Source organism: Eschrichtius robustus, chromosome 4 (genome assembly GCF_028021215.1).
Source record: "Eschrichtius robustus isolate mEscRob2 chromosome 4, mEscRob2.pri, whole genome shotgun sequence".
Taxonomy (NCBI): domain Eukaryota; kingdom Metazoa; phylum Chordata; class Mammalia; order Artiodactyla; family Eschrichtiidae; genus Eschrichtius; species Eschrichtius robustus.
This window is the reverse complement of record NC_090827.1, coordinates 124,390,081-124,456,570: the sequence shown is the minus strand read 5'-3', so window position 1 is coordinate 124,456,570 and position 66,490 is coordinate 124,390,081. Positions and strand designations below refer to the sequence as shown.

Here is a 66,490-nt window from a genome sequence, read left to right as displayed (position 1 = left end):
GTCAAACCCAAAGGCTCTCTTGGGTATGAGCTAATTTCTTTGTATCAGAACATTTAGATTCCTATTCTTTCCCCTTCCCCTGGAAATTTATTAAACATTAATCAAATGCTCACATGGAAAGTTACAGGTCAATGATTTTTCAAAGAAGAGTGAATTAATGTGAATTTCATATTGCTGTTATAAAATAATATATAAAGAGGATGAAAAGAAATCATCAGAAACTCATGTTGTCTGATAACACAAATTACATTTACAGTAAAGGGGATAATACACAGTTACTGACATGACTAAGGGTTTAGGTGGAATTCATTAAATTACTTTTTTAAAAATAAACTTTTAATTCTAGAATAGTTTTAGATTTGTGGAAAAGTTGCAAAGATTGTACATAGGGTTCCTATCTATCCAAGCATCCAGTTTCTCCTATTAACATCTTACATTTACATTTATACTTATAGTATTGTACATTTGTCACAACTGATGAACCAATATTGATACATTATTATTAACTGAAGTCCATATATTATTCAGAATTCCTTAGTTTTACCTAATGTCCTTTTTCTGTTCCAGAATCCTTTCCAGGATACCACATTACATTCAACAGTCATGTCTCCTTAGCCTCCACTTGTCTGGAACAGTTACTCAGAATTTCCTTGTTCTTGATGACCTTGACAGTTTTGAAGAGTACCAGTCAGATATTTTGTAGAATGATACTCAATCAGGATTTGTCAGATATTTTGTAGAATGATACTCAATCAGGATTTGTCAGATGTTTTTCCCCATGGTTAGCATGGAGATACGGTTTCTTGAGAGGAAGATCACAGATGTAAAATAACATTCTTATCATATCCCATCAAGGGTACATGCTGTTAACATGACTTACCACTGATGATACTGAGCTTGATAACATGGCTGAGGTAGTCAGGCTTTTCGACTATAAAGTTACTTCCCCATCTCCCTTTCATACAGTAATCTTTGGAAAGTAAAAGCCCATACTTAAGGGGTGAGGAGTTATGTTCCACCTTCTTGAGGGGGCAGTATCTATATTAATTATTCTGAATTCTTCTGTACAGGAGATTTGTCTATTCTCCCACATTAATTTATTTATATCAGGATGAACTCATGGGTATTTATATTATACTTTGTGTTACAATACAATACTACTTCCTATATTTTCTTGCTCAAATTGTTCCAGCTTTGGTCATTGGGAACTTTTTCAATTGGCTCTTATACCCCTTCTGTGTGTGTGTGTGTGTGTGTGTGTGTGTGTGTTTGAGAGAGAGAGAGACAGAGACAGAAAGAGACAGAGAGAAACATAGAGAGAGACACACACACAGAGACAGAGACAGAGAGATAGACAGACAGACAGAGAAAGAGAGAGACTGACTGATTTTAGCCCTTACTTTCTGGCACTGTAAGATATCCCAGGCTCATCTTGTATATTCCCTGCCCAGTCTAGAATCGGCTATTTCTCCAGGAAGCCTGGGTTCCTTTTATTAGAGAATGGTATTAGAAACAAAGGTCTGGGTGCTGGTGTACTGATTACCACTGTGGTGTTTTTACTTCTAGGTGCTCTCAGTTTGGAAATATACGAATGTATGCTGCAGGGGAGCAAAGACTTTCCCTCTGTCCTCCTGGATTGGATAGCTGTGTCTTTGAAATAAACTGACAACAGGCAGATTAATAGGAGATAAGGTATACAAATTCATTAAATTTTAATATTTCATGCATGGGAGCATCACAGGGGAAAAAAAATGAATTAACCCTCACCCTGCCAATCGGTGATATTTGAGAACTTATATACCATCTTAATAGGGGAAGGGGATTGGGGATGTAGGCAGTTTAGGAACTGATTTTTAGGAAAGTTGAATGGGCTCTTAGAAGAATGGGAGATGGGAGGTATGATGGTTTGTGACAAAGTGTGTCTGGCTGTGGTGTCCACTAGTCTCCTCTCCTGTGATAGGTGTCAGCGTTCCCTGGTTGATGAAACTCATGTCAAGGGGATTTATGACTGAGTTCCTTTTAGAGCATCTGTCTTTAGTCAGATAAGGGGAGTTCAGAGAAAGCCTCCTCTGCATTTGCTGCTTTTCAAGTGCTTTCGGCTCAAAATAATCAATGTACCAAGGTGGTATATTTTGGGGTGGCATGTCCTGAACTCTTTCAATACTAAGCCACTGCATATACTCATATCTATACTTATTTCTGTCTTTATTTATCTGTATCTATATTAGGCTAAACATGAGTTCATACTGATGTTCCTTGTTCCGTAAAGAAAAAAGTTGGCAACAGATGGTGTCTTGCAGCAAGTTTCCTTTCAGTCTTGCTATGATTATATGTGCCAAATCTATGAAAAAAAATTATTGTCCATTCTCTAGGCCTCCTCTGAAGATTAGATTGTATTGAAAAACATGGTTCTATTAGGCACAAAGCCCTGCATAGAACTGGAAGCTCGGTCAACATTAGAGGAAATAGAAGAGTCGGGCAGGTGGAGCAACAACCTTGCTCTTTGACTAGATGGTGATGAAGAGATGAAGTACGTAGTTTAGAAATACTTTGAGGATTCACTAGGATCATTTTTTCCTGATGGGACCACTTCCGCTAGGCATTGATGGAGAGAAGTGACTCACCTAGTAAAGAGGTAGTTTTCACAGCAGTTTGTCTTACTTGCTTTGGCAGAGATGAAGCAGCAGCACCTAGCACTAGTAAATGATATCAGTAAAGCACCTGCAATTTAAAACAGGCATGGAAGTTCAGGCCTTTTTGTGTCTAAACCTTTCTGCATTACAAAAATAATGTCTTCTTTGTTAGCCTAGGTCTTTTGCAAGTCAGGCTGGTGGAAAAAAGCCTGTGTCATCGACTTGAGTGTCAGTGATATGGCAGGGGAAGGAAAAGCACAGTATCTTTCCATTACAGAGGAAGGAGATTGTGATGATTAGGTAGCTAGGCATGGAGCTCTCAAGAAATGTTTCTTACAAGTTGAAAAAGGAAGAAATGCCTGAGGAGAGCTCTATTTTGCCAACATTAGCTCTATCTGAGCATCTTATAAAAATATCTGAAAGCATAAACTGACAGTTAAGGAAAGTGTGGGAGAACCAGTTTTGAAATGCCCTAGGAGATGGCACTAAAGATATGCCATAGTTTATTATAAAACATTCATATCCATAAACATCTGATTTGAGGAACTTTCACTTTTCAGGTAGGGAGAATACTTAAAAGAAAAGGAAGTATGAAAGAGAAACCCAGGGTGGAACAATGTAATTGAAGATTTACTACAATAGAAATTAAGATCCTAATATGCTTTTAGCATGTTTTTACAGACTAAAAAGATAAGGCTTCATGAACAAATTAATAAAACTCTTTTAAACACTATATATTAATAATCTTTACTGGCTTATACTACCTACCTGTGTACAGAATGTATCCATGTATGTACTGGATTTTTTATGTGAGAGTACTAGTGTTCAATTATATATATCTTGGTGATAACATTTCTAGTGCACATTGAAAACGTAATATAACATATAAACCAACAGATTAGTCTGAAATTTCACTTTGGAATCAAAGCAAGATACCGTTTGCGATTCTATAAACATAACATAGTACTCTTGGCCTATGCAATGGAGTAAAACTTAGAAAAGTATTTTCAGAATTGATTTCATTTTGTAAACTGTGCAAATCCACAGCAGAATTGTGTATGCATTGGTGAGTGTGATTCTGCACCTAAGTTTACTAAAGCAAAGGAGCAATAGAAAGTGCATGGTATTGTTGTAAGCAGGTGGTTAGAGAAAACAACATCTCGTTAAGGAAGGTGTGGTTGCACAGAGCATATTTCATTTCTATTCAAGTCTTTAGGCTCTTGAGTCCTTATTTCTTTTTTTTGATTCCTTATTTTTATGACCATTTTGATTCATGAAGCACTAATAGTTGAAATTAATAAGACATATCACAGATTTCAATCATGAAGAATTGTGAACCATAGCATTGTGATAGAATTCCCTTGTATTTATCTATCTTTTGGCAACAATAAAATACTCATCTTCTATGGCTCTGAATGTATCCATGGATAACGAAGAATGTCCTCTCCTATGTGTGAAGCTGGCTATGTGTAAGGCACTACGATAAGATACGCGATAAATTTATTCAGCCTTACATAAAATTACCCCATTTTACAGGTGAGAATCTTGGAGTTTAAGGAGATGTGGGTATGACTTATACAAATTATGCAGTTAGTAAATGCAGAACCAAGTCTTAAATTCATGTCTAACATAAAGAGATCTCTTTATCTGAAAGTCTGTATGTTTTTCTAAAATTTTTCTATAACCAAAGGGGGAAATCATGCCTAAACAATGCTATAGTTTTAGTATGTAACTGGCTTGGGGCCACTGTCTTGCTTGATCTTGCTCACTCCTAAAATTCCAGGGATAAAAATAGTAAGTAAAATTACTCTTAGGGGCCCCCAAAATATTCTGGGCCAAGACTGGAGAAAGTTCAAGTGCCTACTGAATTACCAAATTCAGCTGCTGAGACTTTCGTGCTAAAAATAAATAGAAAAGCCATGATTAGGGCCAAATCTCCAAGTCATAAATCAGTTGCAGTAGTGTGTTGGGGGCAAGGGGAATATGGTTTCTTTACAAGTGAGTTCTGCTCTGCCATTGAAAATTTTATTTTAAACATGTTCCAAAAGTTTGAGGATTAAAACTGCTTTGGAACTTGGGAAAGGGGCCAGAAAGCACAAAACACTTACCTACGTCTAGGCTTGAACCTATCCAGCTCCCAAGACACGCCCTGATGGTTTGTCCTGATGTCTTGTAGGCACTATCTGAGGGACTCATTAGCATAAATTTTGGCGTAAGCAGTTTACATATACAAAATTTCATAGATTTCCTACTCCTGATTTTAAGTAATGGGCCTTTCTGTCAATCATTTGCTCACCTGTTTGTAATAACTTCAAGCCTTTTTCGAACTCTGGGCATAGTGTTTAGTCAACTAAAACTTTATCATAATTGGAGACCTGAATCTCATAATAGAAGCAGGCAACACAACAGAATAAAGGCGGTACCCATTTTTAAATTTTTTAACCTATCTTGACCAATGAGTTTATTACTTAAATTAGTCATCTTCATACTGTACTCTGAAGAGTGAGGTTTTTGGAAGCGACTCAGGGATCATGGAAGACGAGGTGAGAAAAGAATAGAGTCTACGTGGATGCTGTGTTGTGCTGCTCAGATCCTTCCTTCAGAACCAAAGGTTCTCTGATGGCTGCTGGAATGCTGCTAGATGACAACCCCCAGCTGTCAGTCCTCTCTGGTGGTTACCTTTGGCTGAAGAGGGCTCCCTTGTCCCAACTATAGGTCAATCCCTAAGGGCCATCCCTGTTTGGGAGCACCCGGTAGAGTCACTGAGGCCTTGCTGTGACTGTATTGAACTGCCCAATCCTGCTTCTTTTACTTCCTTCACAGGTGTTGATCCCAGAGCACTCCCTAATAAATTTCCCGCATGCTAACGTCTTCTGGGCGTCTGCCTCCCAGGGAACTGGGACCTACAGCAAAATCAATTAAAGCAGCTCTGCTTTTATCATTTATATATATTGGATATTTATGTAAGATTTCACTTAAAGCAAAACCAACTAAAACCTTTGAAGGCCACTGATCCAACAATTAAACAATGTTTCACCTTATATGAAAAATCATCATTATGGTTTTGTGCAAGATTAATTTCTGTAGATTAATCTTTCCAAACCAACATCTAAGGAGTGTGTTTTCCTTTTGTAATTTTTTCTTCTTAATCTTTATTTGTATGTTACATTTACACATATACTCTTGTGCCTTTTAAAAAGCTGAAAATACATTAAATAATAGACATGAATATTTTTTATATTACATATGTAAAACCAGGAAAATATATAACAAGCTCTCATGACAGACCAGAGAAGGGCATTAAGTAGATGGCACATATTCTCAAATATTGAGCTTTTACATATCCCACTCCCCTAGCCCCACAAAAATAATTCTTAAGATTTTGTCTTAAAGCAACTATGGTGTAAATAAGTATTTTCATTCTTCCCTTTAAAAGAAATCTCTCATTAAAAAATATACCATCAGCTAGCCTCTTGTAATACAGGGGTAAACCCATAACAAAAAAGGTCCATGGTCTTGTGGTAAAAGTCACTATATTCTATGGTGCTTTGGAAAACTAGCAAAGAAATTTCCAACTGATTAACTTGATGAAAGGTTAAATGATAAAACTTTAGCTGCTGATGTGTATAAAATAGATGACTAATAAGAACCTGCTATATAAAAAAATATATAAAATTCAAAAAAAAAAAAAAGAAAGTCCAAGATGGTACCTGTTAAAACTATGCTATGGTCCCACCTTTGAACTCGGCTCCCCTCCTCAAAAAAAAAACCCAAAAAACTTTAGCTGCTGAAAAGATAACAATTCAAATTTAATAAGCATATGAATGACCAAGTTCTGAATCTTAGCAGGCTCCTGCTAAGCTCATTCAATAATTCTAATTTACACAGTAGTCAACAGAAAGAAGAAATACAATTTGGTTGTTATTGATCTAGATTTTCCCACTACTCTATTGCCTGGGAAGCCATACATACATCAGGCCTTGGCTTTCTGCTCCAGCAATATGGATGAGGAAAATAAACAAGATGTTTTCACTCTCAGGTGACAATTTCCAAACTTGATGTGGCAGCAATTAACTGACAAGTAGAACACAATATAAGGAGTCAGAAGGGAGACTCAGAATGCAGGGTTGTGAAAGAGTATTATTTATTAGAAAGAATAACAAAGTATTTATTCTGGAGCCCAAAATACCAAGCTTACATACTTGAGGATTCCTGCTCACAATTCTGAGATTTTTAGAAAATTAAAGTTTAGTAAATAAAGGTCTATTGAAAAATACTGGAAAAATATGAAATTCAGGTAACATGAGTGACCCTATGCATTTTGGAGAAACAGTGATTCCACCAAGCACAGCACTGAAAATACATTTTCTCCTAAAAAAGGCAAGCATATAGTAGCAATACTGTATATGTATGCAAATAACAGCAATATTCTTCCATCAAAAGTGAATAAACTTTATAAATGATAACATATACATCAATCACTCTATGCACAATAAGTACATTTTTGGAGTCAAAAAACTCTAAAGTATAACCAACTCTAGATCTTCTGTTAATGCACTCTGGGGAGAGCATGAATAAATGCAGCTGATTTATTCATTTGACAAAGATTTTGAGCACATACTGTATGCCAGGCACTGTTAGGCAGTGCAGTCATGAACACGAGAGACATGTTTTCTGCGGTGTGAGGCCTATTGTTTAATGGAAGAAGCTGACCATAAGCTTTTACAATATATCAATAGCATGATAAATGCTGATAGGGGAAATACAGGGTTCTCTGAAAGCACGTGAAGTACCAAAACTGGATCTAAAAGAGTCAGAGAAGTTTTCCCCGGGGACGTGATGTCTAAATTGAGGCGTTACAGTTGTGGATATGTTGGTCAGTTTGGTAGGGAGGAGTTAAAGAAAGAAGGTTAAGTATGCACAGAGTCATGGAAGGCAGAAACACATCACTCAACTGAAAACAAAATCAGTATAGTGAATCTTGGAAAGAAAAAGTGGAAGTATAGAGAGGTGAGGTATGTAAGAACCAGTTCATGAAGGACCTTGTAAAACATATTAAGGAGTAAGGATTTTATCATAATGGTAACAGGAAGCCATTGAAGAGATTTAGGCCAAGGAGATTAGAGTCACATTTTAGAAAGATTATTCTGATTATAAAGTGGAAAAACGAAGGCAGGAGACCAATGAGGATTCTGAGATAGCAATCTATGGATGGTGGTATGGACTAAGTGATACTGGGAATGGAGAGAAGTGGAAAGATTAAAGATATTTTTAGGAAGTAAAAGAGCAGGGCTTGGTGACTGGTTACAATGTGGGCAGTGTAGGAGGGGATTTTGTCATTTGCTGAGACTGGAAACATAGGAAGAAGAAAAAGTTTGGGAGAAGGATGCTGAGTTCCTTTTTGGACATATTAAATTTGGGGTACTAAGGGATAAGCCAGTACAAATGTTGGGCAAGCAACTGAATGTATGAATCTTATATTCTGTATGGAACTCTCTGAACTGGAGATGTAGACAGGAGAGCTGTTAGTATGAAATGGTAACTGAAACCATGGGAGTGGTGATATTACCCAGGGCAAGATGTAGAGTGATGAAAGAACAGTCAAAACACCAAAAATTAAGGGTTGGGCAGAGAAATAGGACTTACAAAATACACTAAGTCCAGCAATAATCCTGAAGCCATAATTTGTACATTAGTTTATATTCTCCTTGGTCAAGTCCAGTACTAGAAGTCCTAATAGGTATGAAAGTCTTATTTGATTTTTTTCTCTTCTTTGACCTTGTAAAGCCATTAATTTGCAATGAAAACATTTAAAATAAAGTGAAATCAATAAACTTTTATAAAATAACTCAAAATAATCACAAACCAAACAAACAGTCCTTTATTGCTCAGTACCTAGCTTTGATTATTTTGAGGTTAATACTTTACAACAGACCTTTACTTATGTTGTAATTTGCCCTCCATCAGTTCTGTAACTGTTTATTTCCTGATCATCTGGATAGTCTTTAATGGATTTGCAGATTAGTGATAGCCCGGAGAGATTTTCTCTGATCAAAACGTGATTAAACAGAGATATATGTTGGTCAGAAGACACCATGGTCCATAGTTCCCACATGGAAAAGATTCAAATACAGTTTTGAATGGGTCCATGGGGATTTCCCTTAATATGCTTCCTTTGTATTTGTAGGAGTAGAAATGGAAACGTGGCCTCTAGAGTGGCTGAGCAGTGATGTGCTGATATATGTTTAACAACTGGCTTGCCAGGAAAAAAGAGCCCTGATTTGTTGTGTTTGCCAATTTTTATAGTGTAAATACTGCCCCCATACTCAATGACAAGCTACCAACTTGATGTCACTAAAGGCAGAGTAGGGATAAAATGTATGCAGTTGGCTCTTGCAAGCCAGTGCAAGCTGGCTCCAGCACACTACTGGACCAAGAATGATCTGACTGGTGCCTAGGAATGGAAGAATACCTTGTATATGACAGCTTAACATATGAGACAACTGAATTCTACAAAACAGAGTTTTTCCCTTAATGAAAATTGATTTATTCATCTATAGTCAGTTTACTTGTAGGTCTTGACCGTTTCCCTTTGAATTGAGGGCTGGTGGTATGAGTGATATATACACTAATAATCTAGTAATGCAGCCCTGTAACTTCTATCTCTTTATTCATAGCAGTACTGGTTTCTAAAACTGGCTCTTATCTGAGATTGAAATGATTGAGAATCATTTTTTCTCCTCCCCCGCACTTTTTTTTGGCTGCACTGCGCGGCATGTGGGATCGAACCTGGGCCCCCTGCAGTGGAAGCATGGAGTCTTAACCACTGGACCACCAGGGAAGTCCCTGAGAACTATTTTTGAACAAATTCCTTATTCCAGTGGTCCCCAACCTTTTTGGCGCCAGAGGCCGGTTTTGTGGAAGCCAATTCTTCCACGGACAGAGTGAGGCGGGCGGCAATGGTTCAGGCGGTAATTGTTCAGGCGGTAATGGGAGCGATGGGTCAGGCAGTAAGTAGTGCGTCGCGGCAGAGGAAGCTTTGCTCACTCGCCCGCTGCTCACCTCCTGCTGCTCCTAACAGGCCCCCGACTGTACCGGTCTGTGGCCCATGGGTTGGCGACCCCTGCCTTATATCATGAAGCAAAGAAATGACCAGTTTCTTTTCATTTCAAGATATCAGTATAATTTGCATTCTATTATATTTCATAAGGGAAAATATTTTATTTCCATCAAATGAGCAAAGTTTGTTTTTTCCCTATAAAAGCAAATAATTTGATGGTATACTGCTCTAATAATATATGCAAAAAGAATAGCAGCAAAATATCTCATTTCTTTATAGAATTTAATATATACTCTATTAACAGCAGTGTGCAGATGCATAGTATTTGACAGTATACTAAATAATTACAATTAAAACTTACTTTTAAAATATTTTCAATATTAGGCACTGGTGGAACCAGAGCTTTTATTATGCATACTATATCTTTTTACATTCCAAAAGGAAATTAAAATTCTTAGTAGTATTAGAAAAGAATACACTTTTTAATATTAAATGCAGATATACAAAATCTCATGACTTATATTAAAAACCTCTCAATTCTACTGGACACAAATAAAGACACCTTTTCAAATAACTCGCACTTATGCCAGGTTCTATAAAATATTCTATAAAAATATTACAAATCCAATAAAAACACAATGATATAGTACAAAGTCTTTTTTTTAAGTCAAACTTTAAAAGTTCTGTATTTATACAAATGCACAATACTTTTTAGTGCCCTCTGACTGGTATTGTTGGTTCAGGATGATCTAATTTTAGAAATCTAAATTGAACATTTTCATCATTTTTCTGCTTTGGAATGGAAGACACTGAGAACTTATAGAATAAATTTTAAAACTAGGATTGGATAAAAACTTTATAAAGTAGAATAGTAAACACATTACACACTTTAGTTATTGCCCTGCCAAAGATAAAAATGCTCCATTGTTCCATTTTTCCTCTATTTAACTTAAATTTCTAGATAATTATCTTAACTACCTATCCTTTGTCTACATAGAAAGTCTTTCAGATGGAAGTGTAAAGATTTTAGATTCTCTAACAAAATCCAAAATATCAGTAAGCCATTTTCATTTTCTAAGTATATTGAAAGAAATGCTTATTTCAATATAAAACCCCAAAGTGCTGAATTAAGACACATTAATAACATGCCTGGCCAATTACTGTTTTGGCTTTAGCCTTAGAGGAATATTATACAATTGGCTGCTGAGTTCCAAATTTAAGCATTTGTTTTTATACTGTAATACTGTACTTTCTAATACAGGTATCAAAGAAAATGAGATTTTTTTTTTTTTTTAAAAGGAATAGTAAAGAATTTCAGCCATAATACAAATCAATTTGGGGGGAAAAATATCCATGTCAAGATAGGAAATAGATTTTTTAAATCTTAGAATAATTGCTATAAAAGAACTATAAAATATAAATTTCTGAAAAAAATACACTGAAAATGTCTCTCTAGGAAAAAAATACACAACTGGTTAGATACAAGAAAATATCCATTACCATGGGGTACAGCCAACTATGAACCTGGCTTATGAGACTTTAAAAATTCACAAAAAGTAATTAGCACCAAAACTGTCTAAAACTTCAAATGACATACTGAAGTGATTCGAAGCCCAAGTATTACATTATAAAAAAGTTACATTTAACTTGGGAAGTTTCCCCAGCAATAATAAATATATTTCTTTTCAATCTTTAGAAAATGTGCTAGCTTTACTGATTTTCATCAAAATATTAAGGTAGTATATAGAAGTTATCATTTACATTGGTTTGGGCTAAGCAGGGACAATGGAAATTCAAATTATTTCCCAGATAATATGGGTTTATTTGGTGGGGGTAGGTGGGGATCAGTTCTCCAATTACAACTTATTTTTAGCTCCTTGTTTCATCCTTTTTCTTCTAAAATGTTTTAGAACATTTAGAAGAGTGAACAGGGGAACATCCCCTGCTCACTTTTTGGTGTTATTCAAGATTTGGCATGGGAATAGGAGTGTTTAAAAGTGGGCACAGATCACAGTAGTTAAGAGTTATGCATAAGCTACAAAATATATATTCAACCCTGTTATAATCGAGTTGAGTTTAATTTTATAACAACATCAACTTATAAATTTAATTACAAAACAGCACACAATTTGAAACAAGGCAAAATTTTCAGCCTTTATGCGGTGAAATACATAACTTCACTGATTACATATATGGCTGCCAAATGTCAGTAGTTCATTCGGCCATATTTTACTGTTGCACATAAATAATGACAAGGCAAAGAATAGCAACTAGTCCAAGGGCTGGTAGGCCAAGGAACCACAGCATAAGCCAAAAGAAAATGACTATTACTGGTTCTACAATTTGTTCTCCAAAATACATCCTTGTGAAGCCCATGTCGATGAGGCTTTTGTTCAGTTCACCAAAAAGTGTTCCCATCTTTTTGTAGTCATCTCCAACAGGCTCGCCAGTGGCGTTTTGTGATTCTTCAATATCCTTAAAAAAACAGAACAAGACAAAACAAAACATAAACATAAAATGAGAAATAGGTGAAGGTCTTTAAGAATAATGACTATCTCATAGTTCTTCTTTATCTTCCAAAGTATGTACTGGGCATACTTCTGATAATCATTCAATAACACTTGGGAATGTGCCTTCTGATTGTCATAAAAAACAACTGTGTCTGTGCCCACCTTTCAAGAATATGAAAAGCACTGATTTATTGATTTGTGTGGACTCAGCATTGACTGGACACTCAACTACTAGAACACTGATTTACAAGATGAAGGAAGTAGCTGATTCATTTCCATTCATTTTCTAGTTGCCTGGAATTGCACAAAGACAACTTCTTTTTTAAAAATTTATTTATTTATATTTATTTTTGGCTGTGTTGGGCCTTTGTTTCTGTGCGAGGGCTTTCTCTAGTTGCGGCAAGCGGGGGCCACTCTTTATCGCGGTGCGCGGGCCTCTCACTGTCACGGCCTCTCTTGTTGCGGAGCACAGGTTCCAGACGTGCAGGCTCAGTAGTTGTGGCTCACGGGCCTAGTTGCTCCGCGGCATGTGGGATCTTCCCAGACCAGGGCTCAAACCCGTGTCCCCTGCATTGGCAGACAGATTCTCAACTGCTGTGCCACCAGGGAAGCCCAAGACAACTTCTTAAATGAAAAATCATGTTTGTATTTCTCTTATCAATGACCGTGATTTCAGAACAACCTTTTTCTACCAATCTCCTGTTTTGAGGCAGGCTCTGGATTGCTCTGTCCTGGTAAATAAGCCTTTTTTTTAGTCCATTCCTTTGACACTAAGACTTTAAGGAACCCAGCCTCAGCTGACTGGAGCAGGGCTTGCTGCTTCTATCGAGCCATCCTCAGCTATTACGGCTGTGATCTTTCAGTTTTAGCTGGGGAGCTAAGAAGACTTCAGTGTAGGTCCTTGCGTAGTTTCCTGTCCAAATTCTATAGATGTCCTAAATGTTTCTTATTAATCTCATCAGGAGAAACATATAGTTTCCAAATAGGAATCATTTTGTAAAATAAGCCCAAAAGTCTACCTAGATATCAGTCGCCTAGAAAATGTCCATCTGTACCCAATTATAGATACCAAAAATTAAGTACTATTTCTATTACCTTTCAGTCTTATTACAATTACGGTCTTTATGGTCTTTAATTAAGCTACTATCTCTCAGCTTCAACCCCACCCTTTGGATTTCTGGAAACAATCTGTCTCCCTGTTAGGCTCTGCCAATAGAGGAACTAGAGAGACATTGCACAGCTGGGGGAGGAAGGGATTTGCTCTTTCCTTGTTTGCCTCTCATGGGTTTCTTGATCCTGTCAGTCTCTAGTGATAGTTCACTCTGGCAGTAGTAGGTCCTTCCGGTAGCAGCCACTGATCTCAATTTAGTGGCTTCCCAACACTTGCAGAACCAATCTCAATGTGCCTTCTTGAGACACCAGATCAAACTCGTGGGTTCCTTTTCCTCAGATATCTGGTTCCCAAGGCCTATGGTGTCTCTCCTTTGAGCTCAGAAACACCAGCACCAGGTGAGCAGTGATCGGTTCTTGGAGATCGGTTCTTGGAGGTCTGAGTTTCAGCTGCGTGGGATGGGGCCTTCCCCAGTCTTCTCAGTTTTAGTATTCTACCTCTTTTCTTTACTCCCTCAGGCCCAGGAGTGGTCGCTGCTTCCTGCTGTTACTATTTGTGGCCCTCTAGCCTACTTTAGTGCAGTGGTTTTTAAAATTTAGCATAAGTTATGATCCCTTGGAGGGCTTTTAAAGCATGGATTGCTGGCCCACTGCCAGGGTTTCTGATTTTGTAAGCCATGAGTGGGGCTTGGAGTCTAAGAATTTGTACTTCTAGCAAGTTTCCAGGGGATGCTTATGATGCTGTCTTTTTACCATCTTTTGAATATCACTGCCTTAATGTTTTTGCCTTTTCTATTCTTCAATGCCTACTTAACAATTCTTTATATTAGATTATCTTTGTTAAAATAATTGGTATAGTTTCCCTCTCTTCACTAGCCCCTAATGCAGTCACAAAAGAAAAACTGTCATGTAGATGACATAGTTGTAATTATAATTTATTAAGCCTAATTTCTTTTAGGAGTGATGATTCAAATCAGTAATTATTCATTGAACATATACTTGCTCATAGTAGGTGCAAGGTAGAAAATTACTCATGTGTAAAAAGAAGACTTTGGGTATAGGGTTTCACATAATAACAGGTAAGTATTAAATGCCATTAATTTTGCTGTCTATGCCAAAAAAAGTTAACTAGCTTAACTTGAGGCACTCTTCAAACACATGAATCAAACTTAGATTCCTTTAGTAGAAAACAAAGCTTAATCATTTCAGTAATCAATACGTAAATAACTAAAAATATTTTTTCATTTAAAAAATGCCTTATTTTCTGTTCTACATATACAGTTTAAGGAAAGAGAGTGAAAAAATCTAATTTTATTTGCAATAGTCAGAAAAAATGATTTTCAATATGATTTTAAGGTGGTGTTTTCCCATATAACAGTAATTTGTGTAGCACACAGTGTCATTGGTGTTGTGGAAAAATGAGACTCAGAGGGGCATCACTGTTAAGTCTATATTTTAAGCTTAAGCCAGAATTATTTTTGAGTTAACAAGTACATATAATTTAATAAATTACTTTTGGATTTCCATTTCTACCAAAAAAAGAGAAAAACCGAATGTTGTAGAGACATCTGGAGAGTTCAAATCTAGTCTCCCAACACTTCAACTGAATGACCTTGACCAAGTTACTTCATTTTCCTGAGCTTCAGTTTTCTAATCCATAAAATGGGATTTATATGAGCCCCTTTTGATACTGATAATACCCTCTTGAATTATAATTTATTTGTTAATCTTTCCTTATTTTTTGTATTTTAACTTCTAAATTATTTTTTCCTTCACTGATGTGCTGTAATCAATTGTATGTTTCTCAGCTTCTCATACTTTTCTATGTGTTCCATGATAATATACTATATTAAAAAAGAAAAACAAAAATCTTGTTCTTGCCTGAGATTAAGGCTTTCTTTTCTTTAGGATAGAACTTGAACAGTTCTTGATTTAGTTTGTAATTCTTCTGGTCTCTCAACTCTCTCTTCTACTCCAGTGTCTAGCATTGCTGGTATCATTTTTGGCCTCTCTTTTTCATTTATTTTATTAAAGTTTTTCTTCTTTTTTACCACCTCTAATTTCTTTTAATCTATGCACTTATTGTACTTTGGGGTTTTCTGTTGTTACTGAAGATTTTTAAGACTTTTTCAGTATTTTTGTGGTTTTAGTACAAAGCAAGTACCCTAATCTGAAACGGTTCTTTCTGAAGATTTCTTTGAATTCTTTTACGAACTGTTTGTGGGTTTTTCAGGGGAAGAAGTAGGTGTTGCAATGCTTAGTTAACTCCTAGAGGCCAGGTGGGGAGGCAGCAGTTAATCATATCATCTCAGATCCTGGGAGCAGCTGGGGGGACTGAGAAGGGAAGTAGAAGGCCCAATAAGGACTGGCCTAGGCGTGCTGTGGCAGCCTGCCACTTCTTTTTTTAATATGAAAAATTTCAAACACACAAAATTAGAGAAAATAGTACAATGAACCCCTAAACACCTATCAACCAGATTAAATACTAAAAATTTGCCACTTTACCAAAGCACTTCTTAATCTGGGCAATCTAAAGGAGAGGAAAAAAGTAAAGTCACTAGAAGAATGCCTAAAAGCAGCATATGTTCACAAATGAAGTTCTGTGGAAACATCAAAGATATCCAGCAATGAACTGGATGGGGGTTTGAATAATCCTAGAGGAAAGACACTTAAAAACATGGAAAAGAAAATAGGCAGCATTCTTAAATCACTGGCATTACAGTTAATCTCATTACAGTATTTTCTGTATCAGTAAATATTTGTTGAATAGATGGAGAGAATTTATCATGTGTCTGGCAAGCATTAAAGCAATATCTTGATAGGTTTTCTACCTGCTCCACTTTTTGCCAAACAAAAGATGGTCCTATTTTTCCAAAGTATTATTTATTATAGTAATCTCAAAACAATGTATCAATTTTTATGGAATTAGCAGTCTTTTTTTGTTGTGGATATTAATAAGCATCCATTCACTCTTTCCTCTTTCCTATTAGAACCTTAATCCAGTCTGCATTCTTTATGTGAGGAAAATCCCATCTACAGCTTCAGAGGTGATAGGTCTAAGAGTAATCCCCTTCCCTTTACTAGAAGCTGGCTTTTGGAAAGGCCATGTGATCTACTTTGGAATGATGACTTTTGTGGGTTTTCTGGGAAAATTCTTCCTAGCTCTTCTGATACAACTTTGGAAAGTGATCCTTCTTCTATTTCTCCACATATAGACCTTAAGTAGAGAGAATTTACTGTATTTGTATTAATTTTCTATTGGTGCCATACAAAATTACTACAAATTTAGTGGCTTAAAACAACACAAATGTATCACTTTATAGTTCTGTAGGTTAGAAGTTATGTCAGCAGGACTGTGTTTCTTTCTGAAGGCTCTAGGAGAGAATCCATTTCTCTACCTTTTCTAGCTGCTAGAGGGTGTCCATATTGCTTGGCTCCTGGTCCCCTTCCTCCGTCTTCAAAGCCAGCAATGTTGCAGCTCTCAGACCATCCTTCTGTAGTTAACTTTTCCCTCTGACCACAGCAGGGGAAGGTTCTCTGCTTTTAAGGACCCATGTGATTAGGTCTAGTCCAGTTAGATAATCCAGGATCATTTCCCCATCTCAAAGTCCTTAAATTTGATCACATCTACAAAAATCTCTTTTGCCATGTAAGGTATCATATTCATAGGTACTAAGGATTAAGATGTGGACATCTTTGGGGAGGGTGGGGAGAAACCATTATTCTGTGCACCACAATATTTAATTTTAAAATTATTTCTTTATATATCTATTTCTCACTATCTTTGATAGGGAAGGCCAAGTCATTAAACGCAAGAACCATATCTTATAGTTCTAACATGAGTACTTAGTATAGTGCATTGTGCCTGGCCCATTGTAGGCTCATAATAAATATTTGTTGAATAAACAATAGAAATATTCTATAATAACATATCAGGTAAAAAAACTACTCGAAAAATAAAAACAAACTTTACATGTAACATAAATTATTTTATTTCCCCATGAGTACAGTTGTGAATTTGTTCAAATATTTATAAATAAGTTCTAGATTTAGATTATAAGATATGGGAGCTGTTAGCTAAAATTCACATGCTCAGTTCAGTTCCTGTATTTTAAGAGCAGAGGCTAATATGAACGGATGAGTTCTTGAGTCCTTGACTCACTCTCAGGTATGTGTAATTTTCAGAGTAATAGTAGTGGTGGTACTATTGTTAACGGTATAGTAGAACAGCTAACACTCAGTACTTACTATGTGGCAGGCACTGTGTTGTGCATGCATTCTCTTGTTTAGTCTTTCCAACAGGCTGTGAGGGAGGCACTATTATTTTCCCCATTTGCAGATAAGGAAACTAAGTTTCAGGGGAGTTAAATGTCTGGCTATTGACTTATACTTAGTAACTGAAGGAACTATGATATGAACTTAGACATTCTTACTACAGAGACAACACCATTAATCCCTATGTTATACTCCCTCCAGTTATTATTATATTATTAATAGCTAGCAGCTGTCTAATGCTGCAGAGAGAAATATTGATCTCTGAAAAAAGACAAGCTATGTAAGCACATTTTCATTTTTCATAGAAAGAGTACACTTAACATAGTGAAATCAACATCAGTATCTTTTTTGCATTACATCTTTTTTCAGTTTACACTTGAAGGTGAGTTTATGAAGCACAAAACTTGCTCAAATTTTAATTTTCATCTTATATAAAGATTTAAACAAGATAAAGCTATTTGCAGCAGTTTAGCAAATTTTTCATAGCCCTTTCAGTATTGACTAGAATTCAGATTCAAATGTGAGAAAAAAAAAAAGACTCCAAGCAAGAATGAGGAGATAGGCTTGGCCGAGTTGCAATAAGGCAAAAATCCAACCAACCAACCAAACACACACACACAAACACTTCACACATAAAATACACCAATGCAAAAATGCAGATGGCATTTCCCCCCTGTTCTAACATTAGTCACTTTGTGTCTTTGTCAAATTTTATTCTTTGTATGTGAGGTCCCAATGGAGGAATATTTGTCAAATGTACAGTTTCCTTCATGATCATATGATAGTACTGACTATGACATGCACATTAAAAAATGTTCTCACTGGGGCTTCGCTGGTGGCGCAGTGGTTGAGAATCTGCCTGCTAATGCAGGGGACACGGGTTCGAGCCCTGGTCTGGGAAGATCCCACATGCTGCGGAGCAGCTGGGCCTGTGAGCCACAATTACTGAGCCTGCGCGTCTGGAGCCTGTGCTCCGCAACGGGAGGGGCCGCGATAGTGAGAGGCCCGCGCACCGCGATGAAGAGTGGCCTCCGCTTGCCACAACTAGAGAAAGCCCTCGCACAGAAACGAAGACCCAACACAGCCATAAATAAATTAATTAATTAAAAAAAAAAAAAGTGGGACTCCTGATATTCATCCCACTTAAAAAAAAAAAAAAGTTCTCACCAAAATAGTGATATTATTTTTGTCCATGATTAATGACATAGGGGTGTTATAATTGACTGAAAATCCTTCTTTAAAAATATGCAAAATTAGTGATGAGAATTAAAGGTGGGGACTTCCCTGGTGGCGCAGTGGTTAGGAATCCGCCTGCCAAGGCACGGGACACGGGTTCCATCCCTGGTCCAGGAAGATCCCACAGGCCGCAGAGCAACTAAGCCCATGTGCCACAACTACTGAGCCTGCGCTCTAGGGCCCGCAAGCCACAACTACTGAGCCCTCGTGCCACAACCACTGAAGCCTGCGTGCCTAGAGCCTGTGCTCTGCAACTAGAGAAGCCACCGCAATGAGAAGCCGGCGCACCGAAACGAAGAGTAGCCCCCCCTCGCCGCAACTAGAGAAAGCCCGCGTGCAGCAACGAAGACTCAACACAGCCAAAAATAAATAAAAAATAAATAAATAAATTTATTTAAAAAAAAGAAATTAAAGGTGAACCCTTAAATAATCATAGGATTATTAAGAGCAAAGGATCCTTAAAGATAATTTAAACAAAGCCTCTTACTTCAGAAACAAGAAATAAGAGGTTAAGTCACACAGCTTATTAACAAAAAACACAGGCTTTGGAAGCAAGGTGGACAGATTCAAATCTTTCTCTGTCACGTATATGAGGCAAATTACTTAACTGCTGACCCTCAGTTTCCCCAGGTATAAAAGGAGCATATTAATATCTACCTCATAGAGTTGTGATAATAAAATGAGGAAGCAGATAAAAGGCTTTTAGAATAGATACAACAATCATTCAATATATGGTAACTAATATTATTACTACAGTTTTGGTAGAATTTATGTCTTGTGATTTTTACTTCTATTCTCTTTCTATTGTAACATGCTGCCTGAGATAATTAATACCTTATGATCACCTTTCTTGTGATAATTAAATTCAGTTGTATTTTTCTTCAAGTGTTATGACAATTTAATTATATAGAAGTTGAGGTGGGATGTTTTCTATGGCACATCCTTATCTATGGAACAGTCTGTGCACATTAGTATGGCAGAGCCTGCTTATTTACTCTAAGAAGAGTACAAGCTACATTCTATAAACAGGCTTTCACTGAGTGGGTGACAATTTAAGATTCACTTTCAGCTGTTTTCCCGAGTGTAGTACTGGAAGTCTGCTGTTTTTGCCTGATTTTTATGCTACTTTCTTCCTCAGGTATCACCTTGATTTAACTTTGGGAAAACCCTCCCCGCCCACTCTTGGTCCATGTGTTTTGGTTGAATTTGTGCCCATTCCCCAGTTTCAGGCCTGGACAATCAGAACATTTCATTTCCTTGGGCATATGATTAGTTAAGGAATGAGCATGTGACCCAAGACAGGCCAATGAAAGCTCTACCTGAGACTTTTGCTGCAACTATTGAAAAAGTGACATGTTTTCCCCCCACTAATATTGGTTAGCTGGCAAAATGGAGGGCATCTTATTGGGTTGGCCAAAAAGTTCATTTGGTTTTAAGTAAAAATAAGACACATTTTTCATTTTCACCAAAAACTTTATTGAACAACATATTCATTAACCGAACTTTTTGGCCAACCCAATATTACAATGAGGAGAAAGCTTGCTATGAATGAAGCTAATATGAAGTAAAGCCAAGAAATGACATAGTTGATGTTGTTTGAATACTTGAATCCAGTTAGGGCATCTACCTGTTTTTTTTTTTTTTTTAATAACATGAGCCAGTAAATTCCTATTTTGCAAAACCTAGTAAAAGTTGAATTTTTGTTGCTTGGAACTAAGAGTTTGGACTATAGATGATGATGATGATGATGATAAAAAGTAGTAACAGCTACCATTAGGGACTTCCCTGGCGGGCCAGTGGTTAAGACTCTACACTTCCAATGCAGGGCGTGCGGGTTCAATCCCTGGTTGGGGAACTAAGTTCCCACATGCCGTGCAGCCAAAAAAAAAAAAAAAAAGTAGTAATACCTTCCATTAACTGAATGTTTTCTACTGCTAGATATTGTGTTAAACATTTTACATTCATTATGCCATCTAATTATTATTTATTATAATAAGTATTATTAGTTAATTTCGAAGCCTGTGTTTTTAACTATAGTGCTCAAGAACTTCCTCATTAATTAACTAGCAATAATTAACATGGAATGTATTAATAATATTAAAAAAATAATAATGGGGGTTATGCAAGTAGAAATTTTTAGATATAACTTTCTAAAAGTGTTTAAAAACTACGTAAGAATACGTGGATAAATGGTTATTGTATTCAGATAACACAAATACAGAGTAAAGACTAAGATGCTGATTTCTCCTTGCCACTTTAGGTTAACCTTCCCTAGCTATCAAGCAGAGCCAGCCTCAATAACGCAAGCCCATGGAAATCATAACTGGGAAGGTAAATTTATTTTGGTATACATATCAAGATGCATACTGAGCAAAAGTATTTTTGGATAGCACATAGTAGTCTGGGAACTGAGGTTTATTAAATGAATGAAGAAATGAATGAATGAATGAACAACTCCTAAATCTTCTTGCTGCAACCTCTTCTCCTTTCAACTTGTTTTTTCAACTGTAGGTTTCCCCTGCTATCCAAAAGTAAAGTGTTCCTATAAAAGCTTTCGTAAACCGAAATGGCGTAAAGCAAAGAAGCAATTATCTTAGGGCACATCTTGCTGATGGATACACAAAACAAACTGAGAAAAAGCCCAGATGCGCACAGACACAGTTCAAAACTACGGTGGCCTGATGCTGAGATGCTGAGTGTAGTTCCTGGGGAGGAGCTTGGTGTTGTCACTTTAGCTACTTGGGAGGTGTGCTGCCTCTCTAACTCGCTACAAAACAAATGCTGAATGCTATTTTCGCTTTACACCTTTTTTTCTTAAAAGCAAAAATCCTCTTTGGATTTATTTTGCTTATCAAAAACAGGTACAAACTAATGTAGGTCTTTCATAAAAGTGAAGTGGCAGAAAGCAAATTTTCGAAAGCAGGGAGTACCTGTACTCCCATTGTTTTTCAGCTTCACTGGGACTGCAGTCCCGTCTCTAACTTCTCTCAATCCACTAGCCCTCTTCTTCACTTTTCACATTCAGCTTGATTTCTATGACCCAAAGTTTTAAAAACTTTAATAAAACTCCTTTGTCTCATAGGGGAAACCCTAATCTAAGAGTAACAACTATTTTCTGTGTCTGCACCAGAGTACCTGTGGTGCTAGAGAAAGTCACACCATAGGGCACCAAGAGTTTATGACACCCCCAAACAGATCGTCAAGTACATTCCTACTTCATTTCTCTGCTCTACTCTTTTTGTTTTTTTGGGTTTTTTGCTCTCTACACAGGGCTGTTTCAAATCTCTTCTTTTAAAAATCTTGAACTGCCTCCTACTCCTCTCTTTATCCCTCTCCTCCAGCAAATTACCTGACCTCCTATTTCTCAGGAAAAAGAGAAGCAGTCAGAAGAGTTTCCTTAACTTTGTGATACTAAATGTATCAACTACCAAAGTTTAAATCCAACTTCTCTTCATTCTCTTTTGTTACAAATAAAGAAATACGGAAGTATTCTTCTTTCTATGTCCAATTCCTCTTACCTATGCTTAGGCTCACATCCTTTCCTACCTTATATTATCCCTTTTCCATTATCCCTCTGTCTCATATATATTCAGTCTTTCCCTTTCAGTTGGCTGCTTCTCATCAGTATTTATACATGCTTAGATTTTTCCCCCTTGATGCCACTAGCTCTGCCTTGCCTTTCCTTCTCCTTCATAACCAAACTATTTGAAACAATTCACTCTGCTTGTTTCCATATTTTCATCTTTGTCAGGAACTGTGAAGGGACTGATGTTTTATCCTACTTGCAAGTTAACAAGTTAGCCTGTCTTGGTTTCATGGATACTGGCAGAAGACACAAGCCTCCTTTGTCTCTGACAAAGGACTTTATTATTCATGCCACAGGAAGCAGCCTGAGTTTCATGTTGATGTTGGTTCCCTTTACCTCCTAAGTCCCAGTCCCACAGGGTGACAGAGTGGCACAGGTAGATGCTGCATTCAGTGGGCTTATGTCTCAGCTGAAGAACTCTGAGCTTAGGGAACTCTCATCTTTTACACTGGGCTGTAAGCAAATCTGCCTGATGTTTGTCCCAGAGGGAGACATCATTTTTATTACACTGGGTAGCAGACAATCTGCCCTCTGCTCCTAAAGGAGACAATATTCCTATCTTCCAAGTCTGTTAATTTAACAAACATCCTTGAAAAACAGTCCTAAACAAAAGTTCTCAATGCAAGAGATCCATGGAGAATTGCTCCCAACAATCTTCCAGTCAGACCTCAACTTACTCCAGTGTGGCCTCTGTTCCTATTACGCCACCAAAACAGTTCTTGAAAAGGTTACCAATAAACTGCTGTACCAGTAAATTAGAGGGTTTCTTTTGGTGGCGGGGGGAGGGGCATTCCCTGGCGGTCCAGTGGTTAGGACTCCGTGCTCTCACTGCCAAGGGCCCACGTTCAATCCCTGGTCGGGGAACTAGGATCCCACAAGCCGCGCAGTGGGGCCAAAAAAAAAAGAAAAAAAAATTAGAGTTTTTCAGTTCTCATTTTATTCAAACCCTAAGCAGAATTAATAACCATTTTTTTCTTTTCTTTTGAATTATATGGTATTACATTCTCCTGGTTCTACTCGTTCTATTTTCATCCCTCTGGCTGTTCCTTGCTCAGTCTGCTTTGTGGGTTCACCATCCTCAACCTAGTTATTAAATACTGATCCTCAACCTCTGGTCTTAAGCGCTTACCTCTCTCTCTCTTTTTTTAATAAATTGATTTGTTTATTTACTTACTGCTTTTTGGCTGTGTTGGGTCTTCGTTGCTGTGCATGGGCTTTCTCTAGTTGCGGCGAGCAGGGGCTACTCTTCCTTGCGGTGCATGGGCTTGTCACTGAAGTGGCTTCTCTTGCTGCGGAGCACGGGCTCTAGGAGCATGGGCTTCAGTGGTTGTGGCTTACGGGCTGTAGAGCGCAGGAGCAGTAGTTGTGGTGCATGGGCTTAGTTGCTCTGCGGCATGTGGGATCTTCCTGGACCAGGGCTCGAACCCGTGTCCCCTGCATTGGCAGGCGGATTCCTAACCACTGCGCCACCAGGGAAGTCCCCAGTCCTTATCTCTTTTCTTTCCATATTCTCTTCCCAAATAAGCTCATCCAAACTTTACAGTTTCAATTACCACCAGTAAATCAGTTATTTAAGTATTATAGCCAGCTCAGACCTTTCTTCTGCACTCTAGACCCGTATATTCAACTGCCTTCTCGACATTTACACTTGGATATCTTGAATATACTTCAATATTCAACACACCCAAGGCCAAACCCATGATTTTCCTCCTCAAAACTGGTCTTCATTCAATGAACAGATTCTCAGGAATAAAATCCATCCTTAATTTCTACAAGTAAGAAACTCAGGAATGATCTGCAAAACCTTCTTTTACCTAATTTCCTATATCCAAATTATGAGTGGGTTCTGTTGATTTTAAATCCTAAATATCTCAGGCATTTATAGTTTTCTAATCTTTCTTGTTTGTTGGCTGGTATACAATCCGTCTTCTCAACACCTTCCTTTCTGGTTCTTTTTATTCCTTCCTGTGGATGTGAGTCACTATTTGGTGTCATTTCCTTACTCCAATACAACTTTTCCACCTTTGTATTTTGTGCTGATATTGTCAAATATATTTCAGTATGTTATAGGCTCAACAATACAATTATATATACATATTGTTTTATGCAACTGCTTTTAAATCAGTCAAGAGAAGATGGTGCGATTATACTATCTTTTGTAATTATTACATTATTGCCTTCACCAGTGCTCTTTGTTTTTTTGTGTGGATTCAAAGTACTGTCTGATATCAGATGCTTTCATCCTTATAATTTCCTTTGATCATTCTTGTAAGACAGGTGTGCTGGCAAAAAAATTTGTTTTTATCTGGGAATGTGTTTTACCTTTATTTTTGAAAGATAATTTTGCTGGATGTAAGACTGTGGACAGGTTTTTACTTTCAGCGCTTTGAATGTGTTGTTCAATTGCCTCTGTCCTCCAAGTTTCTGATGAGAAATCAACTATTGATCTTACTGGGGTTTCCTTTTATGTGATGAGTTGTTTTTCCTTTGCTGCTTTCAAGATTTTCTTTCTCTTTCAACATTTTGACCATAATGTGTCTAGATGTGGATCACTCTGTTTATCCTCCTTGGATTTCATCGAATTTCTTGTATGTGTAGCTTAATGCTTTTCATTAAGTTTGAAAAATTTTCAGCCATATATATCTTAGAATATTTCTTCTGTCCCTTTCTCTCCTCTCCTCATAGTCCCATTATTTGTATGCTGATGTGTTTAATCATGTCCTACAGTTCTCTGAGGCTCTGTTCATTTTTTTCCATTCTTTTTTCTCTCTGTTATTCAGATTGCATAATTTATATTGCTCTATCTACAAGTTCACTGATTTTTATCTTCTGCCCACTCAATTTTCATTTGGGTTACTGTACTTTCAACTCCAGAATTTCCATTTAATTAAAAAGAAAAACAATTTCTCTTAATTAATATTCTCTATTTGATGAGACACTGTCATCATACTTTAACTCTTTAAGCATGTTTCCTTTAGTTTTTTGAATATATTTATAATAGCTGTTTTGAAGTCTTTGTCTGCTAAGTATATCACTGGGCCCCATCAAAGACATTTTCTATTGTCTGATTTTTTTCCCTACTTATGGATCATACTTTCCTGTTTCTTTCCATCTTTCATAATTTTTTTTGTCAATAACTGGACATTTTAGATATATTTTTGCAACACTATATACTGATCCCCTACCACTACTCTGGGGGTGGTGGTGGTTGTTATTCGCATGATTATTTGTTTAGTGACTTGGCTGAACTAATTCTGCAAAGTCTATTCCTTTGCAGTGTGCAGCCTCTGATGTTCCTACTCACATTTTCTCCCCTTGTTTTCATCTTTTAGTCTCATTACCTAGGGGTTGTCCCTGGGCTAGTATAGCCATTTCTTGGTTAGAGGTTGTGCTTATGGTCCCTTAGCCAGTTATTTTCATTCTTTACCATTGGCTGTATCTGTAGCTTGGAAACTGCTATCATAATTCAGAGATTTTACTTCTTTGCCCCACATTCAGCGAGGGACTAGTAGCTTGGAGGGTCCTACTGTTACTACTCCTGAGAGGGTATAGCCTTGGGCATGTATACATTTTTCCGACTGTCACAGGTGATTGTGATATTTTGGAGCCTTGCTTCCTAGGAGTTATCCCTGGGTCAGAGTAGCGTATTGTTCAATCAGTGTTTGGTCACAGGTTGTATTTAAGCCCCTTGTTCTTTGTAAGGCTTCTTCCCTGTGTTGATGGGCCTGTGTGCAGCTTAGGGAATGCTTTCAAGTCTGCCCCACATCCTGCTACAATTGTTCCTGAGTGGGTGCAGCCTAACACATGCACACTTGCCTTCCTGATCCTCACAGGTGACTATGATCCCAAGAGGGTTCTTCATGGCCGACTCTTTCCCTGGTTCTTTCTTTAAAACCTCTGGCTGCTCTGTTGTTTTGATGTATTATGGAGCTACCAGCCTCCTCTTAATTGCTCTTCATCAAGATCTGTACTGTTTTCAACAACACCCTTAGGCATGGAGTTCTCCATTCCTTCTTCCAGTTGAAGTCAGTCTTCTCAGGCAGATCCAAAGAGCTCTTCACTTTTATGGTCTGCCTTTTCCCCTGGGCAGAACACCTGCATCACTGCACTGGAGTTGGGGGCAGGGACGCTATTTTCCTAGAGTGACAATCTGGCTCTATAAGGAGGTCCTGGGGGTGGGGAGCAGCTCTTGGTCGTGGCTTGCTTCTCTTGGTGTGGAATCTCTACCCTATAGTGAGTTGGGACGGGTAATTCGGCCTCAGTGTTCTCAGCTTGCTGTGCCTAGGGTGGGGGTTGCTTGTGGGGAGGGAGACTTGGTCCTTTCAGCCATGCCTGCCTGGAATAGACTTCCTGTAACATGGAGCTGAGGGGGAAGGGAGGAAAGGGATGAGAAGGCCTACCCTTGCAGGTGAAACTGTAGGCCTAGACTGGGAGGTAGAGGGAGAGGGGAACTTCAGCTTCTTGGCTACACATGCTGGGGTTGCAGCTTCTATAACACAGCACTGTGATGGGGAGGTAATGGGTTAGGTTGTGGCTCAAATGCCACAAATACTCACTGTTCTTACCTAGATTTTGTAGATTTTCTTGAATGAATGTTCCTTCATTTGCTGTATGCTCTTAGGGTGATTCCCAAAGATTTTAGATGATATTTTATTTTTAAATAATTTTCACCAGTTAAATTGTTGTTTTGCTGGGATAAAATCTACTGAGTTCCTTACTTCATTGTTCTGGAAGTCCTGCCATGTTGTTTCTGGACATTAATTACTTCTGATGGTGTACTGAAGGATAATTCCTGTAAGGATGAACCAGGGGATCCTGGGTAGTACTCAGCTAGTTTTCTGGAATCATCCATAGGACCTTAAGCACTTTGAAGAGTGTTTATTTTATTTTTTTTTAAACAAAGTGAAATTTGAGGGGTTTTTTGGCTGCACTGGGTCTTCGTTGCTGTGCATGGGCTTTTCTCTAGTTGCGGCGAGCGGGGGCTACTCTTGTTGTGGAGCACAGGCTCTAGGCGTGCAGGCTTCAGTAGTGTGGGCAGCTAAAATATTTGCTAGACTCGCTAAGCAAAGAAGGAAAACTGCCTCTTTAATGGTTGGTATGAGAGGAAATGAGAAAGGAGGAAAAGAAACCCATTGTTTTTTATTTATTTAAGCTTTAAATATAAGTAAATATTTAAAGATTTTTTTTAAAAAAAGGGTTAGTAGAAGAACCATATGATTAAATGGAACTTCAAAAGTTGAACTTCAGCTGGTAATTAACTCATTTTTTAAAAATTAAGTCTAAGGAAAGTTAACTGGAAATTCAAGTCTCAGAATAGTCCTGATTTTCCCTTTAGTTGCATCTAATACATTAAATTTTACACCCAAGTCTGTATTTTAAAATAATTTTTAGCATAGTAAAATACTTTTTATCAGTATTTATAACCCTCTGGAAAAGTTTCTAAGAGTTGCAGAAATGTCAGAAGTAAATCAAGAATGCTTTGTGAGCATTAAAATCATCTCCTCCTTCCTAACTCCCCATATTAAATCTCTGGCAGCCCAGAAAGAAAAAAATAAACAAAGAAATAAATATACTAATACATATAAGAACAAATAAAACTATCTTAAGCTATCATATATATTCAGTAAAACATTTAAAATTATTTTACTGTAAAAACACTTATGCTTTGTAGAACCAATTCAATTCAACAAAATTTTCCTGACACCTAAAATGTGTTAGATAAATAAGACTATATCCTTAACTTCAAGAAGCTAACAATTTAATAAAAAGGTTAACATTTATATAAAAATAAGTATATTTACATGAAATTTCTAAAAATCTTATATTTGTATTTGTATGGAAATATGTATGGAAATATGTTAATATAAATGTTTCAGACATTATATGAAATTTCTAAAAATCTTATATTTGTATTTGTATGGAAATATGTATGGAAATATGTTAATATAAATGTTTCAGACATTAAAAAAAAAAGTATATTTTAAGGCAAAAATATGATGTGTTTAAGAGCTGCAAAATGCTTGGCATTTAGTTCAGAAAGGGTCAGTATAGTCAAAAAATTAAATCAGGAGAGCTGGCAAAAAAAGTTAATGCAATGCTTTCAAATATTTAGATGATGTTTTAAAAAATGATATGGCATGTTTAAATGCTTTTGTCTTATTATATAACAGAATAGTGGTTTATAGCACTAATGTACTGCAAATTGATTCTGTGGTTAAAACATCTTTACTTCAGCATTTAGTTACCTGCAAAGACTCATTTTTTGCTTTTTATTCCTCTTCATCGCAAAGGCTGGCTCTTTGTGGAGATGCTCTGATATATAAGCCTTAAATACAATAAATAATGTTTAAATGAAGTTTTTAATGAATTTTACAATGTATTTATTAATTTTAAAAGCCCTAATACTTATTGAATATCTATTATGTGTTGGATAGTGTCTTAAGTACTTTGACCTTCAAAACATAAAGAAAACTGAAGAAGAAGGATTATGTAATTTAGTCAAGATCACCTAATAACTGGTGGAGTGAAGACACATATTCAGGCATTCTGCCCTAAAACCCATGTTCTAAAACCCTATACTATACGCTTTCTTATAAATATAAAATCACTCTGTAATCACTCACATTCTATTTATTTTATTTATTTATTTTAAAAAATATTTATTTATTTATTATTTGGTTGCGCTGGGTCTTAGTTGCAGCAGGCGGGCTCCTTAGCTGGGGCTTGCAGGCTCCTTAGTTGCGGCATGCATGTGGAATCTAGTTCCCTGGCCAAGGATCGAACCCGGGGCCCCTGCATTGGGAGCACGGAGTCCTAACCACTGCGCCACCAGGGAAGTCCCTCCTTCTATTTATTTTAATATATCAGTTTCTAACAGCAGTTCAAACAGTTACACTTGTCTTGATTAATTTATATTCAGTAAAAATAATGTCATTTAAAAATGGTTTTGTGATGGTTACATTTGACTCACTGTACAATATAGCAACTGGTCTTAATTGTGATACAGCTTGACCGGATTTAAAATTTTTCTTTCTTTAAAACTAAAAACCAAACCAACATCGAATTCTTAATTCCACCACATCTCCCCAGAAGAAAAGCAACATAAACTGGCATAAAGACTAAGCACATAGAACACTATTGAAGTAGATTTTTGGTTTCATTTTTCTAACTACATCCAGTTAAGAGAGAAACATACATTTTATTTGGACATAAACTTTTCTTTCCCTTTGAAATTTTCTTGCCTTCGTAGTATGAACAATGGACTTCTAACATAGTAGAATGTGCTCCAATGATCATAGAAAGGCTGCCTTTATAAATAACGTAATTTTTGATTGAATGTAATTATGGAGAGACAAAAATGAAGGATGAAGGACAACAATAGAAACAAGCTGGGAGTCAGTTTCAGAGGGATTTTAGACTGAAAGTCTTCCCCTCCGAAATACTGTAATTTTGTTTCTCTCAATCCACCTCACCATTCCACTGGACCTCTCAAAAGAAAGACCTGTTTTGAGAAAGATCTTGTTGCTTTCTTTTAAAAGGGCAGGAGTCTTACATTTGCAAAACATCAAGAGACAGTATCATACTGTGATAAACAAATATGTGAAAATAGATATTAAGAAAGAAGTAGTTATAAAATTTAAAAGCCTCTGGATTTGTTATCGATTTAGCCCTTTATTTTCTCCTTGCAGTTTAGAACCCACAGTCTACCATTTCAACCACGAGCTCATAGCCACATATTCTCCCGTACTTTCTGACTTTCAGCAGCCTCCAATTTCCCTGCTGCTTCTTCTAGGCTGCTAAGTGTTGTTGTTGGTAAAAATTGTGCTCAGATGCCTCGTTATAAAATCATGTTGTCTCAGTGTTCTTGGTACTACTTCTATACTCTTAAGTGGAGAGAGTCACCTCTTGGTAACTCTCCATCCAATTCCAAATATTTATTGTTCCAAATCTTTCCCACTCTATCATCTCCTTCTTAGAGGTGTTGCTGTTTGTTTTTAAGGTTAACCAAGATTCATAATCCCAAATTCTCGCATCCATACATCTAAGTACAAAAATGGATTTTATACTGTAACATACTTTCATTCCTAAAGCAAAAGAAGCAAAACAGAGATCCTGATTGAAACTGGAACATTTGTGCATTAGGCAAGTCACACTTCCTTTTAAGACAAAACCAAGAAAGGCAAAGATATTACAAAATCAAAGACACTTGTCAGAATCTGAGGCATTAAGTAGGTGAGGACTGATTCTTAAAAGCACTGGGTCTGTCACTGCTGTTCCAGTTGCTTGACCGTATCTATTGAAAGAATCATCAACATTTGTGACTTTGTGAATGCCCTCTTTTAAAATTAAATTTTATCATAGGAGTTTTAAGTTTGCAAAGGAAGTATATAGCTTTATGAAAGTTTGAAAATTCTACTTGCTTATGCTATTAAATATCTTTTCCATATTATATTTGAAGAGTTAAAGATAAATATGGCTGGTATGTCTAATAGAACTAGGCAAAAATATGATCCATCCTTGTTAGAATTAAGTTGCCTTTAAAGTTAGCTTTTTATAATTAATTTCTTACTAAGATCCATAATGGGATTTTGTCTCAAAGAAAATTTAACAGTACTTATGAGTGGGACAATTTTTAAGAAAGCTATGAAAATGCCACTCACGTAACAATGTTTGGGAGTTGTTTATTGTGTTCTGTACAATAACAGCTTCTTGTTTTATATACTGCACTTTTTGTCCAATCCAGTGACTTGGCTGATATTTTTCTTTGTGTTCTGAAATAACCACTGCAGTGCACTTCTTATGAAATGAAATGCCTGTTGAGTTATCAATCAACCATTTGGACTAAGTGGGGAAAAATTTTAATTGCTTCTCATTATTTATGACATTAAAGAATCTGTAGGAATCTAGTTTTGTAAATAAAAGTATGTGGATTTATAAAATTTCTTATGGAAGAAATTCTTTGAAAAACAGTATATCTATATAAAGCCACCTTATTTTATAATGGAATATATTAGTTATTTAAATTTTGGGTGAATAGTGATATAGTGAAAATGACAAGTTTTCTGCCTACTGTAATGAAGTCTGTAGTCATGTTGTGAAGTTATGATCCTCTCGTCTCAGCATGTTTTACACCTGCATTTTATGCAAGATGTGTTGTGCCCTACTTGTGGCAAGCCTGCACAGACCTGACTGATTTGCCAGGCTGACAGCTGCTTACTTTCAGGAAACCGCACTCTGGTTCTTAGTGTGTGTCACGTCCTCCCTGAGTATCAATAATCTTTGATTACTAAACTCCAACTCTGATAATCACAGCCCTTGACTCACAGAATAGTCTGCTTGCAAAATAAATCCTTTAGGCAATTTAGTTCAATTCAATAAATAATAATAGGATGCCTACCATGAACAAGGCAAGTGCTGTGAGGTACAGAAAGCAAATAACCTATACTCCTTGCCATTAAGCTGCTTAATATATAAGGAAAGATATGTACTCAAATTGCCATATTCAAATCCCCTAACAATTAAAATGACCCATACTTTTATAAAAGATTCATAGTTTCCTTCTGATCTTTCTCAGCTCAGGCAATTTTTCAGATTCCTAGACTTGTATGCTCAATTGCATGTTCAGCATTTCCCAGATGTCTTAGAGGACCTCAAACTCAACATGCCCTGTATCAAACTCATAATGATCTGCCTTAAAATTGGTCTTCCTCCACGCGTCCCCTACCTCAGGGAATGGCACAACCCAGAAGTACAAGGAAGCCTGCTAGTCATTCTAGATGTCTTTACCGCCTTTGTCTTGCTTGGTCGACTTTTGCAGGCTCATCTCCCTCTGAGTCTGTGTTGGAACTTCTCAGGGACTTACCTATAGGCCTTCTTCTCTTCTTACTCTACAGTCTCTCTTCATGGAGCTTTCATGTACTCTAATGATTTTATTAATTCTTACATAGTTTATATGCTGAAGACTCTCACTTTTTAAATCACACCCTGGCCAAGAGAAAATTATTAGTGAAATATTTTTAATTTCTTCAGGAAAAAAATTCCTGTAGTTTTGATTCTCCCCCCACCATTTTTTAATTTTTATAAATTTATTTATTTTATTTATTTTTATTTTTGGCTGCGTTGGGTTTTCGTTGCTGTGCGCGGGCTTTCTCTGGTTGCGGCGAGTGGGGGCTACTCTTCATTGCGGTGGCTTCTCTTACTGCGGAACACCGGTTCTAGGTGCGCGAGCTTCAGTAGTTGTGGCTTGCAGGCCCCAGTGGTTGTGGCTTGCGGGCTCTAGAGCGCAGGCTCAGTAGTTGTGGTGCACGGGCTTCGTTGCTCCGCGGCATGTGGGATCTTCCAAGGCCAGGGCTCGAACCTGTGTCCCCTGCATTGGCAGGCGGATTCTTAACCACTGTGCCACCAGGGAAGCCCTCCCCCCACCATTTTTTAAATGGAATCCTCTCCGCATTTCATTTGCTTACTAGTCATTTGTTCAATAAACTTATTAAACACACATACTCCAAGCATTGGCTCCTCACAAAAATACCATTAAGGTGGGTATTATTAGACTCTAGAGGTCAAGTGACTTCCCCAGAATCAGACAACCAGCCAGAATTTGAGCACAGGAGTCTTCTGACTATAAATTCTGAGCTCTTTCCAATAAACTGCACTGCAGACCTCTAAATCCCTTAGTACAAAGGAACTAAACCAGGTATTAAGAAGAAAGCAAAATATTTAAACAAATTCATTATAAGGTGTGATTATATAATACTCCTTAAGAAATATACTTTTTAAAAGATGAAGTTTTTAGTTAATTTACTTAAGTCCATAATTAATTTGGTTTTTCCTCTCATCTTTCCACAAGGGATTTGAATTTGCTTATAGTAGGAATAAATGAATAAAATAGTAATAAAATATAGAAAACTGGAAGGGGGGATGGATGAGAAAGAATTGAGAGTCTAGACTGGGGAAAGATATGTTACCATGATTACTAAGACTGAGCCTCAGATTTGGCTCTACCCTCCATGGAGTCAAATCAAAAGGAGGGGGCAAACCAGTAATTCTCACTTCCTTAAGACTCTGCTTATATTTGCCTTAGTGAGCCCTTACATGATCATCTTATTTAAAATAGCACCCCTACCCCATACACATACTCCCCATACACCTTCCCTACTTTATTTTTTTTTTTCCATAGCATTTATAACCCACTGATGTACTTGTTTATTTATTCATAGTCTCTCCCTACTACAATGAAAGATTAATGAGAGGAGAGATCTGGCCTGTTTCTGTTTGTTTCTTTGTGTCCCGGTGCCTACAGCACTGCCCAGGTAATAGTAGGAGCTCAAAAATGTTTTGAATGAATGAATTAAAAGCTACCAAGAGGGGCTTCCCTGGTGGCGCAGTGGTTGAGAATCCGCCTGCCAATGCAGGGGATACGGGTTCGAGCCCTGGTCTGGGAAGATCCCACATGCCGCGGAGCAACTAGGCCCGTGAGCCACAACTACTGAGCCTGCGCATCTAGAGCCTGTGCTTCACAACAAGAGAGGCCGCGATAGTGAGAGGCCCGCACACCGCGATGAAGAGTGGCCCCCGCTTGCCACAACTAGAGAAAGCCCTCGCACAGAAACGAAGACCCAACACAGCCAAAAAAAAAAAAAAAAAAAGCTACCAAGAAAATAAGGAACAAATAACAAATAATAACAAATAATGAATACAAATAATAAATACAGAAAACCATCCATAATACAATGTGTTATCAGTTGTTAAAGCAATTGATGTTCTATATGACACAAATGGATAAGGAAAATATCTTTAGTATATGGCCGGTTTGTTAGCACAACTTAAGTCTTAAATTAGTAGCCTAACATAGGGTGCTCAAAGACTGATTTCCAAATACTTAGTCATTTAAACTCCAAAGGGAAAATACTATCATCCAGAAATGGCACAATCATTATACCATTTTTATGATATTACTGTTAAATAAACTTTACATACTGAATAATAAAGAAAGAAGTTTAGTATTTAATTTTTTCTTCATATATTTATTCTCAAGTGTTTTACACTGAGTATTTTTATTGATATCAAAAATGGTTATAGCTAACTGGTTAATTCTCTATGAAGAAATCACTTCATTCTTGCCCTCCTTTAAATTTAAAAGCTTAAACCAAATGTGCTTCTAAACTCCCATGAAACTCCTTAGTAGACAAAGTTGTCTGTGAAACCAATAACCATTCAACATGTGAAGAAAGTATGCTAGGATGCTAGGAACAAGCAGTTGGGATTTGTGTGCTGAATAAAAACTAGACATGGATATGGAATCCTTGGAGCAGCCATCTTGTTCCTATCAAAATTTGTTTTTAGTAGTTATCTGACTATCAGGTTAATTTTAGTTATAACTCAACAGAAAGAACTTCAAATATAAATCAATCCTTGCTTTTCACATGCATACAAATCATACATTTCCACATGTACATTGAATGTATGTATACATGTATGTATACATGTACTACCATGGAAGAAGACTAGAATAGAATTAATCTTTTCTAGCAGCATGAGACATTGTAAAGGGAGAGATAAAGTACCCTCATTATCCACAAATTAATCTACTCTGTGTAGCAAATTTTAGAAATTACTTTTTTTCTTTATTACTATAAGAAAATTAAGAATAAGCAAAAAAAAAATTATGGGTGTCTCCATGGAAAATTGCATTGTTTAGAATACTACTGTTTGGTCTTTATGGCTTTTGAGATATTTTACAAGTCTGTAAATTACAGATAACCAATAGCAATGCAAAATAATTCATATCTATAGACAAGCAAACAAATTCTGCTCCAGTAGAGGTTCAATTGTCTTTCCTCCCTGCCTATGGAAAAAGCCAGTCTCGTGGCCATTTGTAAATTCATTTCAACATACCGTTTCTCCACATACATTTCTGACTGATTTCTCCTTTGAAGCAGGTGTAACATTTGCCTGGTTCCCTCTTTAATGACGAGTTAAACTCCTTAACATGTGTTCATTTTATATTTAATGAGCACTATAATTTTACCTCTTTTTGAAAATTATCCTTTAACATTTTGCCATTATTGAAATGGCTGATCTGAATTTAAATCTATGTTAGCTTTGGGTTTCATTTACTGTCTTTCCTATGTTTAGTTCAAGAAAAATTAAAAACAAAATTGCAAGGTTTTACCAATTACATAAGTTAATGCCAGTTAGTATTCCAAGATTCTGTTTGTCAGCCTTTCACCTTCTTGATATCGTGGTAGTTTTTAAATACATCACATCAAGGAACACAATCCTTGCCTAAATTCTTACAAATGTTTTACAGGGACCTTTAGCTCAATGCACAAACTAACACCACTCGTTTCTTTTCTGTTGAGTCTGACAATAGAGTATGTTCCTGTTACACACAAAGTCCTCTCTCTCTTCAAAACTAAATTTTGTTATGAAAGCTTCCCCTGGGAAACCACATTGCTTCAGCAAAAACATCAGTTGAGTTTTTACCAGCAGTGTCATTTTAGACTGAAATTTTTATAGACTCTGTACTACCTCAGAGATGCCAAAACAATCGTCTGAAGCATTTTGCCTTATGCAGTCTCTGCTCTCATAGGGATGATGTTTTAGTGTGAGCCTGTGAAGGAGAGAGTGGGAAGTGGCAGAGAATAAACATGTTAGCAAACAAATAAATAAAATACTGTCAAATAGTGTGAGAGCTATGAGGAAAATAAAAGAGTAATGGAAGAGAGGAAGAGGGGATAGACTGGAGGTTCTTTCTATATATCAGAGCTGAGCTGAGATCTCAGAAAGGTTATAGTTAAGCCGATGATATGATCTGCCAAGGGAAGATTTGGGGAAAAGAATCTAGGCAGAGGCCTTGAGATAGAATTGAGCTGGCTGGGCTAGTGCAGTGATCTTGATTGTGATCCACAATAAGATAAATATTTTATTTCCTGACCCAGTACATATAAATTTCTACGAAATGACATTCATACCATGTGTGATGCATTCTAACAATTTCTGTCCTATCCTATCCTGTTCACAATCCACTGAATTGATTTCATGGACCAACACTAGCTTGGTTGTTAAGAACTCAGGCTTCAAGCATGGGTTTGAATCTTAACTCAGCAACTTACTAGCTGTGATACTTTCAATATGTTACTTAACATCCCTGTGCTGCAGTTTTTACACCTTTAGAGTGAGGGGCAACAGCAGTCTCTACCCATGAGGTTTGAAACCAGATTTCCCTCCAGAAAGACTGAATCAATTTTACTTCTAACTTTAGTGTATTCTTATTTCATACACTGTTTCTTTAAACCCACACCATTCATCTTTTTAATCTTTATCAACTTGATAGGTGAAACATTATTCCTAATAGTTTTAATTTGAATTTCTTTTATTTCTAGTGAGGCTGGACATGTTTTCCTCCTCATTGGATACTAAATGTAGTTGCAGTTTTTATTTCCTACAAAATGTACAAAAATAATGTGTTAAATATAAAATTTTACTAGGTATTGTATTTATAACTTCTTTGTCATTTTTTAATTAAATGCAAGGTTATAACATTTATTTACACTTATCTTCCACTAAACTACATATAACCAATAAAGGAAAAAGCTTTTGGGGGGATGGATACAAATCAATGAGAACATCAGCTAGTTCTTGAATAAGTCTTTGAAATGATTATAAATGGAGAAATACTAAAATTTGTATTCATTTTCATTTTAACCAATAGAATTCAATATTTTAAATCATAGTTACAAACGTAGACAAATGAAACCACCTTCAGGCATACCTACCAAAAATATTAAAAGTTGCCTATTGTAGTAGAAGAGAATGGTTCTACAATGAAAAAATAAATTAAATTAATTAAAATTTAATGATGTGCATGAACTAATGATAGATAATAATAGGCCATGAAGTGCAGAATATGATTAATTCAAGCTGCAAATTAAAAATTTCTACATTTTGTACTTTCTCTAAAATCTTTTTTTTTTTTAAAGAAATGAAGTTTCTGGTGACATTATTGAGTACCTTGTATGCTGGCTGCTACCACAGGTGCAATCGCTTGTTTATTTAAAGTAGCTAAAACCAAACATTTTTCCTTAAAAATGACTTTCCTTCTCAATTCTCAATTTGTGACAGTGACAATAGCTTCTGTTATATTTTATTACCTCTGAAAACCATGGAATAAGGAATTCTGAATTCAATCAAACTGATGAAATTTGCCAGCCATGGGAAATCAAACTTAAATTCCCTGCCTCTGTAGATGGTCTGCATACATCCCAGTAAAATTTTGATCAAGAGGATAAAAGACAAATTAATTGGATTAATTGGAAGAGGGAATAAAAAAAATTTCACAGATGTTAGAAAAAATTATATCAAATGGAATATAGTAAAAACCACAAGTGGAAATTTAATTTTCTTAACACTGTTAAAAAAAATTTAGGTATTAAGTATTAAGAGATATTAGATATTAAGTATTAATAGATATTGTTTAGATATTAAGTATTAATAATTAGTTTATCCTTCATTTCCCGTAAATTTCAAAATATTTGCACCATGCTTTCTCTTTGATCAGAAATCTGATAAGATCAAGTTGTTGCTATAAGAAAACAGCAACAGCAAATAAAGCCAACCCTTTCCTCTTCCTTAGCCAAGATAAGGCGCAGCTGACAATGATGTTAAATGGAAAAAAAAAAACCCAAAACACTGGATACGGGAAAAATTAGATCAGCAGATAGAAAGTAACTTCTGCTTTAAGTTAATTAGAAATGCAGTTTCTCTGCTCGGATGAAACTACTCTTTGATTATCTTATTAATTGCCTTACACATACACACACGCACATGAACACAGCACACACTTAATGAACCAAAACATGACTAGTGGAGACGCTTAAGGTTCTTTGAAGATATGTGGCTGTTACTGCAAGACAAGACTATGACTCCAGAGAAGACGGCGACGGGAGCCAAAGCTAGTGTGGCTGGGGCTTAAAGAAGGCCTGGGAAAGATACAGTCTCTACTTAGGTCTCTTAGGGCAAGGTTAAAGTCATGGTACTACTTTAAGTTTTACCCTTTAACCTTGCTTTACCACTTCTCTTGAATAGTAAATTGAGAATAACTTGTACAGAGGAGGGTGGGTATTTTTCTCATCAAGATCAATGATCCACAACAGAAAAAAAAAATCAACTGGCGATCTATACAAAAAGCAACATATTAATAATTTAGTTGGTGGTTTAATTTTTTTTAAAGAAATATGAAACACATCTGATTTTTAGATTAGGAAATCTTAATATTTTGTTCAATAAATAATATTTATTCTATAAATCTGAAAATTACATGTACTAAAAATACAGTTCTATGATGTGGTTAGTTAAGAAGAAAAAGGGAACCAGAAAAAAAGATGGGAGAGAAGATCAGGGCAAAATAGGGAGCTAATATTCACCTACTATATGCTAGGTATTTCATACACAGAATGTTACTGAACCCTCATAAGAACTTTAAGTGGATAGCATTATACCCATTACAATGAGGAAACTGAGTCTCTGAGGGATTAAGTTATTAGGATGACAAGGCTCAAACTTAGAACTGTCATTACCCAAAACCTTTTTCATTGCTCCATAATGCTCAGCTTCTACAGAAGGAGGAGGCAGTGGGGTGGAGAAGACGTATGGAAAAAAAGAGAAAGTGGCTGAGATGGGAGGTGGGGAAGAGTAACAGACAATGGGAGAATGAGACAGTAGGGAGAGATGAAAAAACGATGGGTAGTAGGACAGAGGGGCAGAAAAAGAATATGAGAGTATATGGCTGTTAGCATAAGTGATGCCATCCTGGGCCCGTACAGTTCCTCTTGTCCTTCCGCTGATCCCACCCGGGACAGTACTGTGAGGTAAATCACATCTCTGTTGTCAAGGGCTTTGTAGCTAATAGATATTGCTTAATAATCATTGGGACCAGGTTGGCCTCTTGGCTCTGTAATCCTCAAACAGTGATGAAAACCTTTGCTGACTTATTCCCTGTGTCCGCAACAGGGGTCCCCAACCCCCGGTCCGAGGCCTGTTAGGAACCGGGCCGCACAGCAGGAGGTGAGCCGTGGGTGAGCGGTGAAGCTTCATCGGCCGCTCCCCATCGCTCGCATTACCGCCTGAACCATCCCCCCCAACCTCCGCAGAAAAACTGTCTTCCATGAAACCGGTCCCTGGTGCCAAAACAGTTGGGGACTGCTGGTCCATAATACTAGTTACCCCTTTATAAATATTGACTTAGGAATGCATTTCCTGTTTCAAAGCACATACCCCTATACCCTATGTTAAGTATAAAATTGTCTCAGTGGCCCCTTGGCAGTGTGGAGTGCAGCTGCAAACGCTTACAGAGCATCCGCCTGATCCCACCCTGTGAGCAAGTTACCCTGTAATATACCGATCCATGGATTATATGGAGCTGCCTGCCTTGTGTTTCAGTCTCAAGATAACTTCTCAGTTTGGTGGACACTTTTTGTTCCCTCTGTTCTCCAACAAAGAGGGAAAGCAAAATAGAGAAAGTTGCATATAAGGAGTTGCTGGAAGAAGAGATGCAAGAAAAGATCCGTAGGGAGACTACCTGTTTGGAATGTAGGTGTCAAAAAAATAAACAATTATTACCTATCCATTGGAATATCTATCAACAGAGTAATTATTCTTGACAACTCAAATCAGTGTAATCCTAATACATTTTGAGCAGAGTTTCTCAACGTCAGCACTAGTGACATTTTGGGTCAGGCAATGCTTTGCTGTAGGTGACTGTTCTGCACATTATAGGATGTTTAGCAGTAACCCTGGACTCTTCCTATTAGATGCCAACGGTACTGTACCCCCTTAGTCTTAACATTCAAAAATGTCTCCAGACACTGCCAAATGTCCCCCGTGAGCAAAACTGCCCCCAGTTAAGAACCACTGATTTAGAAGTTCCATTCTTGAAATAATGATAAAAAATGGACAAAAGATATCTACCATATACAAAATTATTCCCTGAGTTAGTGACTAGATGCCCATTGGAAAAAAATTAGATTAAGTTTAGGGCTGAGTTCATCTAAACTCAAAGCACTTGCTACAGTATTGCTTGCAAACTGCTTTTCAAAGATGTGAAAGGAAGTGGGTATAAACAAATATCTATTTTTGAACTACACAATCTAAGGGGGAGCAGCAGATTTATCAGACTGTCCTCCCATCATAGGTGAGGGAGGGCTCTTTGCATTTCTGAAACAAAAACAAAGCCGGCTTTGGAGTTTGGAGACCTGGGTTCTGGTGTGCTCTAGTACTAGTTAATTGTTAAGACCTAGGGCAAATCACTTGGCCTGGAGAAGCAAGGCTTGTTGGCTTCTTACACTTCACCAAGAGTTCTAATATACCCTTCTAGGGAAATAGTAAAATAACTTCCTTGTGTATATATATCTATTACTGATACTATGTCGAAGGGCAAGTTTGTTGAATACTGTGGATTGGTTTGCTTATTATTCCCTTGCCACTCAAAGTGTGGTCCATGGGCAAAGCATCAGCATCACTTTAGGAGCCTGTCAGAGATGCAAAATCTTGGGCCTCACCCCAGAACAACAAAATCACAACCTGCATTTAACAAGAGATGATTTGTCTACACATTAAAACTGAGGAGCACTGTTCTATTCCACCTTCCTCCTAGGGTGGCTTTCTAACTGCAGAGTCTGGAAAACTTAAAAATAACATTTCTCAGATATCTTTTCACTTAGGTTCTAGTTGAAAATTAGGTCCAAAAGCTAACCCTTACACGCTTATTATATGCTAAGTACTGCTCTAACACTTTACATATATTACATACATATGTATAACAGTTCTATGGGGTTGATACAACTATTATTCCCTTTATACAGATGAAGAAACTGAAGGCCAAAGAGGTTAATTAACTTGCCCAAAGTTACAGTTAGTAAGTGGCAGAGTTAGGATACAAACCTAGGTATTCTGGATCTAGAATATGTACTGCTAATCATATCTTTGATGATAGACCAAAAAGGAGGTATAAGGCTTCCCTCTGGTACCATTTTTTTTTTTTTTTACAGATGATCTCATGGAACATTCCTTGATAAATGCCATTATACAGGTTCCTTCATTTATTTACTTAAATATCTATAAGCCAGCATTTATCTGAAAGTTACAGCATTGCAAAAGGCAAGAAATAGAAATGAAGCATTACCATCTGAAAGGAAGCAAAATCAACCTTATCTATAGAGTGGATGATTATATACCTAGAAGATGCAAAAGAATCAAGTCTAAGAGATACTAGTATATATTAGTATTAGAATTAACAAAAGAATTCAGAAAGGTAGCTAGTTTAAAACTAACTAAATAAAAACCGATAGCTAGAAACCAGCAGCAAAAACATGATGTGGAAAAAGAAATCCCTTTCACAATGCCAACAGAAATGTAAAAGCTTAATATAGACTTCAGTATTTATAACTACTATAAAGGATTGCAAAGCCAGGGAGAAAGTGGATTATTCAATGATTAGGCTAAAAAAAAAAAGATCAGCTCCATACCTCACACAATACATAAAGTCATTCTAAAGAGATTAAATATATAGAGTAAAAAATAAAATAAAACTATAAACACACACATAAGAAAAAATTGGTGGATACTTTAAGTGTAGGATTAGAAAGAATGTTCTAAACAAATATAATAGATATATGTATGTATGTGTGGGGGGTGTGTGTGTGCATGTATGAGGGTGTGAGATGTGTGTGTATGAAATTAACAAAAAAATTCCTTTGGCTAATAAAAATTTAAAGCATTTCTAAGTCAAAAACATCATAAACAAAATTATAAAGTAAACAGCAAGCAGGGAAAATAATTATAATCAATGTGAAATATGAGTTTAATATCTTATAATAATGCCAAAAGAAAAAATGGTCAAAGAACACAATTAAAAAGAAATACAAATGCTCAACAAATACATGAATGGTTTAGTAAACCTCTCCAGCAGTATCTTACGACAATAAGATAATTTTTGCCTATTAAGTTGGCAAAGATTAATCTATAAATTATACTGTTTGTTGCTGGAATGGATGGTTTCCAGTTGGTACTCTTACATACTAATGCCAGAAGAGTACAATGGTGCAAGCTTTTCTGAATGCAGTTTTTTAGGATGTTTCAAGAGGATTCAAAGAGTTTGACTTATTGACCTAGTTCTTCCAGTTCTAGGAATTTATTCCAAGGTGGAACAGTGAGAAAAAGGTAGAACTTTATAAGCAAAGATTTTCATTACAGCATTATCTATAAAAGAAAGTTTGAAGCAACTTAAATATGTAGTATTAGGGGAATGATTATTAGGCAGCCCTAAAAATAATTTTTACAAAGAATTTTTGATAACATGGGAAAATGACACAACATGCTAAGTAGATAAAAACAAGATACCAAATCCAAATATTACATTAAAACATGTTTAAAAATATGTGTGTATATATGCATATACACACATACAGAGAGATATATGAATGTAGTAACATCAAATGTTTCATATTTTATAGCACAATATTACTCAGTGAGATTTCAAATGCTTTTGTTTTCTTTAGATTGTTTTATAGTTCTACATTTTCCGAAGTACACATTACTTTTATAATCATAAAGAAAGACCTTAAAGCTAAAAATAATGATTCTAAAGTCAATCCAAGGATGGTGGGACCTTTCTATCCCACCTAAGGCAGGGCCATCTTAGGTTATTCAGGTTGTAAAATGCCACATACATACATAAATGTAATAAAAGGACTGGAGATATTTAACCTTCCAGGTATGCAGCAGGGCAGAGACTCTCTTACCTAAAGGGACCTGGCATTCACAGTCATGAACATACTTGGATCATCTCCCATGCACACAATTACCAACACACATGTAGGACAGCTGTGTCCTGTCCCTTCAGTTCCTTGGGCGTTTTGCCTCTCTCCCTGGCTTATCTTTCTTAGAGGCCAAACTGCTACTTCAGACTTGACAGTTCCTTCATCTAGGGAACCTGGTCCAGTCTTTCAAGTCCTCCTTTCCTAGGATAGAGGCTGCCTTGTCAATCATGTACCTGGAAAGGTTTAGGCCAGAAAGACAGAGGAACCTTAGTTTTCTCTCAGATGGAGTAGTACTTAAGGATAAATAGTAAAAAAAAAAAAAAAAAAAAAAAAATGCTTATAATATCTTAGTTATTAAGAAAACACCTATATAAATACTGGTATTTTGGTATTACATGAAATAAATACCATTTTGATCTGGTATCATAATAACAATGAGCCAAAGGTATGTTTTGTAAAGTCAAAGCTGATGCAAGAGGCTTCCAGGTAGAGGGAAGGGCATGAGTCTTTCAGACAGGAATAGAAAGAAAAATCAGTGAAGGTAAGGATGTATGTAGAGGAGACTTTAGGCTGGGGAATAGCCAAAGGAAGAAAGCTCCTTCAACAAATGATCAGGTAAGGGCAAACTGTGAAGGAACTAGAAATAGAAAGGGATTTAATACAGCAAATTAGGGGCTGACAAAAATCTTTGAAAGAGCTGGAGAAGCAAAAGTCAGGTGCCTTCCGGAGCTGTTGCATTCAAGAGCACACCACCTGTAACCCTGATCCAGATATAAAGGAGCCTCTGCTATTACTGCTGCCGCTGCCACTACTACCAATTCTCTCTTAACATCCATGACGCTACTCAGATTCTGGAACCTTAAGTGAGTGTGCTAAGCAGAAAGGACAGCAGGGAGATGGCCTCTGTCTCATTTCCAGCTAATTAGTTTTGGTTCTGTTTCTGTTTCTATCATTGTTTCTATGGAAAAGTTCACTTTAAGTTCTAAACAACAAGTTTACAAACCAAGTTTTCAAAAATACTCCGTTTGTAATTTGAAGTCCATGTGTCCTTAAAACAACAAAACAAACACACACCATCTGCCTAAAGAAAAACAAAATAAAACAAATCTTTAGACTATGTTTTATAGTTGTTAACTTCATTTACCTCTCCCTCAAATATCTTTATATCTCTGCCATCATTGCAAGGCAGTGCATACAAATTTTAAATTTCATTTTCAGGACTTGACAAAAAAGCTACACTTATTACCAAGAAATGATTTATCACAAAGGCTTGCTTTTTACACCAGTGAGTTGGGTTGTATCAATTTTTTGTTTATTTTTGACTTCTTTATAAGAAGTTCTTCTTTGGTTCTGATATAGGAGGAAACGCATATCTCAGGTGTAATTTTCAAGTATTGTGTATGTGGACTTAGAGTACATAAATAAATCATGTGATAAAAATAAATGATAACATTTTCAAAGGAGTACAGGAAAATAAATTTACATGACATGCAATGAAAGAAGCAGGTATGCAAAGTATATCTGTTTTCTAGGCTATATGTTTCATTCTTTTTTCGTTTCATCCCTTTTTGTTGTACCATAAGCAATTTTGTTAAGACCAGAGCTACTGATGATGAAAAATCCACGGAAGCTTAAATGATTTTACATGCTCCCTTAAAACCACTTGAAAATTGCTTTGGGACCTTCAGCTCAAATACATCCGCCCCCCTCCACTCCCCCCCAGGGAGTTCCTGTTGCTGTTTTCTTCACTTTTCCAGTTGAACAACTAAAGTAAGAGGAAACAGTCCTTTAGCTACTGAGTCATGGTACAGTTAATGGGGGAAAACTACCAGGAAAGCAGTCAGGAAGATCTCCTAGCTACCAATTATTTGCTTCAGTCACCATCTCTTACATTGTCAAAAGAATGAAAAATTACACTTCCACATGGGGAGCAAACCTAATGCTAAGGCATATTTTGTGCGTGCCACAGAATTATTTCTGTTTTCTAAACAATGCTGAGACACTAGAACTTATACTTTATCTATTAATGCATTTAGTGATGATGTTGGAGTTTGTGAAATGTGACAAAAAGAACAGATGCAGAAGGATAATGAGAGGAGACAGGTATCAACTGATCTCAACAGTATACACTGTAATAAAGGCAAATAATCATTTTAATTCTTGGTCTTTAATGTGATTCTGAAGGCTAGCTTATCTCGGGTATTTTCGAAGGTCTAATTACTGTATTTGCTGGTGAAAATTCATCCCACATATAATTCAATTTCTTTTATTAAACTTCTTGCATAATCTTGAAGATAAATGATGTGTTATAATGCCTATTATCACATACTTAACTTAGTGAAAGCAAATTCTTTCAAAAGAGTTTCAAAAACTACCCAACTTCTCTTTTCCCTTATTATGGCTGGACTCATACTTTTTTCCCCTTTGGTACCAACTGAAAGCAATTTTCTTGCTTTTTCAGTTTTTTTTCTTTCTGCCTTAGGCATTATTTTTTTAACTGAATTATTACTCACCTTTTTCAGTTTTTAAATGAAGTTTAGATCCCCTTTGGGTTCATGTGAAAAACTTGCTCTCGGAGAGTCCCTGTCAAGACACCTATTGTAATACTCGCTCCTACACGTCTTCAGGTACTGATTGCATGTCTAGAGAAATACACCCACACCTTACAGAGGCGCTAGGTGTGAGTTCAGAAATGACAAGATGGAAGTCGTGAGGGGAGCCGCTGGCCCCTGAAACACAGCACCGGGGTATTAACTCGAAGTTGAAGAATGTTTACATGTAAGGCTTTTAGATAAGTGACCATTATGGAGAGCACTTCCACAGACCCCCGGGCTCCGGCCTGAGAAGCCTCTGCCCGACGGGTGGGTAAGGGCGGCGCTGACCCCGCCAGGCACGAGACTCCGGGCCGGCACTTGGCAGCGCACACACGGGACCCCGCGGCCCGGCCCCGAGGGCTCCGTCCAACCGCTCTCCGGGGCCGCTTCCCAGAACGCCGCAGCGACCAGCGCCCCACGCCGAGCACAGCCCGGGCGCCGCCCGCCCGCCGGGCCACTTCCCTCCGCCGTCGCGTGGGGCTCAGGAAACCGGCCGGACCGCGCCGCCCCTCCTGGCTCACCTGCTCTTGCTCCTCCTGCGGCCGCCGGTCGCGCCGCCGCGGGCTCGCCCCGGGCTCCGGCTCGGTCCCCGTCGCCGCCCGCTCCGCCAGCGCGTCCCCGTCCTCGTCGCGCTCTCCGCCGCCGCCGCCGCCAAGCAGCTCTCCGGCCGAGCACATCCCGCCGCCAACTCCCGCTGCCCGGGACGGCCGCCGGAGGGGCCAAGCCGCGAAGCCGGAGGCAGCGATCGCCGCCCGAGGGCCGCCCTGGGAATCGGCCGCGCTCGCTGCTGACAGGAGCCTACGGAGCGCGCCCCGGCGGTCTGGGAGCCACAAGTACCAGCCCGGCCCGGCCCCTCCTGTCACCGGCTCGCCCCGCCCCCGGCCGCCGGGGCGGAGCCCACCCGGGGGAGGGAGGGGCCAGGGCAGAGGCGGGGCCAACGGGGCGCGCGCGCGCGTGTGTGTGTTCGCGCGCACGCGTTTGTGAGAGACGATGAGTGTGTGTGAGACTATGTACATTACAGACTGTGTGTGAGAGAGAGGCTGTGTGTGAGAGAGACTATGAGAGAGAGAATGTATGAGAGACTACGTACGTAAAGACTGTGAGAGATTGTGAGAGATTGTGTATAAGAGATTGTATGTGCATGAGACTGCGTGTGTGAGAGCTCGTGTGTGTGACAGCCTGATAGGCACTGTGTTGAGAGAGACTGTGAAAGACGCGGTGTATGCGTTTGTGAGGGAGAGAGGAGAGCGTGTGTTGGTAGGTGTGTGAGAGAGGGAAACACACGCAGACACAGAGTTCCACCCTCCAGCGGGGCCCCTCTATGCTTGCCTGGCACCGGCAGTGTGCCTGGGTGTGATGCTGGCTGCCTGTCCTGAGTAGCTGTCCATCCTTTGCAAGTAATACACATTCTCCATCTATTTTGTTCCTTTTGCCTGCTCTCTGTGTCTCTCTGAAGGTCTGAAGGTCTCTCTCTGTTGAGTGCTTCCCTGGTGTGTGTTGGTTGTTGGAGCCTTGGGAGCACTTGGTGGTGTATCTGCCTTTGTGTATATTTCTATAAATGGGTAAGAATATGTCACTCAGTGTGTGGTAAGGGAGACATCTAGTTTATAATTCTTTTTCATGCTACCTGTGGTATCGCAATTTATAATAAGAAATATATATATATTTTGCCTTTGTCCCCATTCCTGGCGCAGAGCTCCTAAAACCTTGGAGTTTCCTAAGTGGTGAAAGGGATAAAGATGTCCTTTGTTATGTTAATGAGGCAACTTTTTGATAGCCCCTAGGTAACTTAAGGGTGGGCCCTGGTTGTCAGAAGAACCAGCCTTGTGATTAGAGGATTGGAACTTTCAGTGCCCCCTCTGATCTCCCGGGAGAGGAGCGGGACTGGAGGTTGAATTGATCAGCAGTGGTCAGTAGTTTAGTCAATCATGCCTTTGTAATGAAGACTCCATAGAAACCCAAAGGATAGGGGTTTAGAGAACTTCCGGGTTGGTGAACACGTGGAGATGGGGGGAGAGTGGCAGCTTAGAAAGGGCATGGAAGCTCTGCGCCCCTTCCCGCATACCTCGCTCTATGTACCTTTTCATCTGACTGTGCCCCTGTATTCTTTGTAATATCCTTTATAATAAACTCCTAAAAGTAAGTAAACGTTTCTCTGAGTTCTGTGAGCTGCTCTAAGCAAATTAGTGGAACCCAAAGAGGGGATCGTGGGAACCTTCAATATATAGGTGGCTGGTAGAAGCACAGGTAACAGCCCGGAGTTGCAATTGGCAGCTGACGTGTGTGTGGTGGGTGGAGTTGGAGCGAGGGGAGGTGGGGGGGGGGGTGGAGAGCAGTCTTGGGGAACTGAGTCCCTGGCCTGTAAGATCTGTGAACTTATCTCCAGATAGGTAGTGCCAGAACTGAGTTAACTGCTTAGTGGTGTTGAAAAACACACATCAGACTACCCTACCCATTTTGTTAAAGGGAAGTTGAGGGCACTTAAATAAGGTATCAAATTTTGTATATCTCGTATCTGTATTTTCAGAAGATAATAGACTATTGTATAGATAAAATATCAGGCTATCTTTCAATGGAAAGTAAATATGCCTAGGTATGGAGAAGACTGAGTTATTTGAGATGTTCTATTAAAAAGTCTCTAGGCCCAGAGGGAATTAAAATAGGCGGGAATGTAAAGACTTATTTTAAAGATCTGTTTCCTGGTTTTGGTAATCAGGACTGTAGAAGCTAGAAAATATGCCTTTGGCTATCACAAATTAGAAATGAATTTGGTTTATTTCCTTTCTTAAAAGCCTTTAAAACCCCAGAGGAAAGTATTTAATATTATATATATATATAATCAGAAACAAATGTCACTATGGGAACCCAAAAGCATTCCCTGTTGGACCTCATTGCTTTCCTCTAATGACATTTTCATTCTTGAAATTTTGCTTTGGCTCTTAGTAGTGTTTCTTATAAAAAATGACCTTATATATATATTTAAAACAAAACTTTAGGATTATGTATGTGGCACAGAGAATATCAGCTTTTTACTGCCAGCTCTGTGGAGCTTAAGGCACATTTTGAAGTTCACCCTCTTTTGGTTTGTAGCTGATAACTTGATAAATCAAGTGGCTATGCACTCTTCAATCAGGTTACAGAGTGAACAGAAACTCCTTCTATACTTGAGGACTCAGAAGGCATAGAATATATATATCTGGCCAGGAAAAAAGAATAATACAGAATTTAGCTTTGTTCAACTTAGGGGACAAGTCTTACTTAAGTGCTTTAGAACATACTGTCTGGCCTTTTGGAAAGTCAGGCTTCTCGATTCTTTGAGAAGTGTATTCATTCAGTTATTTAGCAGATATTTATTGAACACCTCTAGGCATTAGGCCCAGGTCTAGGTCCCTCCTCTCATGTAGCTTCCATTTAATTTTCTTTTGAGTTCTATTCTGCTTTTCCTGGCAAAAGCCAAGAACTTTCACCAAAAGGTGGCCAGAATCCTCTGATTCCTGCCTAGGACTGATGTCAGAACCTCTTCATTTTCTTAGTATCTATCTTTTATTTAGTGCTTGGGTTTCCTCTTTGAACTGTTATTCATTTGTTTATAGAGACTTTAGTCTTTCCTGAAGATTTAGAGAATCACCTCTTTTTAAAAAACCCAGTAGTAGCATTTTATACAAAAGACATTATTCAGGTTACATCACAGATAACATACTTTCAAGTGTGTCTTATGAGAGGGGAGGACTGTTTTCCCTCTGTTGCATACTATGAATAATAAATATATAAAGCTATTACTGCCCGTTTCCCATGGGAAATATAAGATTGTTATTACCTAGGCAACTATAACGTGTTGGTCTCAAATTGTATGTAGTTTAGTTGTGATTTTATTAGTGTATTTACCTTGTGTTTTCCCAGGAATTAATAAGTGGCAAAAAACAGATTCATTTCTCAGGAGTGGCCTGTGTAGTGCAAAGGTGTCTTGTGCAGTTGCTGTGGGAACTCTCTCACTTTCACACCTTTAATATCTTATTTTTAATGTTCTTCCACTCTTATGTGTACATCTTTCCAGAGAGAAAAATGAACAAATCAGAGTGATCTGTACTCATTTAGTAATATAATATTAGAAACAAATGCAGTTATTTGTAGAAACTGCACCAAACTTCATTTTTCAGTTTAATTTTTGACATACTATGATGTTATTATATGCTTCCTGTGCTTTAATTTTTGCCTCTCATTTTTTAAAAAAATCTGTTTCTTTCCTGTTTAGCAGAGCCTTCAGTATGGGGAATAATTTTTGAGATGTTTGAAATCTTAACTAAAATCCCAGGAAAAACTATGGTTTCTGGACAACATGTGAATTTAAAGGAAAAGGAACTTATTGGAGAACACTCACTTCCTTTATTGTTCCTTTATTTTAAGGAAGCTATATCAGAAACATGGAGAACCAATGCTTTCTCAATGTTCTCTATCCATCCCAGAGAGTCCATTCTGATTGGGAGAAGGAAAAATTTACCCTTCTTCTTGGAATTAATTTCTATTTTCTCTTTTGTTAAAGAACAAAATTCAACTGAATAAATTTTAAAGATCTTATTGGTTTTATTCAGCCATTCATGAATCAGGCAGCATCCAAGCTAGCAGATAGAAAGGAGCTCCAAAGAAGTGTACAACTTAACAGGGTTTTATAGACCAAAGTGAGCAGGAACAGGAAAGTTATACTGGGCATTTGCTGATTGGTTAATGCAGGGTTATTCCCTTATATGGAGCAAAGGAAGTCTTGGGGCCTGGTGAGGTAACTTGTGCTGGGCAGGCAAGGGCTGATCAGTTGACCTAGGCCTTCCTTCTCTGAGGCTCGAAATTTAGTTAAGTTTTGGTTTGTCGATGTGGTGTTTAGCATGAGTGACTTCATCTTGGGCCTAATCTGTTTACCTTAACTGTTTTATTCTCTTTTTTCTGGTGTGACTTCTTTGCATCCACATGTACTACTGAGTTCTCTCCTTACAGTAGGAATGTAGATTAAGAGCTGTATTTTCACTAAAAAAAAAAAAAAAGAGTTGAGAAGGCTATTCAAACTCACTAGTAGAGAAAAAAATGGAAAAGTAAACAATTATAAAGTACTACTTAATATATTTTAGCAATTTTTAAAGTGTTGAATAAAACCTAATGTGGACAAGTCTTAGGGAAATGGTTAAACTCAATTACTGCTAGTAGCACTGCAAACTGATGGCATTCTTTTGGCGGTACATATTCAGAACCATAAAAATATTCATACTCTTTGGCCTACTAACTGCAGACCTAGAAAAAAATTCAAAAGAGGTTAAAAACAAACAAACAAAACTGTTCCGTGTTCAAGGCAAAACTATAGTGAAAAGTTGAAAGAAGCCTAAATGCTCTCCAGTAGGGACATGTCTGAGTAAACTATGGAACTCCAACACAATTAAATGTATAAGGCCTTAAAATAGTAATGATAAAGATTTTATATCAATGTGATAAACACATTTAATATGATGTTAAGTGGAAAAGTGCAGCCTGATAGTAGCAGAGCCACTTAGCCTGTATCTCAGGAGCTGGGAAGATAAAAAGTGTAATACGGAACTTAATTCTGTTCAACTTAGGGAATAAGTCTGACAGAAGTGAAATTATGTGAACATATAGATCAAATTTGGAAGAGAAATTTTTAAAATGTTTTCTGGGTTGTGTGTTTCCTAGTAAAATTAATTTTAATGTTGTAATTTAAAAATAATCATCTTTAAAGATCTGTTTCTGTTTTCTTTGTAAAATTGGATGGCTGGCACGCAAAGTCTGGTTGCCTCAACTTCATAGCTGAAAGTTCTGTTACCTTTTGTGGAATAATTTAGTTGTTGAATGGGTTTGGATCTTTTATTCATGCTGTTCTCAATAATTTAGAATCTTAAGTTGGAAGGAATCTAAGAGGCATTTTAGAACAACCTCCCACCAGTATAAGGATCCCTTCTATAACATTCCTGACAGGCGGTCACCCTCCTTCTGTTTGAAGGCTTCCAACTATGGGAAACTCATTACTTCATGATGCTACCTGTTCAATTACTGGATATCTCTAGTTGTTAGAAAGTTCTTTACATCTACTGAATTGAATCTGTATCCTTGTCTCCTCTGCCTACTGGTCCTAATTCTTTCCTGAAGTACAAGAGTACTGATTAATCTTTTTTTTTTTTTCCCTCAAGACAGTCTTTTGAATGTTTTTTAAAAGGCAGTTTTTGTCTTCTCTTAGCCTTTATTCTTTCAGCTGTTATTTATGGATAGATGTAGAATTTGTAGATTTTGCCATTTATTATCTGTACCTACTTCTTATGTTAACAGTACCCCAGCTTTTATTTTGATTCAACTCTCTCCTACTCTGTCTGTGATTTCAGTGAAGATGACTCTCTTCCTGGATCCAGGAGTGGAGAATATGACCTTTACTAAGTAAATCAAATGCATTTCACCCTTCCTACCTCCCATGGCTATAGTGACTGATTTGAGGATGTGCACGTGGCCCAAATCAGGACCATCAGGGCCAGTGAAACTCAATTCTGGGATTTTTGTTTGTACTGTAGAAAAAGCAAAGTCTTGTCTGCAGGATTGGTGTGTGGTGATATGAGCTTGGAACTACAGGAGAACCATCTTATAAGGGCCTGAGAATGAAGTCTGTCCAGCAGAATGCATGACTAAGAGATGAGCTTCTTAAAGCCAGCTTTTAACTACTCCAAAAGTTGAGCTACCCCTGTATGCCTTTTTCAGATATGTTAGCCAATAAATATATCACCATAATGCCACTCCCCCTCTTTTTTTTCTCATATGCCATCTTGGGTTGGCTTTTTATCACTTACTAAAGAAGTTAGAATGATACAAGCTCTAAACTAGGGTACAGAGGAAATGAAGTAGTTCTGCTACTATCAGACTGCAGAAATGTGGGCAGTTCATTTAAAGTGCTGGTACTGAATTTCATCATCAGTAAAATGAACAAGTTTAACTGGACAATTTGAAAAACCTCCTCCTGCTTTAAACTTCTATGATTTCTGTATGACTTTGCCTCTAGATCTAACCTGAGTGTCTTGGCTGCTGTCATTTGCTTTTATTCCAATTGGTCAAGTTGTTCTTCTCGGAGAGGTTAACTCTCAAAAGCAAAAGGATGGAAGGAATTTTCCTATGCTGCATCTTTTTTTAATCACTCATATTTAAATTATTTTCCCTATTCCCTACCCCTCAATCTTTTAAAATGTTTTAATGAACATATAAATTGTCCTAATATGGTTCTAAGACATCTATAATTTTAAGACTTTGTCATGAAATAACTCCCTTTACTCAGTGAAAATTAGGTCTATTACTCTCTTGTCTCTAACTTTTCATTTTGAAAAATTTCAAACCTTCAGAAAAATTGCAAGAATAGTACAATGAACACCAGCAGAGCTTTTACCTAGATTGGCCTGTTGTTGATATTTTTCTGTATTTTCTTTCCTGTGTGTGTTTTCCTAAATAAATCTATTATTCTTTAAAACAGTATGTATTAAGAAAACTAAGGACTTCTAAGAGGATTTCTGGAACCATTTAGAAGGATCTGGAAAAGTAGAGTTGGTACAGGGTAGGGACTAACAATTCAGAGTCTTGACTTTTCCTGAATTTCGATCCTGGATCTCTCTAATCTTCAGTTCTCATATTTGTGAAATATGGGTATTATTGGCACCTATTAATTAGTATTAATTAATTAATTAGTATTAATATTAAATACATTAATTAGTAGTATTATGTGAGTAGAGCTCACATGAGATGTGTGTGATTTTTCATTGCTTGTGGGAAACCATAGTTATCTGTGTTCTGCTAATGACGTTGGACCTTGAGTTTCCTCACATGGGAAATAAATTTGTGGTTGGCTCAAAAGGGAATGCAAAGAGCTGAAACAGAAATTAAAGAATATGTGTTTTTGGCTGGGCAAGAAATTAGACCCCATGCTGAAAATTTCAAATAGCATCTGCCAGCAAGGTACTAGTGGAAGTAAAACTAGATAAGGGTAGCAGATGGGTTTTATCTCATGTGCCAATTACTCTTCATGGCTGCCTGGTACACTGTATAATATAGCTTGTGAGAACTTTTTGGGAAAGAATAACTGCCATGGCACGGGAGATATGAGCACTGGCACAAGTGCCATGTATTTGCCTCTCCGATCTAGGTCTGAAAGACAAAGGAGGCAAGTTTCAGGAATGGGAAGTGAACTTGACAACTGGCTAGTAAATACATTTAAGACTGAGATTTTCTGCCCGTTCCTGTGAGCTGGAAGCTTCCCTCCAGCCAGGCTGCTGGCAGCCAGAGCCTGTCCCTTTTCCTCTCGCACCCAGAGGAGTGTTTGGACTCTTAACCAGAGCTCACGGGGCGTCTGCAGAGATTACATCCTACTGCATCCTTGACTTTCCTGGTGCGGTGCCACCTTGGTGCCACAGTCCCTAATTATTAGGATGAAACCCATTCCGAGAAGCAGCATCCGCCCTCCCACCACGTCCTCCCTGTGGGTGTGGGGGCAGCATCAGTGTTTGGACGCCAAGCGAGGACCCGCGCTGTGTCTCCAAAGGCAGTCGGTTCTGTCAGGGATGGAGGTCAACCCAGAGTAAGGACTTGAGTAATTGGGGGCCCACATTAGAAGACCCTGAGCCCAGAGGAGAACCAAGATGGCGGAGTAGAAGGACGTGCTCTCAGTCCCTCTTGCGAGAACACCAGAATCACAACTAACTGCTGAACAATCATAGACAGGAAGACACTGGAACTCACCAAAAAAGATACCCCACATCCAAAGACAAAGGAGAAGCCACAATGAGAAGGCAGGAGGGGCGCAATCACAGTAAAATCAAATCCCATAACTGGTGGGTGGGTGACTCACAGACTGGAGAACACTTATACCACGGAAGTCCACCCACTGGAGTGAAGGTTCTGAGCCCCACGTCAGGCTTCCCAACCTGGGGGTCCGGCAATGGGAGGAGGAATTCCTAGAGAATCAGACTTTGAAGGCTAGCGGGATTTGACTGCAAGACTCTGACAGGACTGGGGGAAATGGAGACTCCACTCTTGGAGGGCACACACAAAGTAGTGTGTGCATCGGGACCCATGGGAAAGAGCAGTGACCCCAGGGGAGACTGAACCAGACTTACCTGCTAGTGTTGGAGGGTCTCCTGCAGAAGCAGGGGATGGCTGTGGCTCACTGTGAGGACAAGGACACTGGCAGCAGAAGTTCTGGGAAGTACTCCTTCGGGTGAGCCCTCCCAGAGTCTGCCATTAGCCCCACCAAAGAGCCCAGGTAGGCTCCAGTGTTGGGTTGCCTCAGGCCAAACAACCCTCCCTCAGGGAGGGAACCCAGCCCCACCCATCAACAGTCAAGTGGATTAAAGTTTTACTGAGCTCTGCCCACCAGAGCAACAGTCAGCTCTACCCACCACCAGTCCCTCCCATCAAGCCTCTTACATAACCTCATCCACCACAGGGCAGACAGCAGAAGCAAGAAGAACTACAATCCTGCAGCCTGGGGAACAAAAACCACATTCACAGAAAGATAGACAAGATGAAAAGGCAGAGGGCTATGTACCACATGAAGGAACAAGATAAAACCCCAGAAAAACAACTAAATGAAGTGGAGATAGGCAACCTTCCAGAGAAAGAATTCAGAATAATGATAGTGAAGATGATCCAGGACCTCGGAAAAGGAATGGAGGCAAAGATCGAGAAGATGCAAGAAATGTTTAACAAAGACCTAGGAGAATTAAAGAACAAACAAACAGAGATGCACAATACAATAACTGAAATGAAAACTACACTAGAAGGAATCAATAGCAGAATAACTGAGGCAGAAGAACGGATAAGTGACCTGGAAGACAGAATGGTGGAATTCACTGCTGTGGAACAGAATAAAGAAAAAAAAATGAAAAGAAATGAAGACAGCCTAAGAGACATCTAGGACAACATTAAACGCAACAACATTCGCATCATAGGGGTCGCAGAAGGAGAAGAGAGAGAGAAAGGACCAGAGAAAATATTTGAAGAGATTATAGTTGAAAACTTCCCTAACATGGGAAAGGAAATAGCTATGCAAGTCCAGGAAGCACAGAGAGTCCCATACAGGATAAACCCAAGGAGAAACATGCTGAAACACATAGTAATCAAACTGGAAAAAATTAAAGACACAGAAAAATTATTGAAAGCAGCAAGGGAAAAATGACAAATAACATACAAGGGAACTCCCATAAGGTTAACAGCTGATTTCTCAGCAGAAACTCTACAAGCCAGAAGGGAGTGGCATGATATACTTAAAGTGATGAAAGGGAAGAGCCTACAACCAAGATTACTCTACCAGCAAGGATCTCATTCAGATTCGATGGAGAAATCAAAAGCTTTACAGACAAGCAAAAGCTAAGAGAATTCAGCACCACCAAACCAGCTCTACAACAAATGCTAAAGGAATTTCTCTCAGTGGGAAACACAAGAGAAGAAAAGGACCTACAAAAACAAACCCTAAACAATTAAGAAAATGGTCATAGGAACATACATATCGATAATTACCTTAAACATGAATGGATTAAATGCTCCAACCAAAAGACACAGACTTGCTGAATGGATACAAAAACAAGACCCGTCTATATGCTGTCTACAAGAGACCCACTTCAGACCTAGGGACACATACAGACTGAAAGTGAGGGGATGGAAAAAGATATTCCATGCAAATGGAAATCAAAAGAAAGCTAGAGTAGCAATAGTCATATCAGATAAAATAGACTTTAAAATAAAGAATGTTACAAGAGACAAGGAAGGACACTACATAATGATCAAGGGATCAATCCAAGGAGAAGATATAACAATTATAAATATATATGCACCCAACATAGGAGCACTCAATACATAAGGCAACTGCTAACAGCTATTAAAGAGGAAATCGACAGTAGCACAATAATAGTGGGTGACTTTAGCACCTCACTTACACCAATGGACAGATCATCCAAACAGAAAATTAATAAGGAAAAACAAGCTTTAAATGACACAATAGACCTGATAGATTGAATTGATATTTATAGGACATTCCATCCAAAAACAGCAGATTCCACTTTCTTCTCAAGTGCACACGGAACATTCTCCAGGATAGATCACATCTTGGGTTACAAATCAAGCCTCAGTAAATTTAAGAAAATTGAAATCAAATCAAGCATCTTTTCTGACCACAATGCTATGAGATTAGAAATGAATTACAGGGAAAAAACCGTAAAACACAGAAACAAATGGAGGCTAAACAATATGTTACTAAATAACCAAGAGATAACTGAAGAAATCAAAGAGGAAATTAAAAAATACCTAGAGACAAATGACAATGAAAACACGATGATCCAAAACCTATGGGATGCAGCAAAAGCAGTTCTAAGAGGGAAGTTTATAGCTATACAAGCCTACCTCAAGAAACAAGAAAAATCTCAAATAAACAATCTAACCTTACACCTAAAGGAATGAGAGAAAGAAGAACAAACGAAAACCAAAGTTAGAAGAAGGAAAGAAATCATAAAGATCAGAGCAGAAATAAATGAAATAGAAACAAAAAAAACAATAGCAAAGATCAATAAAACTAAAAGCTAGTTCTTTGAGAAGCTAAAGCTGCTTCTTTGAGAAGATAAACAAAATGGATAAACAATTAGCCAGACACATCAAGAAAAAGAGGGAGAGGTTCAAATCAATAAAATTAGAAACAAAAAAGGAGAAGTTACAACAGACACCACAGAAATACAAAGCATCCTAAGAGACTACTACAAGCAACTCTATGCCAATAAAGTAGACAACCTCGAAGATATGGACAAATTCTTAGAAAAGCACAACCTTCCAAGACTGAACCAGGAAGAAATAGAAAATATAAACACACCAATCACAAGCACTGAAATTGAAACTGTGATTAAAAATATTCCAACAGACAAAAGCCCAGGATTAGATGGCTTCACAGGTGAATTCTATCAAACATTTAGAGAAGAGCTAACACCCATCCTTCTCAAACTCTTCCAAAAAATGGCAGAGGAAGGAACACTCCCAAACTCATTCTATGAGGCCACCATCACCCTGATACCAAAACCAGACAAAGATACTACAAAAAAAGAAAATGACAGACCAATATCACTGATGAATATAGATGCAAAAATCCTCAACAAAATACTAGCAAACAGAATCCAACAACACATTGAAAGGATCATACACCATGATCAAGTGGGACTTATCCCAGGGATGCAAGGATTCTTCAATATACGCAAATCAATCAATGTGATACACCATATTAACAAACTGAAGAATAAAAACCATATGATCATCTCAATAGATGCAGAAAAAGCTTTTGACAGAATTCAACACCCATTTATGATAAAAACTCTCCAGAAAGTGGGCATAGAGGGAACCTACTTCAACATAATAAAGCCATATACGACAAACCCACAGCAAACATCATTCTCAATGGTGAAAAACTGAAAACATTTCTTCTAAGATCAGGAACAATACAAGGATGTCCACTCTCACCACTATTATGCAACATAGTTTTGGAAGTCCTAGCCATGGCAATCAGAGGAGAAAAAGAAATAAAAGGAATACAAATTGGAAAAGAAAAAGTAAAACTGTCACTCTTTGCAGATGACATGATACTATATATAGAGAATCGTAAAGATGCCACCAGAAAACTACTGCAGCTAATCAATGAATTTGGTAAAGTTGCAGGATACAAAGTTAATGCACAGAAATCTCTTGCATTCCTATACACTAATGATGAAAAATCTGAAAGAGAAATGAAGGAAACACTCCCATTTACCATTGCAACAAAAAGAATAAAATACCTAGGAATAAACCTACCTAGGGAGACAAAAGACCTGTATGCAGAAAACTATAAGACACTGATGAAAGAAATTAAAGATGATACCAACAGATAGAGAGATATACCATGTTCTTGGATTGGAAGAATCAATATTTTGAAAATGACTATACCACCAAAAGCGATCTACAGATTCAGTGCAATCCCTTTCAAATTACCAATGGCATTTTTTACGTAACTAGAACAGAAAATCTTAAAATTTGTATGGAGGCACAAAAGACCCCGAATAGCCAAAGCAGTCTTGAGGGGGAAAAGCGGAGCCGGAGGAATCAGACTCCCTGATTTCAGACTATACTACAAAGCTACAGTAATCAAGACAATATGGTACTGGCACAAAAACAGAAACATAGATCAATGGAACAAGATAGAAAGCCCAGAGATAAACCCACGCACCTATGGTCAACTAATCTATGACAAAGGAGGCAAAGATATACAATGGAGAAAAGACAGTCTCTTCAGTAAGTGGTGCTGGGAAAACTGGACAGCTACATGTAAAAGAATGAAATTGGAACACTCCCTAACACCATACACAAAAATAAACTCAAATAGATTAGAGACCTGAATGTAAGACCGGGCACTATAAAACTCTTAGAGGAAAGTATAGGAAGAACACTCTTTGACATAAATCACAGCAAGATCTTTTTTGACCCACCTCCTAGAGTAATGGAAATAAAAACAGAAATAAACAAATGGGACCTAATGAAACTTAAAAGCTTTTGCATAGCAAAGGAAACCATAAACAAGACGAAAAGACAACTCTCAGAATGGGAGAAAATATTTGCAAACGAATCAATGGACAAAGGACTAATCTCCAAAATATATGAACAGCTCATGCAGCTCAATATTAAAAAAACAAACAACCCAATCCAAAAATGGGCAGAAGACCTAAATAGACATTTCTCCAAAGAAGACATACAGATGGCCAAGAAGCACAGGAAAAGCTGCTCAACATCACTAATTATTAGAGAAATGCAAATCAAAACTACAATGAGGTATCACGTCACACCAGTTAGAATGGGCATCATCAGAACATCTACAAACAACAAATGCTGGAGAGGGTGTGGAGAAAAGGGACCCCTCTTGCACTGTTGGTAGGAATGTAAATTGATACAGCCACTATGGAGAACAGTATGGAGGTTCCTTAAAAAACTAAAAATAAAATTGCCATATGACCCAGCAATCCCACTACTGGGCATATACCCAGAGAAAACCATAATTCAAAAGACACATGCACCCCAGTGTTCATTGCAGCACTGTTTACAATAGCCAGGTCATGGAAGCAACCTAAATGCCCATTGACAGATGAATGGATAAAGAAGATGTGGTACATATATACCATGGAATATTACTCAGCCATAAAAAGGAATGAAATTGGGTCATTTGTAGAGACGTGAATGGATATAGAGACTGTCATACAGAGTGAAGTAAGTCAGAAAGAGAAAAACAAATATTGTATATTAACACATATATGTGGAACCTAGAAAAATGGTACAGATGAACCGGTTTGCAGGGCAGAAATTGAGACACAGATGTGGAGAACAAATGTATGGGCACCAATGGGGGAAAGCGGCAGGGGTGGTGGTGGTGGTGGCGGGATGAATTGGGCAATTGGGATTGACATGTATACACTGTTGTGTGTAAATTTGATGACTAATAAGAACCTGCTGTATATAAAAAAATTTGTTTTGCCAATATGATGGGTATAAAATGGTAATTCACTAAAAAAAAAAAAAAAAAACTGAGGAGAGAGAAAAATTAGCAGATTTAAATGAAGTATTCCGTCAAGGCTGTTGGCAAACCAGTAAAATGTGTGTATGTCTATCCTAGCATTTACCACATTATATTGATAGTAACTCCTTTGTTTATGTGTTTGTCTCTCCAACTGGAATATAAGTTTCCAGAAGGAAGATCCACTATTATCCTTCATGCTTTATCAACTGCTAGGTATGTAAGAGGTACATAATCAATGTTTGAGCTGATTCAGCTATATCTAAATTTTTATTAGGTTTGGGTTGAAAGTTCTTATCCTGTAAGGCTTATTCTGTTTCTATGCTTATTTTGGAGCCTCCTGCTCTGTTTAGTTTCCTATTAAAAATATCTTTGGAAAATTCCCATCTTATAGCAAGTAAACTGAGAGCAAAAAGATGTTTGCCAAACTTTAATCAGAATAGAGAGGGCACAGTAAGTCCCTGATTACTAAACTCTTTTTCAGAGTTCATGTAGGACAGAATTCAGGTAGGGAATAGAGATATGGAAGACCCTGGAGATGCAAATTTTAGGCCTTCTGTGCATACTAACCAGCTCCTTTTCATTCCTACTTCTGCAACCCATTAGACACAGTATCTATTAAAAACTAAAAAACAAAATCAAAATTCTATGATTCCTTGTCTTCCTAAATATTAAAATTGTAGATAGTTCTTAAGTCATAATTTCTGAGACTTTGTCCAACTTGTAATTTCCACATCATTAATTGACACTCATAAATAAAATGGGTACTGTTATATTCAGCAGCTGAGAATGATTATTCTGAGCCATTAGAGGAAGAGGGCCAATAGCTCAGTTTTGGCCCCATTGTCACCTTTTTCTGAACAACAGTGACAATTTATTCAGTTGAATCTTGACATAACATTTTTATAGATATGAGGCAGTGTTCTACAAAAATAAAAGTTCTGTTGAAACGTAAGAGGTATAGGCCTCATAAACTTAGTTGCAATTGGGCAAAGGTAAAAATCATCTGGCATGTCCCCAATGGCACAATTTTGGCATTAACAGTACACTAGCTTTAGCGTGTTCAGTTTATCTGTGAGGTTCATTTATCAGGGAAGGTAAAAATAAAGTGTTGATACAAATTGCTAGACATGTATTTTCAAATTGCATGACATATATTTTCAAACTGCACCAGTTAGATGTACCTACATTTTTTATAGTCTTTAGCCTTCTGAGAATGTACAGTTTTTTTTTTTTAAACATCTTTATTGGAGTATAATTGCTTTACAATGTTGCTTTAGTTTCTGCTGTATAACAAAGTGACTCAGCTATCCGTATACATATATCCCCATATCCCCTCTCTCTTGCGTCTCCCTCCCTCCCACCCTCCCTATCCCACCCCTCTAGGTGGTCACAAAGCACCGAGCTGATCTCCCTGTGCTATGCAGCTGCTTCCCACTAGCTATCTGTTTTACATTTGGTAGTGTATATATGTCCATGCCACTCTCTCACTTCGTCCCAGCTTACCCTTCCCCCTCCCCATGTCCTCAAGTCCATTCTCTACATCTGCGTCTTTCTTCCTGTCCTGCCCCTAGGTTCTTCAGAACCATTTTTTTTTTTTAGATTCCATATATATGTGTTAGCATACGGTATTTGTTTTCTGAGAATGTACACAGTTTACTCTCATATAGATCTTCAGAAATCCATTATATGCAAAAGTATGGGGCTGCCTATATTTATTTTCTTTGATAGTTGCCTCTTTTCTCAAGTTGTACTTGAATATCTTCAGTTTTTCTTGCTTTAATGATGCTTGCTGTTTTCTATTTCTGCCTCTTAATAACCTTATCTGTCGAGAACACAATTGAGAATAAAGAACCAAACAAAAGACCTTCTGAAAGACTCCTGAGCATTATAGTTCCTCTACTCAGAAAAAAATGCTGCTTGGGTCCTTACTCAGAGTCTGTTTATTCACAATCTATTCACATTCTAACAATCTTGGTGCAAAAAGACACCTATATATTGTTTAAATTCTGTATGCAAGGTGGTTGTGTATGGAATGATTTATGTGAAGGGGCACAAAGAATATTGAGACTCTTCTTATTCTCAGGTGGTTAAACCTTAATAAGCCTTGTAAAGCATTTACACAACTAAGAATGAAGTAGTGTAGAATGAGGAAAGTGTCATAAGGAATTACAAGCGAAGTGCTTTGTAGTTCAGAAGAGAGGGAGATTACTTAGTTACCTAACTTCCTTCACAGTATACATCTGAAATAGCAAATATAGAAGAGGGCAGAACTGCTATATGCAGGCATGCTGTCAGCCACTACCATTACAGCTGATAAGTTAAAATCAAGAAATAAATTAGCAATATTCTAGAAAGCAGGTATGTGAACTTAAAATGTCCAGGAGCCACTTAGTGTAAGGTCAACTTTTAGAGGCTTTGAGGACATCATTGAATAATGCAATAATCAGTGCTGTAAAATGATTCATAGACGTTTAGAATTAGAAGTTCTCTTAAAGCTTGTCTAGGCTCCACATTTTATTAATGACATTTAGAAAGGGTAAGTTACTTGCCTCAGTCTAGAGGGGGTGAGGGGCTCATACTTGACTCCTTTTTACTCTTTGCCTCACCTTTCCCATTCTTCCCACCTGCCATCTCCACCTAGGCAATCACCTTGTCTTTTTGCCTCCAGTTTCCTCAAATTTATATTCCCTTTTCCATTTCAGTTTTCACTGCCTTATATCAGACCTTTAATATCTCTTGCCTGGAATTCTTCCATGGATTCCTAAGTCATCTTTCTCCTTCCATTTCTGATCCTTCTTAAATCTATATACCACTTATCCAGCCAGAGACATCTGGCTGAAATGCAAATCTGATGGTAACATTCACTGACTTTATTGCAACAGCTTCCCATTGCCTGCAAGATGAACTTCGAACTCCTATCCAGCCCTTCCCTGCTTTCTACCACTTCTTATACTATATGTACAATGGGGGGGAGGGGGGGGGGTTGGCACATCGTCTCCCTCTCCCTCCTCATTCTCTCTCCAAATTCACTTGGCTAATATCTCAACCTTTAGGACTCACTTCATATGCCGTCCCCTCCAGGAAGCCCAGGTTAAGATAGAGGAGGTCTTCCCTGTCCAGTGATGGATTTTCCTTACATCCTATTATTGGACTGACTTATACTATAATTACGTATTTGGCTACCCTGTTTGAATGTGAACTCTTTGACAGACCTTGTTTTATTCATCTCTGTATACCGAAGACCATAGTAGGTCCTCAATTTTAGGACATATCAGATGTCCAATCATTGTGGTTGAATGCATGCACAGTTCTTGGAAATAAAGCTACCTGAATATTAACGGTCACGCAAGTGTTCTTCCTCTTATACTCTCGGTTCGTGAAACTGGCTGTGAATCAGAATCACCTGGGAAGATTTTTAAAAGGACAGATTTCTGGGCTTCACTCCTACCCTAGTAAATCAGAATATCTTCTCCATATTTTTATGAGGTTTTCTCAGGTGATTCTTATGAGTCAACCTGGAACCTGATCTCAGGCTGGAGTTTGTTAATCATTGCACAATGTTTCTTATCATGAGCCTTTAAGAATAAACAATTTAAGAAGTCAAAGTAATAGATAATAACAGATAATAAAATAATAGATTTAGAAAGATTTGCATTCAAGATAGTTAAACTTCTCTCAAATGTGTTAGTTGAAGGATAAACGTCCAGCTCTGGAGAGATCTCTGCTCACCATAGTTCATTCACTAGTGATTCTGGAGAGACAAGGTTCTAATTTTTGATAACATTACTCAAAGTTTTTTTTTTTTTTTCCTTTTCTAACTCCTTTGAAATGGATTTTATTTCTCATATTAGTTTTCTTTATGTGATCACTTAATATCTTTTCTACTTTTTCCATTTATAATTAGGTAAATCCCATTCCTTCATGTTTAAAGTCTCCACTTCTAATGAAATGTATCTTTTTATAGCTTTTGCTTTTTAAAACTCTTGATGCTTCATTCATCTGCTCTGTGGGATGGTTAAGTGTCTGCAGTGTACCTAAACATTTCTATTTACAAGAGAAGTGGGTCCTGCTTTCATCTCGCCATCACATTGAGCCATTTGGTTTCTGTGGGTTGTCAGGGTGCTGCTGAGGAGAGGAACTGATGTGGGTGGGAATTTGGCTGACTTCACAGTTTTCCATATGCATGTGCTCCTCGTGCTTGAGCTGGAAGCTTGTCTCCACAGGCAGACGTGGGAGCAGGAAGACAGCCACTGTGTGGGTGGTTTTGAAGAAACCTCACTCTGCTTTCTCTGTGCCCAGCTGGTTTTAAGTTTCTGGGCAGTAGTGCTAAAACAACCTTCAAGTTTTGCCTTTGATTTAGTAAGATTTCAGGCCTGTGTTAAAGATTGCCCTTGGTTTTGGACCTATATTTTCATGTATTTTACAAGACTGTTTATCTCCAGCTTTGGTGTTCCATTAGATACATTTAATGCACATGTTTAAACCTAACTAATAATAGGTTTAAGGTTTTAACCTTGAAACCTAATATGGTAAGTTAATATGCAAGATTATAATGCAGTTATACATGTATATGTTATATATATGTATATTAAATTTTTTTTTAAGATTAAAAAAATTTTTAAAATAAATTTTATTTATTTATTTATTTATCTTGGCCGCGTTGGGTCTTTGTTGCTGCGTGTGGGCTTTCTCTAGTTGCAGCGAGCGGGGGCTACTCTTCGTTGCGGTGCGCAGGCTTCTCATTGTGGTGGCTCCTCTTGTTGCGGAGCACGGGCTCTAGGCACTCAGGCTTCAGTAGTTGTAGCACGCAGGCTCAGTAGTTGTGGCTTGCGGACTCTAGAGTGCAGGCTCAGTAGTTGTGGTGCATGGGCTTAGTTGCTCTGTGGCATGGGATCTTCCCGGACCAGGGATCGAACCTGCGTCCCCCGCATTGGCAGGCGGATTCTTAACAAACGCACCACCAGGGATGTCCCTAAGCTTAAAAAATCTTGATAGAAGTTTTATTTGTTTTTATTATTTAAAAATTTTTTTATCAGTTCTTTCATTGTTTTATAGATAAGCGCTGTAGCACTTTTTTTTATTGGAGTATAATTGTTTTATAATGTTGTGTTAGTTTCTGCTGTACAATGAAGTGAATCAGCTATATGTATACCTATATCCCCTCCCTCTTAGGCCTCCCTCCCACTCACCCCCCATCCCACCCATCTAGGTCATCATAGAGCACTAAGGTGAGCTTCCTGTGCTTTATAGCATATTCCCACTAGCTATCTATTTTACACATGGTAGTGTATATATGTCAATCCTGATCTCCCAATTCGTCCCACCCTCCCCTTCCCCACTGTGTCCACATGTCCATTCTCTACGTCTACGTCTCTATTCCTGCCCTGCAAATAGGTTCATTTGTACCATTCTTCTAGATTCCACATATATGTGTTAATATACGATATTTGTTTTTCTCTTTCTGGCTTACTTCACTCTGTATGACAGACTCTAGGTCCATCCATATCTCTACAAATGACCCAATTTCATTCCTTTTTATGGCTGAGTAATATTCCATTGTATGTATGTACCACATCTTCTTTATGCATTCATCTGTCATTGGACATTTAGGTTGATTTCATGCCCTGGCTATTGTAAATAGTGCTGCAATGAACATTGGTGTACATGTGTCCTTTTGAATTATGGTTTTCTCAGGGTACATGCTCCGTTGTGGGATTGCTGGGTCATATGGTAGTTCTATTTTTAGTTTTTTAAGGAACCTCATATTGTTCTCCAAAGTGGCTGTAACAATTTACATTCCCACCAACAGTGCAGGAGGGATCCCTTTTCTCCATACCCTCTCCAGCATTTATTGTCTGTAGATTTTTTGATGATGGCCATTCTGACTGGTGTGAGGTGATACCTCATTGTAGTTTCGATTTACATTTCTCTAATAATTAGTGATGTTGAGCATCTTTTCATGTGCCTCTTGGCCATCTATATGTCTTCTTTCATAGAAGAAGAAGATGAGATGTCTATTTAGGACTTCCGCCCATTTTTTACTTGGGTCATTTGCTTTTTTTTGATATTGAGCTCCA

General features: G+C 37.8%; 1 protein-coding gene across 1 annotated transcript; it reads right to left on the bottom strand.

The window, feature by feature from the left end:
* Positions 1-11,037: 11,037 nt before the first annotated feature.
* On the bottom strand, positions 11,038-46,629 carry FAM241A (family with sequence similarity 241 member A). Its single transcript, XM_068542317.1, has 2 exons — positions 46,342-46,629; positions 11,038-12,168 (listed from the first exon to the last, which is right to left on the bottom strand). Exons 1-2 carry the CDS (start codon positions 46,495-46,497, stop codon positions 11,923-11,925), a joined length of 402 nt encoding a protein of 133 aa, XP_068398418.1. The 5' UTR covers positions 46,498-46,629; the 3' UTR covers positions 11,038-11,922.
* Between the last annotated feature and the right edge of the window lie 19,861 nt (positions 46,630-66,490).

Bases quoted from the DNA above. Each gene is read 5' to 3' on its own strand.
- FAM241A (XM_068542317.1), bottom strand. From the start codon at position 46,497: ATGTGCTCGGCCGGAGAGCTGCTTGGCGGCGGCGGCGGCGGAGAGCGC. The intron at 12,169-46,341 runs GTGAGCCAGGAG...TGTTTTTTTAAG, and splicing joins CGCAGGAGGAGCAAGAGCAG to GATATTGAAGAATCACAAAA.